The sequence below is a fragment of the Eurytemora carolleeae genome, unplaced genomic scaffold, assembly GCF_000591075.1.
Source record: "Eurytemora carolleeae unplaced genomic scaffold, Eaff_2.0 scaffold516, whole genome shotgun sequence".
Lineage (NCBI taxonomy): Eukaryota > Metazoa > Arthropoda > Copepoda > Calanoida > Temoridae > Eurytemora > Eurytemora carolleeae.
Window position 1 is genome coordinate 110,437 of NW_019397079.1, and position 71,780 is coordinate 182,216.

The following is a 71,780-nucleotide window of genomic DNA, read 5'->3' on the forward strand; positions in this document are numbered from 1 at the left end:
CCTAACCTAACCTTAAATAATAATAAAAAAATACTAACCGTCAAAATTAAAAAAAATTTGCCCTTTTGTCGCATTTTTTGACTCTTTGTCGTTTGACCCTGTGACGTTTGACCCTGTGTCGTTTGACCCTGGGTCGTTTGACCCTTTGTCGGTGAATCCTTGATGTTTGTTCCTTTGTACTTAATACGTGTTCCTTTGTACTCAATATGTTCCTTTGTAATCAACATGTGTTGCTCGCTTAATACGACAAGCTAGATATTTGTTCAAGTCCTTTGTGTTTGATATACGTTCTATAATGTACTGGATATGTGTTCCTTTGTACTCAATAAGTGATCCTTGCTTAATACTCGATATGTGCTCCTTTGTGCTTAATAGGCGTTCCTTTGTACTGAATATGTGTTCCTTTGTACTGAATATGTCTTCCTTTGTACTTAATATGTGTTCCTTTGCTTAATACTGGATATGTGTTTATTGTACTCGATATATGTTCATTTGTACTTGATTTGCGTTTCTTGCTTAATACTAGATATGTCTTCATTTGTACTCGATAGGCGTTCCTTGGTTAATACTAGATATGTGTTTATTTGTCTTGATATGAGTTCCTTGCTTAATACTGGATATTATAGATAGATAGAGTTTACAATTTACAATTTGATAATTATTTTAACAATACAAGTACAAAGCAATTAGGTGGAAAATAGCTCTTGGCTGTTTTGATTATTTTTTCCACCTAACTTCAATAATGATAACAAAACATTTAAATTAAATAGATTTATGAGGAGAACTATTGGAGATGAGGGTGCGATATTATTCTATGCAAAATAGTTTAAACACTTGTTAGAATATCTCAAGATTATAATGCAAGGAAAGTTAATTGCAGTTCCGTATACTCTTGTCAACCATTAACATTAAGACCCCCCCCCCCACAGTTCATGTAATATCGTCTTCAACTTAAATGCTCCTCTCGGAGTCAAGAATCCAAACCAAACAATTTCAGCCCGCCTTTCTTCCTTGTTCTCCGATGACGGAGTTAAAACGTTTATCAATTGTGAACCATTTCAAAGTTAAACAAAAACATTTCTATTTAAAGAATTAGTGACTTTCATCAACATTTAATTGTCAATCTTTTCAGAAGTTTTAATGTATAAAAAGCGTCTTCGGACTTTTCGACAGATAGTCCCACGAATAGGAAAATAGATCGTAAGAATCTTTTCATTATAAATTTGTAAACCCTGTAATAATTATTTATCATTATTCATTTCGTTATTTTTTTAGGAAATAAAGAGTTTTCTGCATTATCGATTTTGATTCGTGGATTATACCTTGTCTATCTGTTCATCGTCAGAATCTTGTTCCTTTGCGACAACAACTCTGCGTACATATTGAAACCAGTTCTCTCTGGGAGGAATTTGTAAACAAGAATAGATGCATCAGTATTCGTTTAGTATCCAAGGAGGTTAAAAGCATTAAATTGTGATAATATTGATAATTCACATAATAGTTCTCTATGACCAGAATATTTCATTGATTTTTATGTAAAAGGTATAACACATTTTAATATAATTTTCAAAAAGAGAATTTAATAGTCTTTTTTTAAATATTAATAGAGAGTTGCTTCTTTGTAAGTCAAAAGGCAGGTTATTTCATATCTTAAGAAGAGACAGTGACGGTAAATATACTGCAAATAAGCTCATATTGAGAATGTCAAGTAGATTGTTAAGAGATCTTTCAAAGTTTCCATTTTCAAAGTTTTTTAAAAATAGTTCAAATGAACAAAAAAATGTGACCGAAGCTCACGGCCCCCTAGTCTGAACTAGCCGCAGCGCTCGGCCCAGAAAGTGTCCTAACCTAACCTAACCCTGAAATAATACAAAATAATGTTGACCTATTTTTTTTCACTTGAACTATTTTATTTGAACTATTTTTTTGTTCATTTGAACTTTTTTTGCGTTCGTTTAACCTTTTTTTTGGTTCATTTGAACTATGTTTAGGTTCATTTGAACTATTTTTTGGTTCATAATTGAACTCTTAATTTTTAATTGAACTATTTAATTATGTTCATTTGAAATATTTCTTTGTGTTTAAACTATCAATTTAATTGTATGACCATAACTTCCTGAATTATAACAATTAACTGAATTTATAGAAAAATAGTTCAAATGAACCATCTATATAATGTGTTGATTTGAACTATACAGCTGATATGACATCAGTCAGTAGTTCAAATGATAGAATAGTTCAAACGAACAGTAGTTCAAATGAACAATAGTTCAAACGAACAATAGTTTAAATGAACAATAGTCCACCTAATTATCCCCCTCCCTTCAATTACCATTTTTTAAACTCTACTTAACAACCTCCCCCTCCCTCCACCATTTGTAACCCCAATTCCTCACCGTACAACTCCTCACCGTACAACAACCTCCCCCCTCCCTCCTTCATCTTCTCTATCCTTCCTTCTCTCTCTTTCCCCACCCCATCCCTTTAGTTTAGAATTATTATATTATATGTATATGTACGGAATAAACGAAATCGAAATTTCTCTATAATTTATAAAACAGAAGACGATCTAAAATATTCGCTCTAAAATTTGAAACCTACTACACGGCATATGCGCACATTTTATTTTCATTTTGTAACAATTTTAATAACTAGCAAGATTGGAGTTATTGCAACAAATTTATTCTTTAATGAAAGCAAAACAAAGAAAGTAAAGCCAAGTTTTTATTTGATAATGATGTAAACGTTTTAATTTTTAGGTCGAAAATAGAATGTTTTATAAGAAGTCACTTTAGTTCTTAAAATGATGCGCATTTCATATTATTGCATAATATAAGAATTGTTTAAAGGCTCAAATTAAAATGGATTCTAAAGATGAAATTGAGAACAGCTTAGATCCAAGGTAATTGGGTAATTTACTAATGGACGCTTTNCGGGTCCTCCTTTTTAAAATTTTCAACATGTATCTTAAATGTAACAATAAACAATCTAATAATCGGTGATGGTGATTCAATCTTTCATGGCCGCAGCGTTCCACCCCCTGGCCTGTTCTTGGCCCCCTGGCCTGGCCTGGCCTGTTGCTCAGTAATTTACTGTGTTTCAAAGAACTCTGTGGATCAAGGAACTATGTTGCTTATATTTTTTTTGTTCCAAGGTATTCTGTGGATCTAGGAACTATGTTGCTTATAAATTTATTGTGTTCCAAGGTTTTCTGTGGATCTAGGAACTATGTTGCTTATTAATTTATTGTGTTCCAAGGAACTATGTGGATTTAGGAACAATGTTGCTAATTAATTTATTGTGTTCCAAGGAACTCTGTGGATCTAGGAACTATGTTGCTTATTAATTTATTGTGTTCCAAGGAACTCTGTGGATTTAGGAACTATGTTGCTTATTAATTTATTGGGTTCCAAGGAACTCTGTGGATCTAGGAACTATGTTGCTTATAAATTTAATGTGTTCCAAGGTATTCTGTGGATCTAGGAACTATGTTGCTTATTAAGATATTGTGTTCCAAGGAACTCTTGGATCTAGGAACTATGTTGCTTATTAATTTATTGTGTTCCAAGGTATTCTGTGGGTCTAGGAACTATGTTGCTTACTAATTTACTGTGTTTCAAAGAACTCTGTGGATCTAGGAACTATGTTGCTTATTAATTTATTGTGTTCCAAGGTTTTCTGTGGATCTAGGAACTATGTTGCTTATTAATTTATTGTGTTCCAAGGAACTATGTGGATCTAGGAACAATGTTGCTAATTAATTTATTGTGTTCCAAGATATTCTGTGGATCTAGGAACTATGTTGCTAATTAATTTATTTTGATCCGAGTTATTTTGTGGATCTAGGAACAATGTTGCTATTTAATTTATTGTGTTCCAAGGTATTCTGTGGATCTAGGAACAATGTTGCTATTTTATTTATTCTGTTCCAAGGTATTCTGTGGATCTAGGAACAATGTTGCTAATTAATTTAATGTGTTCCAAGGTATTCTGTGGATCTAGGAACACGGTTCCTAACTAGCTGTGAGACTGGGAACACCTATACAGTTCTTGAATCACTTTACTTAGGTGTTGATATAAATCAAAGGTAGGAATCATTTAGCACGTGCTTTTTCTAAGTTAAAGGTTAATCTCCCCCTTGGGGATTCGAGGAAAGAATTTTCGAAGATTGGGGGGAAAAATAATCAATTCGTAATATATTTTGGAAAATAATGATTAAAAAAATTTACCCCTTGGTCATATTTTAAGTGGCGTTTCTAAACTGTTGTTTTCTTGATCTTTAAAATTTCGGCGATTAGGCACTGAATGCTAATTCCGCATTTTATTTGAATTTTCCCTTTTTACGTTTTTTAAGGACAAACATAAAATAAAAAATTAGGCCGGAGTAAAAACTTTTTTTGTTCATTTTATTTTTATTTTTTAAAAGTTTTTTCTTTTTTTTTAAATTCAGAAATTCTAAAGAAGAGTCGGGTCTAATTCTGGCAGTTAAGAATAATCATGAAGAGGTAATTTTTATGTGTTTTAAACAGTGCATAGGATCCGGAGCCGTTGGATCCACAGGATTTCGGCTTCCTGGATCCGGATCCGCAAAATTATGCGGATCCACGGATCCGGCAAAATATCAACTAAAACATGCAAAAAATAAAATTTTACTCTCAAAATCCAAATCTGAACTGAAAAAGAGAGATTATAAAAATTTCCTGATCTCTGAATGGTTAATCAAATTTTAAATAAGCGAAAAAATGCGACAAAAATTTGAAAATTCTGCTTAAAGAAATTTCAGTAAACCTTAAAGAAATGACCTGGATCCGGATTTTATCCGGATTCTTTTTTTTCTCCAGTGCGGTTCCAGGATCCGGATTCGCCTTAAAATTAAATGGATCCTAAGCACTGCTTAAAAGCGTTGTCTAGTCAAGACGTTATTAAAAATTATTTTATTTATTATAAATAAATTTAAATAAAATGACACTGATACTTATCAGGCATCCCCCTCTTTAAATGAAGGTTACTTGACATTTTGACAATCCGTTTAAAGAATCTGTTTATCCAGGTTTTAGATATTCTGCTGGAGATGTCCGATCTGAAGATAAATTTGCAGGATAAGGAAGGAGATACAGCTCTCTCACACAGCACGTGCTCGGGAAAATTAAAAGTAAGTGAGTGAGTCATGAGCAGTGAAGGGTCACACACAATGCTGAGAATCCGGATCTGTTGGATCCGCAAGATTCTTCCTGGATCCGGATCCAAGGGGCAAAATATCAACCAAAAACTGAAAAAAATACTCTCAGAACCCAAATCTGAACTTTTAAAGTGAAAGATTATAAAAGTTTCCTTATCTCTGAATGGTTCATCAAGTTTTAGCATGATGATAAGCAAACAAGGAAAAATATGAATTAACAATTTTAAATTGTTCAGTAAATCTTGAAGAAATGTTCATGACCTGGATCCGGAGCCGCATCAAAATTAATTGGATCCTACATACTGGACTCACTGAGGAGGAGGGAAGGCAAGCCGCACCCGTATAGCCTCTATCCCGCAATTTACTTACAAGCATTGAGTTGTGGCAACGGGCTCACCCATAGCGCTTCCTAGCCGCACCCTCATATCCCTCGGAAAAATTGATTATGGATTTTCTCCTATAATGCAATATTTTGTACATGCCTGCTGATGTTGATATTCCCCAAGAAATGTTTTATTAAGGAAGAGAGAAATTCAATTTTTACCAGTAAAAAACACAGCTTTGCCTAACTATCTATCTACTTATCTGATTTCAGATAACATAATCGCACGCAATACTGCGTTATTTTTGGTAAAGATTAAATTTCTCCGTACATTCAAAAACTTCTTTAGAGAAGATTAACATCAGCAGACATAATAATCATAAAAACATTTTGCCGGAGGATATAGGGGTGAGTTTAGGAAGCGCTACGGGTGAGCGCGTGGCCGCAACTCCATGTTTGTTAGTAAATTGCGGGATGGAGGCAATACGGGTGGGGCTTGCCTTAGCCCCCTCACTCACTCAAACATAATGACTTTAAACGAAAGGGTGAAATTATTTCATCGAAATTTTTTAAATTCTATTTGCACCACCAAACATTTTGACTTTAATAAGTAACATTAACTGAAGTTAAAAATTGGAGAAATCAAAACTTTAAAAATTTTCAAAAACCAAACAGCTGTATACCAACTCTACCAACGAGGCGCGCAACTAGACATTTTGTTAAGAGGGGGCAAGAGGGAAATATTTAGCACGAACATTTTTTTTGTCCCCCCCCCCCTTAAACATTTCTAGGGGGGGGGGGGGCAAAAATATGTGTATTATATTCAAACCATAAAAAACTAACCTAACCTTTTTTTCTTCTAAAAAGTATACCTTTGGGACTGAGACTAGTGGGATTTTTATCAAAAACAATAAGTGAAGAAAAGTTAACTTAATTTCTATTCGGTAGATGACGCAGAAGCTGCTGGAACACCGAGATATCGATATAAACCTGGCAGACCGAGACGGTGTACCACCGTTACACAAAGCAGTCGCCAGCACCCATTTCACACTTACTAAACTAATGTTGGAACGAGAGGAAGGAAACCTACAGTTTTAAGATTGAACTTTTTTGGTGGGGGCGGGGGGGATATTTGTTTTTAAAAACCCTGAAAACACTAAAATCTGGCTAAAAGTACAAGTAAGCTGTCAGGTGTATTAGATGCATATAAAACAAAAACATTTATATGAAAATAGTATTCAGAAATTTATTTTATCTCACAGGATTACATTTTTAAGAATTTATTACGTTCCGGGTCGAGAGAACGGGGGGGGGGGTCGATTTTTGTGCTCAGCTTTTGGGGGTGGAAAAATTGGACATCAAATTGATTTTTCCAACTTTTTTATATTTTTCACCTAAAAATGAATTAGTTTTTCCCTACAGAAAGAGGAGGGGGGAGGGGGGGATACAAACTTTGGTTAAAAAACTATGATCTGTATGGTTGGAATCTAGGACTTGAATGTTAATGCTAAAAGTAAATATGGATTTACTGCTTTAATTCTAGCCGCAGGGCTAGGCAAGGTAAGATAAATATTAAATATCTTCCGAGATATCTGAGCTTAGGAGCCGGATCCGGAAAATATCAACCAAAAACTGCAAAAACATCTTTTTTACTCCTAAAACCCTAATCTGAATTTTTGAAAAAAGAGATTATAAAAATTTCTCCATTTCTGAATGGTTCATCAAGTTTTAGAATAAAAAATAAGCGAAAAAAATAAAACCAAGCAAATTTTTTTTTGTTAAAAAAATTCAGTAAATCTTAAACAAATGACCTGGATCCGGATCCATTTTTTTCCAGTGCGGATCCAGGATCCGGATCCGGATCCGCATCGAAATTAAATGGGTCCTAAGCCCTGCGAGGAGATATAATACAGGTGAAAACATGTATGCAGTGGTCTATATAATTCCATCTCCTATCCGGATGGGATCGGGAATAAAATTACATTTTGGGGGGAAAATACAATTTCTGTGTCATTGTGAACCATCGTAAGTTGTTGGTGTACGTGTACTACACTTCATAAATGTGTACTGCTTTTGGGATGTTCAAAATAAAAACTACCTTGGAACTTTTCTTTTTCTACAACTTGACATCGTAGTTTCACTTGTTTACAACAACAACACTTGTTTACAACAACATCACTTGTTTACAACAATAACACTTTTACAACAACAACACTTGTTTACAACAACAACACTTGTTTACAACAACAACACTTGCTTACAACAACAACACTTGTTTACAACAGCAACACTTGTTTACAACAACAACACTTGTTTACAACAAAAACACTTGTTTACAACAACAACACTTGTTTACAACAACAACACTTGTTTACAACAACAACACTTGTTTACAACAACAACACTTGTTTACAACAACAACACTTGTTTACAACAATAACACTTGTTTACAACAATAACACTTGTTTACAACAACAACACTTGTTTACAACAATAACACTTGTTTACAACAACATTACTTTTTACAACAACATGGTTTTTTTCTGCCACACACATCAATCAATCAACATTTGGGATCGAGTTGGACGGTATTATATAGAAATCTAAATCTTAAAATTCAAAAAGCACTAAACGGAAAGAAGTTCCTTAGGGTTTTTGCAATTACGCGCACGAGGTTGACAAATTTTTGAAAATTTGATTACAGCCTCCTAGATTCCTGAGAAACTTCGTTCCGTTCGGTGCCATTTGGATTTCAAGATTTTAATTATTTAAAAGTATCCTATAGACTGCTGCTTGTACGTTACTAACAGCCGGCCAAACTGTATTTTAGAGAAATGTAACAAAAAAAAGTTTCATTTGACTCTCTTGGTGTCATAGAATCGGAGATATTGGTGGCATATCCCTCGATTTATCCTTAAGACAAACAACAATTTGCGAAAAAATTGCGCTAAACTTTGCTTGGTTGCGAAGTATCGAAAAGATCCGCGAAATATACTGACACCGTGGTTTTCTTATTGAAAGAGACAAAGAATTTTTTACATTACAGCTTGCACAAATAAAAATATTTGAACGGATGCTTAGTTTTTATTCTAACTTAGGTTATTATGTATATTTTAAAATGGGGTAACACTGATCTTAATTTTCAGATTGAATTCGTGGAACTCCTTCTTGGTAGAACGGATATTGAAGTGAATCACGTGGAGGGGAACAACTGCTCGGCTTTGATGATTGCTTGTATGCACGGATATGTCCAGGTGGATAATCTTTGTGACAGAAACAATCTCAAGAACTGACGAGGGTCAACCCAGACCGAAATATATTTTCAATAAATGTGGAACTAACATCTACTTTTTTTTTACTTTACAGAGGTTTGGTCCATCACCATCATCGAATTTTAAATATTTTTTTTACTTTACGGGTGCGGGGGTAAAAACTAGTCATGTAAATCGCAAAAATATTTCAAATAAAATTAACCTTTAAATTCTGTCAAAAGTTTTCTTGGGTGGGAAAATTCAATAAATATATAGATACTAAGCGTTCTGGGCACTGTGCAGGCATGCCCATCTTCTATTTCAATTGTGAACATTTTCTCTTTGTACACATTGTAAAACTAAAACAAAAAAGTTCGCGGATTTTATAAAAAAAAAGATTCTTGGATTTTCAAAACTTAATGAAAGTCGAATTTTGTTAGAGGCTAATTTTTGAAATTTTAACCATTCATAAACCTTCCCTGGGGTCATGTGAGGTCACCTAGGGTCATGTGAGGTCACACAAAAGAATTGGGCCAAACAGACCGACAAGCAAAGTATATATTGATATATTTAAATTAAAAATGATCTGAATTAGGGTATTCGTGCCTTATCACTGCCTGCTATCAGAACCAACTTCAGTTAGTTAAGGTCATTTTTGGATATCCTATTTTGACTTATTTCCATAGAAACAGCTTCTTTAAATTTCTTAAATCTGCCAGCTAATAGATTTTAAAATGATGAAATGCTAAGCTCCCTCATAGAAAAAATGTAAGTCCCCCTCTGGACAAATTCCTGACTACGTCCCGTCCCCAATCCCAAAAAAATGGGGAATTATTCGTATATGAATATAAGTGAATACTCCCTTTAATCTTTAGATTTTGTTGAATCGAGTGGATTTAGACACTACCTGGCAATCTAAGGAACAGCAAATTATCAAGAAAATCTATTAAAACCGAAACTTCCAAACTTGGAAACCCTTTAGAGAATGTAAGCGTAATTTTAAGTGACCTTCCATGCAAAGATGGCCATGCCCGATCAACAATCTTTATCTGATCAATAATGTAGAATACAGTGTCGTTTTTCTAGGGTTAAAAGTATTGAATTCTGATATTTCCTACATGGTTTACTACAGTATAAAATGCGCAATAAGAGCCACAATAGAAAATAATCGGTTTCAAAATTATAATCATTGATATCTAATACATACTTGATTAGAACAAGTTTTAAGTGGTACATTGTGAATCAGGTGTTGCCATCTTTAATTTGAGGGTCACTTGAAATTTGAAATTACGGCTACTGTCCATTAAAAGAGGTAGTCTCATTATTAGTAAGGGTGGGACAATTCGGCACTTTTTTCATATCCTTTCAGCACGTTTCTTAAATAATTTTCTATAATTAAAAAGCAAAACAAAAATTTACATTTTTTCTTTTTGCACTTTTAAATTCATGCGGCGCATCACGTTTTTGTAAACATTAAATGATTAGTGCAAGCAAACATTGTTTTTCTTCAGAACATGTCGATATGGACACCAAAAACTCCGTATTGAAACACTGAATTCAGAAATGTCAAAATCTTAAAAAACGGTTTAAAATAAAATAAGTTAAAGGCAAAAACGGAATTTTAGCGGAATTTTGCCAAATTCTTTCAAAATTTTAGTTTTTGGCCATAGATCAACCAATTTTCACGATCAGTGGTTAGAGGCACAACTTTAGACAGTAGACACCCATGTCGAGATGTTTAGAAAATACTGAAAAATCGCCCTCCATTTGTTACTGTCGGTTTTTTTGTAAGTTTAATTAAACCATTTTTGAAGCGTGTTGGTAATTTTTGAAAAAATTTCATGTTGTCCCAGTGCTATTATTTGCTTTGGTTAAAGGACGGAGACAGTTTACTGATGATGTGCTGTGTCCGGGGGTACACGGAGATAATTGAAACTCTGCTCACTAGGACGGATTTGGATATAAACCATACAGGTATCCTGCTCATAATGCAGTTATCCTGCTCATAATTCAGGTATCCTGCTCATAATGCAGGTATCCTGCTCAAAATGCATCATAATGCAGGTATCCTGCTCATAATGCTAGTATCCTGCTCCTGCGGGGTTAACATACAGTTAAAATACATGATTTTGAATGCAATTTATAAAGCTTCATACTTTTTAATTTCCTAGGACAGCGAGGGTTGTCTCCCCTGATGCTTAGCTGTGTTGAAGGCCATGAAGATATAGTTCGGGTGCTTCTCCACCATCCTAATATCAATATTAATCTCCAGGGCAAGGATGGAGTAACAGCCCTCGGCCTCGCCTGTCTCAGGTCTAATTAATGGACTGTTCAATAGTAATTATACAATGGGAGATATTTTTAGTTTTCAATGTTGACGAAATTGTACATTGTATCTCTGATAGGGAATTAATGGGTGCGGTCGAAAGTCCCACATTCCACTCGTTTAAAGCAGGGTCATCTGAAACTATTAATTCAATCCCTTGAAATGGGTGTAGAAGAAAAATTAGCAAAATTTGGAAAATTAATTTATTTTTAGAGGGGGAAAGTATCAAAAAGGATGAAAAAATTCTATTTTTCCTGCCAATTCTCCTTGTAATTCTGAAAATACATAATTCAATAAATTCTTAATTAATTCTTAAAATAAAATAATTAATTGTCTTTGAGGGATATTAATAAAGTTTTTCTCATGAATTATTAAATTTTTGTATTAAGAGGAGATCTGGGAATTGTAAAAATGCTTCTGCAGAAACCAGAACTAGATATAAACATTAGGAAAATATTAAACATTTAACTAAACATTAACAAAGTGGGCCCCCCCCCCCCTCCCCTCCCATATCTTCCATTATATATATTTATTTATTTACACTTTTTTAATGTAGAAAGTTAACATTGAGAGTTTTGCATTAAAACTGATAAAATTTAAGTTTTTCAATGTTTATGATTTGTAGTATTTATCTATTTATATATTTATTTATTTACACTTTTTTAATGTAGAAAGTTAACATTGAGAGTTTTGCATTAAAACTGATAAAATTTAAGTTTTTCAATGTTTATGATTTGTAGAAGTTCCGACGGTGTTTCACCGTTTACCGTTTCTGTGATAAAAAACCATATTCAGTTGAGCAACCTTCTTTTAACCAGGAATACATTCTAGTAGATCTCTAATTTAGGGAAGTTTGGGTGCATTGCGCCACAACTAAATGGTATAATTTTTTATCAAAAAAAAAACATGATTAAAGGGACTGTAAAGGAAAAATGAAAGGGGGTATAGGCTGAAAGCTAATCACTTTAGGTCTTGATCGCGACCCATGAAAGTTTTATCTGATGTTCCTGTCTCGAGAAATTGATAAAAAACTGTGTTAAAATTATACGAAAGTTCATATATGTAAAAATTAGAAAATCTTAAACTTAAATCACGCCACCAGAACTATCACCAATGGCAGAGCAGTTTACTGGTCACGTGTCTCCGCCTGTATCACGTGACCACTTTACTGCACTGCCATTGGTGGAATTTCTGGTCAAGCAATACGGACGTATAAATAATATTATGAATTAAATCTATTAAAAATAGAAATAACAAATATAAAATTAGAATTGGAGTAAACCTAAGTTACAATTAGCTTTCTCTGGGATATAATCGTTTTCAGATTAGTTGCATATTTGCTGAATTTGATCTATTTAAACCCACTACTTTTATACAAAATTGTATTTCTCGAGATAAGAACATCAGATATGACTTTTATGGGTCGTGATCGAGAGCTAAAGTGATTAGCTTTCAGCCTATACCCCCTTTCATTTTTCCTTTACAGTCCCTTTAAAAAGTTTTTTTTTCAGTTTTTGGTTGATCTTTTTCCCCTTTTATCTGGATCCGTGGATCCGCATATTTTTGCGGATCTGGATCAGGAAGCCAAAATCTTGCGGATCCAACGGATCCGGATCATAAGCACTGGTTGGAGCCATCGGTGCGTACTATAAATACCCCGTCGAAACGTTATCTATATTGTGTTGACCGTAGACCTGACCTGAACCTGAGTGTAGAAGATACTGAACCTGGTCTAGATCCTCTTCATATTGCAGCCTGTAAAGGACAAGTTCAACTAGGAACAATACTTATTCTTTTTATCTGAAAAAAATGATATACAAGGTGTTCAACATCATTTCGGATCGATATGGCTCTAAATTGCGATTTTCGGGACTAATCAGAAATTTTAAGAAGAATGAATCATTTACAAAAATTGTATTAGCCAAATATTAATTTGCATTCAGAAAACATAAAGTTTTTCGATTATTATGTGCGTATTCAATATTCATCGTTAAATCTTAGAGATAATCCAATATGACATGGATAAATGATTTAATGATTTAATGATTTAATGATTTAATGATTTCATGATTTCATGATTTCATGATTTCATGATTTCATGATTTCATGATTTCAAAGAATCAAAGAATCAAAGAATCAAAGAATCAAAGAATCAAGGAATCAAGGAATCAAGGAATCAAGGAATCAAAGAATCAAAGAATCTAAGAATCTAAGAATCTAAGAATCTAAGAATCTAAGAATCTAAGAATCTAAGAATCTAAGAATCTAAGAATCTAAGAATCTAAGAATCTAAGAATCTAAGAATCTAAGAATCTAAGAATCTAAGAATCTAAGAATCTAAGAATCTAAGAATCTAAGAATCTAAGAATCTAAGAATCTAAGAATCTAAGAATCTAAGAATCTAAGAATCTAAGAATCAAAGATGAACCAACGATGAACCGACGATGAACCGACGATGAACCAATAAATTAAAAGTCCAATCGATCAATCAAACAATAAACAAATCAGCCAATCAACAAGTTGATTGATTATGAACCATTTTCTAAATCCACTAATATGTAACTAAATCAACCGTCTTGTAGCTAAATCAATCAACTCATAATTAAATCAACCAACTTATAAATCAATCAGTAACCCATCCAGCTAGATGTTAAAATTTTGAAAAATCATAAGAGTTGTGTCTGTAGTTAGAGATTTAATATGTTTTGGTTGTAATATTAATAGAAGACATGGCTCATCCTTTACAGTTATACCAGCTGTTATTATGAAATGTCAGGTAAACTACAGGGAGCCCCACGAAGCATGACAGTAGCAAGACGAATTGAATGTCGTCTTCAAACTCTTGAGTTTAATTGTGACATTCAGTCTTAAACTTTCTTTCTAATATGTGATTCTTAAAACAATAACCACAAGTATTCCTAGTCCTGGCAATTCTAAAATGTAGTCTGCAGCTTTTATGCTGTCAATTTTACTAGATTTCAATTTTATTAAATTAAACAAAAACTTTCAAAATCTGAATAAAATTCTTTATATCTCCGATAATATTGAAAGCACAAAAAAAGGCAGACCACATTTTGGAAATGTTAGGAGTAGGGGTATTTTGTTAATATTAACTCTAGAATTTTACTTCTTATATAAAGGTTATGAATAAATGCAGTTAATTATTTTAAAGATCAAAAACGACCTTCAATTCGTCTTGCTGCTGTCATATTTCGTGGGAAACCCTTCATAAAAATAGATATTATGCTAAATGAGGAAAAGTTAATGGGTATCGGAAACAACAAATGAACTTTATGATAAACTGTATCTCAAATTGACCAAAAAAAATTTAATTTAGCGTTCATATTTTCATTTATTTTCTGAGAGCATCGCTCTTGAAAATATACAGTAAATACCTCTTATACATTTATAGTTTATATATTTTTTTTTTATATAATTTCAATTTTTTGTACAGGTTGGAAATTATTAAACATGATGCGAAGTATCCTTGAACTACTGATATCCATATATAATTATTGTATCCAGGATATAAATAAGATGCGAAGTATCCTTGAACTACTGATATCTGCTGGTGCACGACCTACCCTGGATCATGTAACTATCGCCGTATTGAGGTAACATGTTTTGTTAAGGTGCTAATCCCTGGAAACAGGGGTGAAACTGCGTGCGGGCGGCCATTTTATGTGCTGGTCTAAGCTTTCTCTCTCTACTCTCCTGATGTTTATCTTATCATCTTTATATTGTTTCCAGAGTTCCTGATGTTTATCCTTTGATCTTTATATTGTTTCTATAGTTCCTGATGTCTATCCTTTGATCTTTATATTGTTTCTATAGTTCCTGATGTCTATCCTTTGATCTTTATATTGTTTTTAGAGTTCCTGATGTTTACCCTTTGATCTTTATATTGTTTCTAGAGTTCCTAATGTTTATCCTTTGATCTTTATATTGTTTCTAGAGTTCCTAATGTTTATACATTGATCTTTATATTGTTTCTATAATTCCTGATGTTTATCCTTTGATCTTTTGTTCCTAGAGTTACTGATGTTTACTGTTTCCAGAGTTCCTGATGTTTATCCAAAAATCTTTATAGTGTTTCCAGAGTTCCTGATGTTTACCTTATGATCTTTATAGTGTTTCTAGAGTTCCTAATGCTTATCCTATGATCTTTATATTGTTTCTATAGTTCCTGACGTTTATCCTTTGATCTTTATATTGTTTCTATAGTTCCTGATGTTTATCCTTTGATCTTTATATTGTTTCTATAGTTCCTAATGTTTACCCTTTGATCTTTATATTGTTTCTATAATTCCTGATGTTTATCCTTTGATCTTTATATTGTTTCTATAATTCCTGATGTTTACCCTATGATCTTTATAGTGTTTCTAGAGTTCCTAATGTTTATCCTATGATCTTTATATTGTTTCTATAATTCCTGATGTTTATCCTTTGATCTTTATATTGTTCCTAGAGTTCCTGATGTCTATCCTCTAATCTTCAAAGCCATGGTTTCTCCTCTTTCTTTACTCAAATCCTCAAGACAAGCTGTATTCAATCAACTAAGGTTATTATTAAATCAATTAAATATTTACCTATTAAATCAATCAATCAATAATTGGCTAGTTGTATAATTTCTCAATCATTTGATAAATTGATTATCTCAAAAATAAGTCCATTAGTAAAAACTTTTTGGTTAATTATCAATCAATCAATTGATTAGTTTATAATAAATGAAATTATTAGAAGTACAGTAAATCAATAAATTAACTGATAAGCGATATAAATCACCGAATTGATTAGTCATATGGGCAGGCAAATCGATCGGTGAATTGATTAGTTTCTACTAAATTAATCATTCACATTTCTATGATAAATCAATCAGTCTCTTAAGTAGTCAATTAGTTTTACGAAAAATCAATCAATTAACCAGTTGATAAGTGATATAATCGATCATTCACTAGTCCTACAATAAAACAATTGATTATTGATAAGTTATGATAATCAATCAATCCATTGATAAGTCCTACAGTAAATCAATTAATAAAGTAAATAGTTGTTTTTCTTAAAATAAATTAATTCAAATTTTTTTATTATTATTTATTTTACTTTTCTCATTTTTTCAGAATTGTGTCAGAGGGGAGGAATATTGGTGGTCTAGTAGATCAATTGAATACTGAGATACCAGCAACACTAGTACAGTTTCTCAAATTTGATCAACCTCTAGGCAATGACATCCAATAGTTTTTTGAATTTTTTTTTTGTTGCTTAAAAATTGATTCGCGCATTTCTGCATCAGTGACAAAGAAGGGACAAGTCAGAAAAAAACCTACAAGCAAGAAAAATGGCGATAATATTCACATTATTGATCCGTAAAAGGGGCTGTTTAAGCGTAATTTCAATTGGTCCTCCATGCTATGATGGAAATGTCCGATTTATGACGGTACCTTGAAACCTTTTGTCTGGTCAAGTATGAATTAGATATGCAGATTTTTTTGTTTTAACTGTTTATTTTCTTTTGTGGTTTCTCTGCAAAAAAATATGCGCATTTCTTGCGTGTACGAAACAATGGATAAATTCACAGAAATGATCACTTTATGCTTACCTTCCACTTTTTTGATCAGATTAAGGATTCAAGGGTACCGTTGTGAATCGGGCGTTGCTATCTTTGCTTGGAGGGTCAGTTTAATTACGCTTACAGTTGTGAATTCTTTTTTTTTGAAGAATCTTCATAAATTGCATAAAATAATAGTTTTCAATATTCTCTCAGAAAAGTTGCTTAAATTATATTTTAATTCTAATTAATGTAATCTAAATATTTATTTATCAAAAATAAGGTGCAAATTATTTCTTTCCAAGAAATATATACATTGTGATAAAATAAAAATTTTCAGATACAAATTTGAAGAATGCTGGGATATTGAACGGAGTAGATTAAAATGGATAATAAAGGCAAGGGAAGAAATGGAATATGTGAGCAATCTATCAGGAAATAAACTGGATATTTTAGATGTACTTTTATTCACTGAAGGATGTATTCACACACAAAGATTTACATACATTTAATATAAAATCGGACCTTTCCATGCATGGTTCATTGGGACATCAAAATATTTCATTTGTTTCTTAACTAACATTTTACTTTGATTAGATAGATTGACAAAACAATCCTTTGCAATGAAAGGTAAATTTTCTGCCAAGAACTGTGTTAAAGTCAGTTTGCATAAATTGGAAAGGAATCTAATGCAAAGCTTAGAACTTGCTTCAATAGTCTCATATAGAAAGACACACATCTACTAGCTAACATAGTTTTTCATGTAAACATTGTGAAATACTTTCAATCAAGTTCCCATGCGTATCTCTAGGCATATTAAAAATAATTGAAAATAATTGAAACTTAAATATGCATATATATTTATGCCAAGTATATCTGATAAGTAAAATACAGATTATTATTGCCAAGTTTATAAAGTTAAAATAATCCAGGGACATAATATTGAACCAGGGATATAATATTGAACCAGGGGTATAATATTGAACCAGGTATATAATATTGAACCAGGGATATAATATTGAACCAGGGATATAATTTTGAACCAGGGATATAATTTTGAACCAGGGATATAATATTGAACCAGGGATATAATATTGAACCAGGGATATAATATTGAACCAGGGATATAAAATTGAACCAGGGATATAATATTGAACCAGGGATATAATATTGAACCAGGGATATAATATTGAACCGGGGCTATTATATTGAACCAGGGATATAATATTGAACTAGGGATATAATATTGAACCAGGGATATAACATTGAACCAGTGACATAATATTGAACCAGGTATATAATATTGAACCAGGGATATGATATTGAACCAGGGATAAAACATTGAACCAGGGATATAACATTGAACCAGGGATATAATAATGAACCAGTGATATACAATATTGAACCTGGTATATAATATTGAACCAGGGATATAACATTGAACCAGGGATATAATATTGAACCAGGGATATAATATTGAACCAGGGATATAATATTGGACCAGGGATAAAGTATTGAATCAAAAATATAATTTTGAACCAGGGATATAATATTGAACCAGTGATATAATATTGAACCAGGGATATAATATTGAACCAGGGGTATAATATTGAACCAGGAATATAATATTGAACCAGGGATATAATATTGAACCAGGGATATAATATTGAACCAGGGATATAATATTGAATTAGGGATCTAATATTGGACCAGGGATATAGTATTGAATCAGAAATATAATTTTGAACCAGGGATATAATATTGAACCAGGGATATAATATCAAACCAGGGATATAATATTGAACCAGGGATATATAATATTGAACCAGGGATATATAATATTGAACCAGGAATATATAATATTGAACCAGGGATATATAATATTGAACCAGGAATATAGAATATTGAACCACATAATGTTGAACCAGGGATATATAATATTGAACCAGTGGCCGAATTTAAAGAATTTGATCGGCGGTTTAAATTTAAGCCGCGGTTTAAATATGGTTGGTTCCACTTAAAATTGTATTAAATGTTTCAAGATTTAAGCCGGCGCTAAATTTAAACCGGGTTTTGGCGGATTTAAACCGCGGCTCAAATTCTTTAAATTCCATCTCAGGAATATATAATATTGAACCAGGGATATATAATATTGAACCAGGAATATAGAATATTGAACCGGGGATACATAATTTTGAACCAGGGATATATAATATTGAACCAGGAATATCATATTGAAGCAAGGAAATAAGCAGAAACTGGTTTATTGTGCCCGTTTCGGGAATTTTAGCGTTTTTTCCTGAATACGATACCTAGATCACAGGAATTGTTCAGCTATTAACATGATGGGGCAAATTCTCCATGCGCACCTCTTTAATACACTTGAGTTTCTTATATTCTGTATTTCAGGTATATCGTTACAGAGCTGAGACCTGTGAACTGAAAAACAATACATCAGTCACGGGTTAAATAAATAATAAATTAGTATTAGAATTGTTTAAATGAATAAAATTAGCCAAGTTTACATTAAAATTTGCTCCAGGTGTGCTAAGTGTGATTATGTTGTAACAACAATTATGAATTGAGATAACACTTACAATGTGCTAAATGTTAATAAATTGCAACAAATATATATGAATTCAATTTTTTTTCATTCCACTTTAAAAAAATCTTCCTCCCCTAATTTGCTTACTTTTTTATAAATTTCTAGAAAGTATTTGTTACATTATCTTTATTTTTAATTTTTAATAATTTTGGTCATTTTCTGTAGGACTGATGAGGATATGAAATATATCGAAATTAATTTCCAAACCCGAGTTTTTCTACCTGTGAGAGTGAAACCTTTTTTTGCCAGTTTGGGCAATTTACATATGAATTACTAGCCTTATAGGGCGCTTCGCGCCCATCTTCTAAATTAATTGTGAACATGTTCTCTTTGTGTACATCGTAAAACAAAACAAAAATAATTCGTGGATTTTCACAAAAAATTTCGTGGATTTTCAAAATTTTCAAAAATTTAATGAAGATCGAATTTTGATGGAGACAAATATTTGAAATTTTGATCATTCATAAACCTTCCCTGGGTTCCCTAGATGTCCCACAAAAAATTTGGGCCCGGTCGGTTCAGCCGTTTTGACGTTTATTGGATACAAACAAACAAACAAACAAACAAACAGACAAACAGACAGACTAGCCAAATTTATATATGAATTAAGCTAACACTTACAAAGTTGATTAGGCCGGAGAATTTAATAGCTCTAAAGTTGGATGATCGTTACCAGCTGTCTCTTATACATAACTAGAAATAATAAGATGAGTTTATATGATGGCTTATCATGTGTTAGAGGAGATAGTCACATTTTCGTCTTTAATTATTCACAAAGATCACACGAAACTTGATTATATACCTTTATCTGCTTAATAGCAGCAGTCCCGGTTTAGAGAAGCAGAGGAGATGCTTCCGACGGGACTTCTCCAATAGGGAGGTAGTGAAGATGATGATTGGATCCGAATAAGGTTGAGTTAAACATCAGATCTCAATCTCGAGGACAATGATGAGATCTAAATAAGATTAAGTTAGACATTAGATCTCATCTTGAGAGCAGCTTCATATTTAATCTTCACCTTTATCTGCTTAATAGCGGCAGTCCCGGTTTAGAGAAGCAAGGAAGACGCTTCCGACGGGACTTCTCCATGTAGGAGGTGAAGACAATGATGCCCAGCAGGGAGATACTCTGCAGGCGGTTTGGTTCAGCTCGACAGGTTCATCGTGCTTCCAGCTGCAAACAGGCAGTCTGCAGCTTGTGTAGCTGAATCTGCTCTATCAAACTCTCGTTAGATTGAAGAGATCATCCTCGTCCAGGAGTACGGCGTGGGTAGATCAGAGGAGGAGGAGGTCTACGAAATAAGGGAGTAATTAGTCTCGGATAAGCTTCAAAAGTTCTAAGTTATTTAAGAACGTATTATCACTTGTTAATTCATTAGTTCATGGTTCAGGTCAGGCGTTGAAATACGAGAATGATCTGGATTCACTTTATACAACATCCATAAGTTTTAAAGAGCTTAAATTCGAAAGGTTTAGGCAGTGTTTACGTTTACATTTAATTAAGATGTTTTATAAACCTAGTATTGCACAACCTGGAGTACTAAGACAGGATAACGCAGTTATCCTAGCCCATTGTGGTCTGAAATATATAGACCATTAAAATGATTTTTTAAGTTATAGGCTCTTTTTCAAGTATAAATCTAGATGTTGTAAAAAAGCTTTTTAGGCTTGAGAATATAAAACTTTTAGGCCAGAGTGATACATTTAAAGTAAAAATTTAGTTAGACTCAGATAAAAACTCAGGTATAAGCTCGAGTAACTATTTTTATATAGGATGAACAAGTTAGAATAGATGAGTAGGTCTTCATGTGCTTCTTCAGATCACAATTTCTGGATTCAACCTGAACATCAAGATTTAAGAAAAGATCCGTAGATCTTACATTTATAATATTCAGTTTAATCAAAAGGAGCCGGTCAGCTGAATTCCAGCAGCTGTGGGAAGGAGTAGATGTGAACTGTGAGTTCCTTGTCCCTTCTGACCCACCCCCTTGGCTAGATCAACAACTGTATCAACGAGGACTTGAGTAATTATAATCATTTTCAACTACTAAACAGGGAAATTAAGGGAGCTTTACTTTACCAGTTTTGCTTGCAAATCATCAAGAGCGCAACGAGGAATGTTCATTTAGACAAAATTGGTAAAGGGAACTTGTGGTTCAGTAAAATTGTTATTTTACCGTAAAAGTAGAATTGTACACCACTTTTTGTCTTTTGAGATGAAAATGCGCGTTTTTTCCCACAAATATTTCGCAGAGTGGATGTTTTTTTTATAACTGTCCCAAGGAATGTTAAGTAACTAAATTTTCCTCTGATGGAGGAATATTAGTTCAGTAATATTGGCCCAAAGGCGGTAAAATATTCAATTCTGCTTCTTAAAAACATTAAAATATAAGTCAGCTGTTTTCCACGGATTTAAAACTTAATTGCTTCAAATCAAAAGTTTTGGCGTTGTTTTCTCTCATGCAAAAGAAACTGTTGCCATAAGAAATTTCTACATTAAGTGGTTTATTTTAAATATTAATATTTTTGACTATTTAGGTTTGTGAATGATAATTATGTTGGTATCGTGATGAGTAACGGAGAAGCTCTAGTTTCTGGTTTATGTATTCCAAGCTTTTATAAAGCTCTTCTCTTCTCCGGTCAAACTAATGCTAAAAGAGCAGCTTTAGGTCAGTTTTGTTTATGTTTAAAGGGACAGTAAGCCTAATTTCAAGTGACCCTCTTTCAAAAGAGTGACATACCTTAAAAGCTTTGTGGGATGAAGTATGACTTGGATATAATTGAATATGTTTTTTTTCCACCGATTTATTTTCACTTGAGGTTTCTCGTAAAAAGTAAATCTTGTATTTCTGGTTTCAGACACGTTGGAGAAATTATCAACATTAAACATTTAAGCGAGAAAAACAACGTTAACTTCCCTAATAAATACGACAACAGTAACAACGTTAACTTCACTAATAAATACGACAACAGCAACAACGTTAACTTCACTAATAAATACGACAACGGTAAGGAGGGGGGGGGGTTAACTCTTAAAAATATACACCCTTGACATAATGGCATTTCCAGTGCGTTTCAAACTTTGTCTAATTAAGATTGTATGATCCATCGACACATTTCTCTTTAAAAATTGGTTATTTTAATTTTTTTGAAAAAAGGGAGAAAATGTCAGAATACTTTTGAGGTAGAAAAGCAACGATATATTTTACATTATAAACCATAAGTACTTGGGCATACCCCTCTTTGAATGGGAGTGGAGCCGCCGGAGCGTCACTTTGAATTACCAACACAGTTCCTTTAAGTATTGCATCAAAATATATTAAATAATATAATTATAGACTTCCAAATGAAGTTCTGGATATTTAAAATAAAATTATTTACTTCTTGAAAATATGTTCTGAATTTTTGGAATTCAAGGTTTATCTATAAAGCTTGAGGTTATAGAATGATATAAAAGTTAATGAATTTAATAATATAATTTATGAAAATTTTCTGATTGCAAATCTTTTGAAAACACTCTTTTCTCCAGATTTGGAAGAGAAAATTATTTATTTTTATTTTCTTGCAACGAATAAACAACATTTCAACTTTAAAGTTTTCAAAAAGCCATTTAAAAAATATTTATTGTCTAATCTTTCTTTTTTAAGTCTGAGTCGAATAAAAGTTTAAGAACTGTCACAACAATGCACAAACGTGTTGCAGATAAAATGAGGTATTTAAAAAAACTGACAGTGTACTGCTTCTGCTGTACTGTGTAAACTGTAAAGTCTGTGCTGTACACTAGTTTCCGTGTACACTGTACATGTAATTCTTGATTTTTTCTGTTTAACCTTTTCTTATTTTCTTGTTTTAGAATATTTAGCTTGGAAGCTGCAGTTATTGATGTGTTTTCAGTTAATTAGTTCTACCAATGCTTTTTTTCAATGGTCAAAATTTGGCATATCGTGTAAAAGAGCAAATATTTTCTAAATTTTACTTATTCTAAACATTTGCTTTACTTTCACTTAGTTCTGACCCTGACAGAAGATATATGCAAAAAAGCTATTAAAATACGATCCAAAAATGTTGCAAAAACAAGCGTGTTGTAACGATCGTGTCTGGATCGTTTTTTCGTTTTTGCAAAGTTTAATAAAATACTTTAACCTGACATAGATTTGAAATATTGAAATGGTTCAAGACGATTAGCAGCACTAGGCGCCTTTGTGGAAATCTTCGAATTTTTAGGATTAAAGAAAAAAACGTATTTGGGTTAAAACACTTTTGTTTCAGGAGTGCAGGCGATGATTTTGAAGAAATAGTTCGAAGTAAAAGTGAACCCATTGTAGAACAAGATCAAGCGGAAATACTTTTCGCGGATTTATTCCAGTTACGCCTTCAGTCACGTGATACATATCCAGAATACGAATACTTTGTAAACAATAAGCTGAAGTTTACCCAGTTTGACATGGTGTTGGTTCAAATAGCATTCTTCGGAGGCGTTCTGCTTTACCCTGAGTGGTACGGGTTTAACGGCTCAGGTCAGTAAATTACAAGTTAAATATTAGTGTCGCAAGGTGTCTCTGTGTTTAAAAACTACTTCTTACTACATCATTTCATTGTCCGTAATAGAAATATCAACCTTCTCTTTGTATTTTCTTTTGTTAATTCAATACTTTTTTGTTGATTTAACTGTCGTTCAGATGAAGAATTGCGGGGTTTCTTGCATGTTTGGAGAGTTTTTGGTTACTATCTTGGAATAACTGATAGGTAGAATTGTTTATTTAATTGGTATTTAGACTGGTTTGTTGGTCGTGGATAAATATGACATTTGATTGGCCAATTGAAGAGTTTTTTTATTTTGATCAAATTTGATTGGTCACGTTAATGGTCTTTAGATAAGACGTCTGATTAGGCATTATATTTGACATATCGGAATGATCAGTTAATCAGTTGATCAGTTGATTGATTATTTGATGAGTGGTTATTTAAATGGACAAATAATAAGTTGTTTAAATGTGTCATATGATCAGCCGTTTAATTGATTATTTGATCAATCATTTGATTTGTAATTTGGTAAATTAGACAAAGTATTGAACTTATGTTTTTTTTATAAATGAGCTCATTTCTCTTGATACATTGTTTTGCATTCAGTCATTTTAAATGCATTTAAGAATAATTAAATATTGTTTTCCTTTCCTCCTTTTCAGGAAATTATTTAATTAAAGTAAATCCATTGTTTAGATTTAACGGCGCCCAGTTTGATGTTGAAGTGTGTCGAAGGCTTGGTTATGAATTGATTGAGTTGATAATTAAACCATCATGTCTTAATATTGATTACCAATCTATCTATCTCGGGCAGAAGATATTTAAATATCCGGCACAATATTACGTTTGGATTTACAGGTTTTCTTTTAGATTTGAAATAAATTTAGCCTGAAGACTTTTGTGAATACTAGTGCTTAGGATCCATTTCGTTTTCGTCCGGATCGGAATCCTGGATCCGCCCTGAAAGAAATTGATTCTGTTCCATGAACGTATCTTAATGGGTTTACTGATTTCTGTTTATCTAATAGAAGAATTTTTAATTTGTTTTTCCTTTTTTTAAAATCATTTTCATGCTAAAACTTGATGAACCATTCACAGATCAGGACTTTTTAAATTCTCTTTTTTCCACAGCTTAGCTTTGGATTTTGAGAGAAAAAAGTTTATTTTTGCAGTTTTGGTTGATATTTTCTCCATTGGATCAGGATCTGGATCCTAAGCACTGCTTATGAAGAAGGAAGAAAACTGCAAGACTATTATGAACATGAAATACAGCTTCTTACATACATATATTTGTATATATGTAAATGTTAGCTAAAGCAGGCAAAATGGCTGGACCGAATTGGCTGATTTTTTTAAGGGAACCCATGCTTTAGATGGAGAAAAGCTGTTTTAGATAGAAAAAGGACCACATCATTAAAATTGCTTCTTAGATGAAGGTTTATCGGGCAATTTTTTAGAAGTTCTGAACTAAAAGCAGAATGTCAGTAAATATATATTTATTAAGAACCTATTGTATGACGGGATTAGAGTTGGGTCAGCTTTGGAAAAGTTTTACCTGGAAACAGTGCTCTTCGTATTATATCAGGTCGGAAAATAAGAATTTAATAATTGACGTTATTTCAAGGGACTCTCCCTTTTTATAGATTTCCAGGTCTGATTCACAAGGATACACTTAAAAACTTTGTCTGATAAAGAATGCATAAGATATTCATCTTTTGCAATTTGATAATGGATTATTCAGTTGTGTAACCCAGAGCTTCATAATTAATTATCAAATAGGAAGAGATGAATATCTCATGTATTCTTGATCAGCTGCTTCAAAAAAATGTTACAAACAATACTGTGTTTAGGTCTTGGTTCAGTTCCTACATCTATCCTTGGATTGGAATAAAGCAAGTTTTCAACAAAATAGTGCTCACATCACTCAACGTTTTCTTGGAAAAATTTAAGAAAAAAGATTGATTTCTATTAAAAAATTATTTAAATTGTAAATTATGTATATTTGATATATCTATTATTAATCATTAACACTGAGATCCGTGATTATCAGGGTTTAAAAATACCAAATTATGATGAACAAACTGAAACTATTCCGGGGTATCTACTTTTTCAGTCCTTAAAACCCTTAACTTGCAACTCCCTCCCATTTTAACGAATTTACGGTTGATTTTTATTTGATCAATTTATTTTAATTTTCGTTGAAAAAGATTTTCGGAGGTTTAAAAAGTTTCAAATTTCAAGTACCCAACTGCATACAATCTACGGAAAGGGTTCAGATTTAATCCTTAAGGGGACCGTTCACTTATTTGGATAATTTCTGGGTAAACTCAACAGCCTATTCGCTGTTCATTAGTATTAGTCTTACTTTTTAAAGACAGCTGTAGCCGGAGATAAAGCCTATTTTTCGTGCAGAATTTGAGCTCAACGGTATGGTACGAAAAATCGGCTTTTTTCCGGCCACAGTTGTCTTTGAAAAGTAAGACTAATACTAATCAACAGCGAATAGGCTGTTTAGACTACCCTGAAATTACCCAAATAAGTGAACGGTCCCTTTAAAAATAGATAGTAAATACCCATGATCTATAAAACAAATATAAAAAATGTGATACTGATAATATTGACCAACAATTGTATGACTGGTCGCTCTTTAGTAATAGTAATACTCAAAAATTTAAAGAATAGTACGTTATGAATTTGTAAAATTTAGATAAATAAATTTCAGAAAAATGAGCGATGAAGAAGACATATTTAGGGCAGTAACCCCTGACCTTTACGGTAAAGCTATACGATAAGATAATATAAGAGAAGGATGTGAAAACCCCCCCATCTTGGAGAGCCCAGACCGCCATCGGAGCTAACTCCACTGAGCTGTGGTATAGTTTGTAGAAAAGTTAGATTTTAAAAAACAGCCAATAGAACTGGGAATCTGANCTTGAACTAGTCGTAAGGTCGGAGCTTAAGCAATGCGTTAATTCGTACCGTTCGAGTCCAAGGGATTAAATTTCTTTTGGGTATCTCTTAACATCTGACCAAGCAGAAGTCACAAAAGTGTGTTCTATGACAAGAAGAGATCATAAAAAATATGTTTCTTGTGTCCCCGCTGTAGCACTTAATTATCAAAAGTTTGAAATTGACTTGAATTTCACTCTCACATAGAAAATGTTTTACATCAGGTCTTCCTTTACTCTTTCAGATACAGCTATTACTTTTTAATTTCATATTTTTTATCTCGTCCGGCTTGAAAAATTATAAAGCTTTTCTGTAAAAAATTTAATTTTAAAGATGATTCATTTAAAATTCGAAGTTTTAAGAATGTTTTAAACATTTTAAAAGGGAAATATTTTAGGTTCCCGTGTTAGAGATGACAATGAAGTTCTGGAGTCTTCCCCTGTAATAAGGTTGACTCAATTTTAAGATTCTTTAACAAAAATGTCTTCGCTTCGCACCCATTTTCTAACTCAACTTTTAATTGTGGCTTTATCTCTGAGCATCTTCTCTTTGTACAGTATAAAACAAATACATAGAAAAGTTTGCGGATTTCATAATATTTTTTCGCACATTTTCAAAATTTTATACGAATAAAATTTTAAACACAAATTTTTTAAATTTTGATCATTCATATACCTTCTCTGGGGTCACGTGAGGTCCCACACAAAATTTGGGCCCGATCGGTTCAGCCGTTTTGATGTTCATAGGATACAAACAAACAAACAGACACCCAAGCTAAATTTATATATAGATTAAAAGGATTGTTAACGTAAGTTCAAGTGACCCTCCATGCAAAGATGGCAATGCCCGATTCTCAACACTAACCTAAAAAGCATGATTAAGTATGAATTAAATATCGATGTATAAATATAATTGTGGTTTCTCTACAAAAAATAACTTGTGCATTTCTAATGCAAGAAAGCAATAAGGTGTTTTTTAGTAATATACACTTTTTATCTTCAACATTATAAATCAGAAATTTAAAATTCGGTGATGGTGATGGACCAAACCTCTGTAGAGTAAAAAAGTAGATGTTGGTTCCACATTTTTTGAAAATATTTTTCGGTCTGGGTTGACCCTCGTCAGTTTTAACGATATAATAACCATCAAAAAAGATAAAAAAAAAATGTTGTTTAAAAATCACAAGAAAAAAGATAATTCGCAAAATCAGTCAAAAGTTTCAAGGTTACTGCTGTAATGTTAATCGAAAATTGCCATCTATAAATGGGGGTTCACTTGAAAGTACACTTACAGTCCCTTTAAGAATCGTTCACGCCTCGTTCCAAGGCTTTATGATTCAAAGATGGTTGAAATTTAGATCTCAGCAACCTCAGCCCAGAACCAGGTCCACAGCCTCTCATAGAAACATTCAGAGGATATTAGAGGCTGATACAGGTAGGACTTATGTGTTGTTAATTCAGGGAGAATAATAGTAATTCAATTTGTTGTCTTTCAATAATAATAATTATAATAATAATAACATCATGTTAACGATTACAATAATTTATCAAAATAAATTCATATATCTAGATTTATTTACAATATTCTTTACCCAAATTTGCCCCATCTGTTGTTAGCGAAAGGGTTATAGCTGGCAGATCTTATCTTATCTTACCCTAAAATTTTTTGATTTTTAAAAATGTATTTGTTAGCAAAATAATTATAAACAAACAAACATAAAGAAACATGAATATGCGGAAATAGTAAAGATACGTTAACCAAGAGTAGAGTAGGAGTAGGATTCGGGTCGGGGAAAACACGTTTTACGGTATTAAGCATAAGTTATGCACATGTTAATCTGTATCTTTTGTCGCTCAAAGGATTAGATTTATTCCTCTGTGATAGCATATGGTCGGAGGGAGGAATGACTAACTAAATATTAGGGTGAAGCACATTGTCTAGAAATTAAGAAATAGTTACAATGTTTATTGTGTAACAGATGCTTTAGATCCAATTCTATTCATGTGAATCAAGTTAATTTGTAATTATTTTGATTCTTTTTGATTTTTAATTATACAAATTGTTATATTTTAATTTGTATATTTAGAAAGTGATACTGAAAGTGATACTGATACTCCTGCCATAGCTGTTATAGATACTAATACAATTGCTGAAAATCGTGCCGGAGCTGCTATTAATACTGATGCAACAGCAGATAATATTGCCATTGTCACAGATTCTGATACTGTAAACATAATCGACACTGAAGCTAGAGTCGGTACATCAACTGAAGGTGATAACTTTCCTTTATTAGAATTTTAAGACATTGCCACTTTTTAGAATGAAAGTTTACTGTTTTACACATTTTTTACTACAGGGTGTCCCAAAAAAATGGGAATTCAGTGACGAATTCGATATCGTCTTAGTTATGGTTTAGCATTGTAATACCTAATTTCAAAAGCCAAGCTATTATTATGTCTGTTAGAGTTTATTTAATGAAAACGGTAAATGGCCGTAAAGATGTGTCTATAATGTCTCCGCAAGATGAACAGTGAAGACGGACAAGTTTACTCTGTTTGTATACTGCAATTTTCTTGTTTTACTAAGTACAACCGTATGCAGTCAAAACATAAACAAATAAAATGTGAACATAGCAGACGAAACTCTTACAGATTACAGCTTTCTCAGTTGGTATCACTAAACTAAATCAAAGAATTATTTGAAAAGACGATATCGAATTTGTCATTGAATTCCCATGTTTATTGGGACACCCTGTAGCTTTGGTACCGTATGTTATGTATCTTAAACTTACTGTGGACGTTATCTCATGTGACCAACCATTTGTAGACTGCAGTTTGTCCAATTTACAACAGTATCCTTTTAACCTTTTTACGTTTAGTTAAAAAATTTAATTTTCAAATGTGGTTTGAGCATTATGCATCAGAGAAAATGAAGGAAACTTTTAAATTTAACATTTAACACATTTTCTCCCATCTTTTTTTTATCTTCTTTTGGTGAATAAGTATTGATCAAATTTTAAAAGCATGTTTTTTTAGAAAATGACAGACCGTTCTCCACATTTCTGACTATTGAAGGAGCTAGAACTAGATCTAGAAATAGTATCAGGTCATTCCATCTAGGTTCCAATACTAGTTCTCTGGTAGATCTACCAAATGGTGAAGCTGTACCTGATGTTATAAGTGTAGATGAAAGTGTTGCACTGGAATCAATCAATGATCTGCCAATTCCAACCTTTTCCGGTGTTCCTAATACAAGGGAAATGGCACAATCTACTAGTGTCATTGTACACCATACAAGTGAAAATGCTCAATCTACAAGTGCCGGAATATTCAATACAAGTGCCAGTCTTCGTTCTACAAGTGAAAATGCTCAATCTACAAGTGCCAGAATCTCGGCTACAAGTGATTCTCTGTCAGCAAGTGACGATGCCACGTCTATGAGTGCAGGAGTTATCACTACAAGTGCTACAGAAGTGTCTCCGTATTTCTTAAACCCCAACCACCCTCTTCCAGGAAACAGGTAATTTGTTTGTATTTTATTCTAGTTGGTCCAATTATCAATCGTTTTCGTAAGACTTAAAAGGGAATGCAGAGTGCAGACGGGATTTCAAGTTCAGACTCTGTTTATTAAGTGGAATGTCTGATTTACAACGGTACCCTCAAAAGCTTTGTATTTGATATTATTGATCATCTCTTTGAATTTATATGTTTTCAATCTTGGCTTCTCTGCAAAGTGACCTGCTTTAGAAACAATGGAGGACAATGCCAGAATTAAAGACTTCAACTGAAAACACCACGGTTAAAAAGGGTACCGCTGTGAATTTGGTATGCCCTTCTCTAAATAAAGGTCAATTAAATGACAGCCACAATATTTTTTATTTTACGGAAAAAACAGGGTGTCCCACGAAACATGACAGCATCAAAACGAATTAAAAGTCGTCTTTGATATTTGAAATAATTTGCGACATTTATTCCTCATCTTATAGGTAGAATTTTAGAATTAATAATCAACAAATTACCCCTAGTCTAGGTATTTTCAAAATGTTGTCTGCCTTTTTTGTGCTTTCAATAATACCGGAGAAACGAAGAATTTCCAAATTCGACGTTCAAAACTCCTACTTTGGGGGTGGATACGTTTTCAGAATTAGTTTTTTTCAATTATGTCGTAAACATTAATATTTGAACTATAAATTCTGCCAGATCAAATAGTCATAGTTTGAAATATCAAAGCTTTAAATCATCAGGCTGCAAAGATATAATTGTTTAAAGTTAGAGTTTGAGTTAGGTGTTCAGTTCCTCTGCGTTACTGACAGCGAATAAAATTGAATAAAAAATCATTTTTAATATATGTAAATCATTTCATATTGTTTAAGAAATAATTTAAATTTCAGGAATTTAAACGGTAGTTCAGTAGATTTTCAGACTGATGATGAACAGCTGACGGCTGTAACAGACACAGCTGCTGCTACGAAGAAGGAGAAAAAGAAGGGGAAAGGGAAAAAGAGGAAAGCTACTAACAGCTGTGAGGAGGATGCCGATGAAGGTTATTTTTGAAGAATTTCGGAAAATGAATTATTTGTAGGGAAACATATGATTCTGAGTTTTGGAACGGGTGGGGGGATCTTGCTAAATGATGTCAGTTTTTTAAATTGTTTCTCTTAAATTGTTAAAAATCATTTGTCTTCAAATTATATCCTATGGTACATAAAATTGAATTGTTATTATTATTTTTATTATTATTGTTATTGTTATTATTATTTTTATTATTATTATTATTATTATTAGATGAATAGAATGTACACTGAACATTATGTTAAATATTAATACATACACAGTTTGTACATTGTTCATTGTACATACAGTTCAATATGTAATTTTTATTCTTTGTATTTTTTTTCTGGTTTTTAAGCAATCTAAATTGTAACAAAAATGCTATTCCCAAATATCAAATTTTACACATCAATAACTTTCCTGTTTTATTATTCATAAATATTTTGCTAATTTACATGAATTCTTAAATTTTTGGGTTCTGTCTAGCATGGCTTTTTTAAATGCAGATACAAACAGGAAAAGTTACTTTTAACATATTTAATTATTTATTTTTTAAATTTTAATTTTAACAAAATCCTATAAATAATTCTATGATAGCAGCTGCAAATATTTCTGTTCTCTAGATCCTCATTTTCTTCTTTTTGTTCTTGCATCATCCATCATGTTCGGCTAATGATGAAAAAGAAAGTATATTTTTCTTTATTTTAGGAAGTTGCTGCACAATATGCTTTGAACCTTGGAGTAATTCCGGAGACCATAGGTATATTTTAACTAGATAAGAAAATATCTAGATGTAAGGAGGTTTCTCAATGGTTTATTTATTTAAGTGACAACTTCCCAAGGGTATTTTCACAAGTGGAAACTTCCCAAATGTAAAAATATCCAAAGCGGCAACTTCCCAAGTTCCCAAGTCAGTCCTGGCCGTAGCACCCAGTCCTCTAGCCTGTTCTAGCCCCATCGTTCGGCCCCCTGGCCCAAATTAGCCACAGTGCTCGGACCACATTGCAGTCTGCCGCGGCTCGGAAGGCCTAAACTAACCTGTGGAAAGTTGCAGCTTAGGAAGCTGTACAATTGGGAAAATGCCACTTGGGAAATTGTCACTTCGTAAGTCGCCCATAGAAAAATGTCTTTGGGATAATACCTAAAACCATACATTTATATTAGAGAAGAAATATTTGAGGATAAGATTTTGAATCGTCAGAAATTCTAATTCTAGAAACTTTAATGTGAATATCTACGTTTTTCATTTTGAAAATTTTCTAACTTCTAAAATCATAAAATTTAGCTAAAAATACCTCGATAAAATGACTCAATTCATTAAAAATTTACTTGAAATCACATTGATGCTCGCTAATATCAATATCATTTATTTATTTCAGGATTGCGTCTCTAAGATGTGGACACTTCTTTGGGTTTATCTGTATAGAGAAATGGTTGAAGGGGACCGGGGCATCTTGTCCAAACTGTAATGAAAAATCTACCAAAAAGGATATCAGGTACTGCATGTCGAGGGGAGGAAGGCCAGCCACAACAACTTCTAGTCTGAGCCACATTTTTCTCATTTTCTCGTCCGAGCCACCTCGAAATCCTCGTCCTTCGAATATTGTATTTTTAAAGTGTTCAATTCTCCAAGATAAAACAATTTTCTACGAATCGGGTCACGCAAGAGCATAAACTAAATATTTAATTGTTGTAAATCGAAAAAAAATACTTTCAATAGAAATTTAAAGTTTTTGAGTTCAATGTCCTAAAAAATATTTACCTTTTTTTACGCGCATTTTTAGATGATCTAGGTACGTGTAGAATGCCGCAAAAAATTCCAAGTTTTTTTGTTAATTATATCGAAAACCATAGAATTTTTTCGGGTGGTTCTATGGGGAAAATTCTAGGCAAATATTTTGCTATTTATTTTGTATTACGAAGGTTAGCCATTACGGAGGCAGGTGAGATTTAAGTTTCATCTAAATAAAGTTTGACATCATTCTCACGGCTTTGAAGATTTCAACATGATGTTATCATTGCAATACTTTAGTCTATCCATATTTTATGCCCTAAAGTGGCCTGATTTTTAAAAGATAGCTTTTTCTTCAAGAAGTAGAAATTTTTATAACGCATAATAAGTGAAGGACGAGGATTTCGAGGTGGCTCGGACGAGAAAATGAGGATAATGTGGCTCGGACGAGAAATTGTTGTTTGTGACTGGCCTTCCTCCACTCGCATGATCGACTCACAACAATTGAAAAATCAAGAATGAATTAGTTACTTAGTTTGTTTAGCTTAAAATTGATTTTCCTTAACTTTGTATTCTGATATAAAGTCAATTGGAAATTTTATGCTAAAAAGGCATTCAACACTTCTGATAAAAGAATAACGATAGCTTGCCCTTTTTGCTCAGATATTAAAGATGAAGACGATTTTTTTAAGCTTTTATTCCTATTGTCCAATTTAATTTAATTTAATTTAATATAACTGGTGGTGGATAGTTAGTATTTCTGGACAATGACTTAACAACTTTCAGAAATTTAAATTAAAGATTTATTTTTAGCATTGAAAAATTAAATAGGCTTTAAGGGTTGTGAAAGTTTCTACACAAAACGGACATTTTTAAGCATATTTTGAAAATGCGCGTTTTGACATCCTTTATGTTAGATTACAAATTTTTTTACTCTTTTTAATCTTTTTTTTCTTTTCTTTGCAAAATCGTCTTTGCTTTCTTCGATTCTTTAGCAAACAAAGCTTGTGTTAAAATTAAAACAAATGGGTTCAGCTGATATAAATCTTTAATTATATATATATTACATTCAGGGTGCACTATGTATCTAAGTTAAAAGCTCTTGATACAAGTGAGAAGGATCGAGCTCTGGCAGACCTTGACAAGGAGAAAACTAACAGCAGGGAGATTCAACTCAGGTACACTATCATGGGTGGGGGGGATATTTTGGGGGAAGATTATTTCCCCAACTGTCGGCTATAATTCAAAGTGAAAGTTACGTATTAAAAAGTACATAAATTTTAAAAGAACAACCTCTCAATTCTTGTTATAGCTTTAGACTGTAAAATAAAAAATAATCATAAGGCTTATTTTTCCCTCAATTTTAATTTTGTTTTGTTTGATTGATTTTTTAGTTGATTGACTATGTGATTGATTGATAAATTGCGTAAGTGATTGAGTGATTGATGGATTAATTGCGTAGGTGATTGAGTGATTGGTTGACTGATTGATTAAATGATTTGTCTGTTTGTTGATTGATTGATTTATTGATAATTTAGGTTGACTGAGTACCAAGTTCGGAACCGTCTGCTTCAAGAAGAAATAGAGAAACTTCAACGCGAACTTCACCAGTATAGGTGAGGGGTAATATATTGCATTTAAGTATTACTGCCCCCCTCCCCTTCATTGGAAACTTTTGTATTCTTTGATGTCATCTTATCTATAAAATTTTGTTAAAATTAAAAAAAATTATGTTAAAAATACTCTGTAATATTCTAGAAAGTTCCGAGGTGATCTACCTCCAGCTTTACAGAACTCTCAACCATCTTCTATACCTTCAACCCCTACCAGGTGAACTGAAGGCTTTAGCCTAAAAGAGTTACGCGCGCTTGCCGTGTTGAATTACAAGGAAGAGAGAAATTAGTTTATATTTTAGGGTTAGGTTAGGTTAAGACACTTTACAGGCCGAGTGCTGTGGCTAAGACAGGCTAGGTGGCCGAGCGCCGCGGCCAGGACAGTTTAGTGGGCCGAGCGCCGCGGCTAGGAAAGGCTCTTTCTCTGTCATGTAATTTTACGCGGCATGCGCGCAACTCCTTTGGGCTTCTACCCAAAACTGAATACAGTGGAGACCTATTGAAACCTGGAAAAGGAAGACGACGTTTGATCAGTGTAGTTGATGATGTTAAAGAGCAAGTAGTTTTATCAGTAGCTTGAAGATTAACTTAATTAGAGAAATGGATAATAAATAATTCTTGTGTTTAATGTACATTGAAATGTAGTTTAAATCGAAACAAACTGTCTTCCTATACCTATGGGTCCCACTTAATATCTAACAATTATTCGTATTAACGAGTGTCCCCCATCAGATGGGATTATTCTCAAGCAAAACTTTGTGCAGAATATTCAGTGAACCCTGTATTACTTGCATTCAAATATTTATGGTTGTAATTGGGTTCTTTCAATCATGCTTCCCAAAAATTAAAGGTCTGTCCGATCCAACGTTATTTGTTACACCCTGTTTATCAATTGTTATCTGGATTTTTGACCTTTCATTTCTTTGGCTTGCTTTGTTCTTTCTTTATATTTATATTTTAGGTTGGTTTACCAGAAAAGATATGAAATGGTTAGACCTGGAACAGAGAAAACCTGCAGGTATTGTCAAACTCTGGTGTAATTTTAAGTAAACCTCCATTATTAGAGGGGTATGCCGGATTTTATACTGGTACTCGCCGTTAAACCTTTATCTGATCATAATTGTGGATCATCAAGACTGAAGATGATGTGCGAACTAGATTTACCCCACTTTTTGAAACTTCGTCACTATTTTCTCAAAAACTTAAATTCATAATTTTATATTAATACATTTTGAGGACAAATATAAAAGTTTTTTTTTCCTAAAGAATTATCATCCCTGTTTTTTTTTCTAGAGTTCTAGCATATTCTGAATACCTTGGTATGCTGGTCATTTCACAGCCAAGCTTTACAGCTCTAGCGCCAGGTATTCTACAAAGTCATTGTGCGTCCGTATTATCTGTCCTGAATGTGCGACCTGTATGTGTGTCCCGAATGTGCTTCCTTGTGGGTTCTCAACTCAATGTGCGTTAAAATTATGTGTATTGTGTGTCAGCAATGGGAGTTCACCTTGTGCGTCTTCAATGTGCCTTCTCTTTGTTTGTTCTCCATGTGCGTCTTCAATGTGTGTTCTCTATGTGTGTCATTAACATGTGTACACTAAGTGCGTCTTCAATGTGTGTTCAATATGTGCGTCTTCAATGTGTGTTCAATATGTGCGCCTTCAATGTGTGTTTACCACATGTATCTTTGATGTGAGTTCACTTTGTGTGTCTTCAATGTGAGTTCACTATGTGCGTCTTTAATGTGAGTTCACTTTGTGCGTCTTCAATGTGTTTACACTTTGTGCGTCTTCAATGTACACTTTGTGCATCTTCAATGTGTGTTCAGTGTTCACCATGTGTATCTTTAATGTGAGTTTACTTTGTGTGTCTTCTATGTGAATTCATGATGTCCGTCTTTTATGTGAGTTCACTATTTGCGTTTTTAATGTGAGTTCACTTTGTGTGTATTAAATGTGAGTTCACTATGTGCGTCTTCAATGTGTATTTAATATGTTAGCTTCAATATGTGTTCACCACATTTATCTTTAATGTGAGTCCACTTTGTGCGTCTTCATTGTGCGTTCTCTTTGTGCGCCTTTAATGTGAGTTCACTATGTGCATCTTTAATGTGAGTTCACTATGTGCGTCTTTAATGTGAGTTCACTTTGTGCGTCTTCAATGTGTGTTCTCTTTGTGTGTCTTTAATTTGAGTTTACTATGTGCATCTTTAATGTGAGTTCACTATGTGCATCTTTAATGTGAGTTCACTATGTGCGTCTTTAATGTGAGTTCACTTTGTGCGTCTTCAATGTGTGTTCTCTTTGTGTGTCTTTAATTTGAGTTTACTATGTGCATCTTTAATGTGAGTTCACTATGTGCGTCTTCAATGTGAGTTCACTATGTGTGTCTTCAATGTGAGTTTACTATGTGCATATTAAATGTGTGTTCAATATGTGCATCCTCCATATGTGTTCACCATGTGTGTCTTCAATGTGAGTTAACTATGTGCGTATTAAATGTGTGTTTACTGTGTTCATCCTCAATTTGTGTTCACTATGTACGTCCACAATGTGAGTTCGCTATGTGCTTCTTTAATGTGAGTTCACCACATGTATCTTTTAACGTGAGTTTACCATTTGCATTGTGCGTCCTGAATGTACATCCTTACTTGTGCTTTCATCATAATTGCGCCCTCCCTTGATACTAGATGGGGAACCCTTCTTTGCCTGGATTATTTTTCCTTTACAGGTCAACCTACTCAACCGAAAAGTGTTAACCTATGCTAAGAAAATTTCCTTAATTCTACCAAGTACACTAATTTATTTGGAGGCAAATCGGTTTAGAAGTTCCTGAGTTCTGATTGGACATCAAAACAAACAAACATGCAGACACCAAGACAGACAAACTAAATCTGAACTTTAAAAAATAGACAACACTGTCAACCCCCCCCCCCCCTTCTTTCTTAAAGCCATTGTTAGATATGATCTCTCTGTAATCTCCTTAGAATAACGGTCGACTGGTTTTATTATTATTAGAAAAGCATTTATGTTCTTAAAATAGAACTCCAGGAAGTGATATTACTCTATCCAATTATGATTGTTTTTATGAAAGATTATACAATGTACATACAGTCTTTCTGCTCCCTCCCTCCTTCTTTATACACCCTTCCCTACTCAGTACTTACCTTTCTTCTATTTTTAACTTTATTAATTTATTTTAATTAAATACAATATTTTTGAATTTCTATATAATATCCGATGGAAACATTTTTAGACTTATATATTTCTTGTTTTTCATTCTTTCTTTCTTCATGATTGTCCATTCCTTGTCCATCCTTCAATCATACTTTGACTAATTTTGAAAATAAAAATAAATAACCATAAAGTAAGTTAATTTTTCTTCCATGTTTCTTAGCGCGCGTTAACGTCACTAAATAGAACCAAAATTTCTATCTTGAAGAGTAAAACTTACCAATACAGGAAAAAAATCTATTTGAAAAAATGTATATTTCAAGTCAAATTTTTAAAATTTCTTTCCTTTATTGCTTTTCTTGGGAACTTTCGGGGAGGAGAATTCATGTATAAACTTTTATTCAAACTTTTTTGATTTTACCGGACACTTGTGAGAAAGAAAATTCAAGCTGAATTACCTTCCCTATTCTGACTTTCCAGTAAGCATACAGGGAGAACCAGAAAACTCTGGAATAGCAAGACGACTTATAGACTCAAGTTATGACTTTAAATTGTCCAATTTACATGAACTAAATGAATTACAATGAAACTATGAAAACTATCTCATGGTTTTCTTGAATACCACTTTTTCTTCTTCCTCTCCCTGAAACACTTTTTCACTTCATCTTTTTTATTTCTCTGCTCTATTTGGTCAAATTTTGATATCTTTTGCCCCTGTACATAATTTAGATGAGCTTAACAAGATTTATCTGATGAGATACTTCAAACTCAAAAATCACCGTTATTTGTAATTTATTTGAAGTTGGAGGCATCTGGACATTTAGAGCATTGACAGGGGCGTACGAGGGCATTTGTTTAGGGGGGCACAATTTGCGTGCCCCCCCCCCCTCAGCCTCTCAGGCGGGGCACGCGTAGCATCGAGCATCGAGCTGTATATTTTCTTTGCCTGTTTGTTTGTAACCGATAAACGTCAAAACGGCAGAACCGATCGGGCCCAATTTTTTTGTAGGATCTCACATGATCCAAAAGTGGTAACAAGAAATCAGTGGAAAGATTGTAGTCTTTATTGTTTCTGTTTCTTATAAAATGCTCCAAAGGACGATGAAACCTGTAACGTATAAATTTCTAAAATGCGCTCCGGACTTTTCATTAAATATCAACATTTCTGTGTGATCATTCCGCAGTTTTCTGGTAATTTTTTACATTGGTTATAATTGATCAGGGTTTGGTGTACGGCAGTTCAACGTGCTGGACCAAAAGGTCGGGAACTTCATCTCCCTCTGCAAGGAACAGGTCAGATTTCGTCTTCTTTCGGATTTTTTTTAACTTGTTAGAAACAGGTCTTGGACCAATATCTATTTTCATCCAAAAAATGGTTCCGAGAACAAGGATCTTTTAATATTAAACTGACTCTCCATTTAAGGCAGTGCTTAGGATCCGGATCCGGATACGTTGGATCTGCAAGATTTTGGCTTCCTGGATCCGGATCCGCAAAAAAATAATGGCATCTTAATTTATACAATACTATATCTAGAATTATCCTGTATTATCTAGATAAGAGATCTATTCAGTTATATTTCTAGTATGATCCTGTATTATCTAGATAAGAGATATATTCAGTTCTACATCTGTTATTATCCTGTATTATCTAGATAAGAGATATATCCTTCAGTTCTACAACTAGTATTATCCTGTATTATCTAGATAAGAGATATTTCCTTAGTTCTATATTTTGTATTATCCTGTATTATCTAGATAAGAGATATTCAGTTCTATATCTAGTATTATCCTGTATTATCTAGATAAGAGATATGTCCTTCAGTTCTATATCTAGTATTATCCTTTATTATCTAGATAAGAGATATATCCTTCAGTTCTATATATAGTATTATCCTGTATTATCTAGATAAGAGATATATTCAGTTCTATATCTAGTAGTATCCTGTATTATCTAGATAAGAGATATGTCCTTCAGTTCTATATCTCAGCATCTGCTACTGTCCTGTGGTCAGGATAGAACGGCAAGAATCACTAATATGTCTAATGGCCATAAGGTGACTTTTTAAAACTTTTTGTTAACAGAAATTAGATGAGTCAAGTATTTCTTCTTTTGTTCTATACTTTTCTATAGCTATATCAATCAGTTTTGTTAGTAGATTGATCAGTTCTGTTGGTATATTATTCATGCAGCCTGTTGGTAGATTGATTAGTTTTGTTGGTATATTTATCAGTTTTGTTGGTAGATTGATAATTTTTGTCGGTAGATTTAGTTTTGTTGGCAGCTTATGATTTTTGTTAATCGATTGATCAGTTTTGTTGGTAGATTTATCAGCTTTGTTAGAAGATTTATCAGCTATATATGTAGATTGGTCAGTTTTAAATTGAGTTTTAAACTAGTTACAGTTACTGTTATGTTTGTTTATTGACTGACTGATTAATTTATTATTGATTGATTGATTGATCTAGGTGACTGAGTTTCAATGTGATCACCAGGTGTGGGCCTGTGATTGGTCTGCAGCAAACGATCATCACGTTTACCTTGGAACTCAGAAAGGTTGGTTCAGCTAGAAGTTTAACCAGTTCAGGTCAAACTTTATGAATGCGGTCAATATTTACCGGGATCAACTTAGAATGGGTTTACAATCTGAATTTTAAGAATAAAGTTCAAATTAAATCAGAATTTTAGGGACATCCTACTTACCTCAGATACCTCAAGAAAAAATTTCATCCTAATCGGTCCAGCAGTTTGGCCTGCTTTAGACAACATATACAATACATACACGAATGTTTTGTTTTATTATATAGACTAGCTGAACAGCCTGGCGTTGCCCGTGGAAAAAAAAATTTGAAAAGAATATTTTTTAAATTTGAAAGAAAAAATATTTTCGAATTTTTTAGCCTTTAACCCCCCCCGGCCACAAAAAAATTCAGCCCAGTCGGTTCAGCCGTTTGGCTGGCTATACGCACCATATATAATATATATATATACAAATGTCTTGTTTTATTATATAGATTAAGAAATATTTGTGGACTTACAACTTGTTATAGACGTATTTAACTCGAAATTTTTATTTTAAAAATGCACACTTAGATTTCTTGACGGGTGGGTAGTCTTGTATATCATTAAACATGTCATTTAGCTGATTTGTTTTAATGGTGTTTTTAGGAAGTATCCTGGTGTACGATATGAGACAGCCTACTGCCCCTCCTGTAGTTCTCGTATTCCCGGATGGAGACAAGAAACCAATTATAGGTTAGAACTGGTAAACTACATACTCTTCAAACCTTTGTTCAAGTACAGTGATCTCTGGGGTTGGATTTTTCGAAAACCGCTTGAATTCCCTTAAAACCCGGCGTACTCTGCGTAAGCTTAACACAGCTGATCCGGTACTTGTGATTCAGGAATTCACTGAATATTATGCTTTAAGCGGTTTTAAAAAATTCGAAAGAAAAAATATTATTTTCTGCCACAGCTAGACTGGGAATATTAATATTGTTTAGATATAAAACAGCTTGTAAATACATTTTACAAGATTGATGTCCGACAACCTATATCAGTCAAAGGTTTAAAGTTAAACATAAAAATATTTTCTTTCTATCAACATCAAATACAGAGAAGATTACTTAATTGTCGTCTGCCTGATTTATAGGTCCTACTGTATCGGTCAAACCAATATTTGAAAAATTTGTTCAAATTCAAGATATACAGCTCATATTATAGATAATAAACACCTTTTCAATGGCTAGAAATAATAATTAAATTAATAATTATTCACCTATTGGTTTTTCATCTTACATAACAAAATAATATAAATAAAATCACTAAATCATTATCACTGAATTATTTAAATTCCAATTTAAGTTTATACATGTCATTAAAAAACCAGTTGAAGTTAAAGCTAAAAACAGAATTGAAAATTATATAATAATGATAAAATCAAAATAATTCAAACTTCTGTTTGTAATTCGTTTGAGGAGAAAGATTTTTTCAATATTTAAACATTTCAAGTTTGAATGCATTAAGCTTTTTTCGGATTTATTTGATCTTTAAGAGACATTTTTAAGAGTCTAAAGTGATATCCATAAAACGGTGTTTTAACTTATATATTTATATTTTAATGTTCTGAAATGAAATTGTTGAAAATTACGAAATAAAATAGTAATAAAAACGATAAAGTTCGACTATCGTTTCTATGTTTTTTGGTTTCCACTGTCTCTCAGGGTAAGCCTCTTAAAATAGATATTTTCTAGGTTTAAGATCAGTACCTAATTCAGTTAATATAGCAGGGTTTTCTTATTACACATGTTCAAGGTTTAATATCATCAGTACCTGATTCAGCTACTGCAGGGTTTCCTAATTATACATTTTCTAGGTTTAAGATCAGTACCTAATTCATTAATAGCAGTGTTTCCTAATTATATATTTTCTAGGTTTAAGATCAGTACCTGAAGCAGCTAGGGCAGGGTTTCCTAATTACACATTTTCTAGGTTTAAGATCAGTACCTGAAGCAGCTAGGGCAGGGTTTTCTAATTACACATTTTCTAGGTTTAAGATCAGTACCTGAAGCAGCCAGGGCAGGGTTTCCTAATTCAGGTTTTCTAGTAGCTAACCTATCCAGTCTTTGGTTTGTTTCAAAGGTTAGTTATATTTTCACAATAGGGTTTCCAATCGCAATTCCGTTGCGCGCAATTGCGGTGAACTGTTCTCGAATTGCGCGCAATTGTGCGGAATTACGCGGAATTGCTAGGAATTTACAGGGTTCGCAATTGAGTGCTAGTAAAATCCACTTACGGTGGAAACCCTAATACAAAAGCACACGCAAATGTTGAGGTTTTAAAGGGACAGCATAGTGTAGACTGTATAGTGTACAAGTCATTCTAAGGTAAAAGAACAAAGGCAAAAGATACCAAAAAATATATTTTTTAAAAAATTATTTAAGGTAAATTTATCTTTAAAATAGTAACCATGTAAAAAATCTACAAAAAAATGCTCAAGATTCATAGGGAAAAAAGCCCTACAGTTTCATAAATCGTTACGATAGGTTTTTTAGAGACATCACAACATAAACAAACAAAGTTACTAAGCTTATGTTTTTTTATTGTTATTGTCCTTAAATCATTAAATATGACCTAAATGGAAGGTCACATATTGAAGCTCTGGAAAGAGTTTGAACATTTTGCAATGAATAACAAGATATATCCAGATTAACAATATTTTTATTATTATATCCAGATTAACAATATTTTTATTATTTTAAGATACAAGAAAACATTTTCTAGGTTTAAGATCAGTACCTGAAACAGCTAGGGCAGGGTTTCCTAATTCTGGTTTTCTAGTAGCTAACCTATCCAGTCTTTGGTTTGTTTCAAAGGTTAGTTATGTATATACACACTACACAGGCACACGCAAATATTGGGATTCTAAAGGGACAGTACAGTGTATAGTGTACAAGTCATTTTAAGATAAAAGAACAAAGGCAAAAAATACATTTTTAAAAATTATTTAAGGTAAATTTATCTTTAAATAGTAACCATGTAAAAATCTACAAAATATAATGCTCAAGATTCATAGGGAAAACAGCCTTTCAGTTTCATAAATCGTTACGATAGGGTCATTGGAGACATCACAGCATAAACAAACAAACTACCAAGTTACTAAGCTTATGTTTTTTATTGTTNGTCTTAGTAAAATGATCTCTCACCATATCTTAAATGATGCAACATGACTGGTTAGGCGGGTTCAAACTGCATACTAAATTGTGATTGCTTATTTGTTATTCCTCAAATATGATAAAATATTTTCTTTAATAAGTTCATATTAACATGATTAAATTTATATTTGTATAATTCCTCTAAAAGCATATTACTTCCAAATTTGTCTTAGGATTCCGATGAAACATGGTCCTTCCACAAGCTGAACATGGAACAGGTCCAGACAAAAATAAAATATTGTAGTGACGCAAAATAACGAGAATTTAAACGGACTGAAGAATATATTTTTTCTAATTTACAACATGGCTTAAAATATTTGCTATGTTTTGCTTGAACCGGAAACGGAAGACGACTTTCTGGCTCCTCCACAATATCTTGAATGATCCGTTCGCAAAGTATTAAGTGTCTTTTTATATGTTAAGGGTACAATGGTAAACTTTAACATATATGATGTAGATCTGATTTTTCTGTGAATTTTTATAATCTTTGCCTGTGAAGTTTGTCAGAAGAGAATTCATTAATTCACGGTTCAAGATGGCTGGATATCGTATTATTTCTTGTGAAAAATCTTCGACGTCTCTGTTGGAAGTAAAAAAAAAATTACAAATGTCATCTATGATGAACAAGAAACGTTTTGAATGTTGAATTTAAAGAGTAACCTACATTAGTTTGGGAATTTTTAGCTAATGGATTGGACGTAAAAATAATGTTCAAATACCCAAACATGTGAACAATGAATTTTATAAATATTGCGGAATTACTTATTTTAATAGAATGCATTGCAATTAAAATGATTAATTAAAAAATTACCGTTTTCTCTGTTAAGAAACTAATTTGGAGTTTGGACTTTGACCGGGAATCTTTCTTGGTTCTGGTTGGATGCAAACCCTGCCCTCTTGCGGCGCATTTAGGAACTAACACATATCATACTTTTTGCTGNGGCATTTTTTTACATTGGTGGATACCTTAACTCACAAATTCATTTATTTTTCCTAAAAAAAAAAACTCAACTGTAAAGTTTTTAAAAATAATATTTTTTTTCTATTCTAGCAGGGGAATATGAAAAATAAATGCACCTCAATAAACGATTATTTTTAATCAATATTTATTAGTTTTGGTTTGATTTTTTTTAAAAATTAGGTTAATTCCGATTTAGGTTTTTTTTTATTTAACAGCAGCTTATTAGGGGCTGAGGCAATTTTGTGGATATCATTATCTTTTTTAGCCATTTGATTTGGTCGTCTGTTTCCATTATTAATTTGCTGAATATAAAATTCCATGAAATGATGGCTGACTACTAACAGTTTATTATTATTATTATTACTAATACACTTATGATCATCATTTTTATCATAATTTTTACCCCCTAAAAGGAAATTGTGGGTGTCACACTTTGGGGGTAAGAATGATGAATATTGAATACTAAACATGCTTGATATGTGAACTGTACAATGTACAGTACTTGAGCTGTCGAGTACACAGATAGAGTCCGGCAGAACTTATATAGTCAGGTAAACCGGTTCTAGGAATATAATACAGGGCACATACGTTTCAAAGTTTCATGATCCAAACTAGTACAGGGATTGCCTGGTGTACATAGTGTACCTGCCCGTCTAGTGTACCCAGTATGTGGTTGATCCAGAACGTGTCATGCAACAGAATTAGGCGGTCAGAACTATAGTGAAAGGCGCAAGCAGCCGATCTTGACTGTATACAATTGTATAAAAACGGGAATTGTCTGAGGATTGGGTTTCTGTGGTAGAGGTTGCAGACTCGTCATAATAAATAGTTAAATAGGGTTCACCCCTCAGAAATTTGCTCCCCCTGAGTTAGCTCACCCCTAGTAAATTCCTCTATCTGCCCCTGGGAATGTAGTACATAAATGTCGTCTTCATGTTAATTTCTCCGACAATTTTTTTCATCATTTAAGGGACTGTGACGTCAGTTTCAAGCCAAACCTTTTTCTTCATTGTACAATACATTATACATTATATATTGGTAACTATTGTAACTGTTGTAAGGCGTTGTCTTCGTTCTTTTCTGCTTTCCTTTCCATATGAAGTCAAAAAAGTTGTTCTAAACATCTTTAGACATACATTATTATTAATATTATTATTAACAATCAACCTACAGACAACGTAGCATGACCCGTACAATTACAAGTTACAACTTACAACATATTTCGTCATGTTTCTTTAATAAAAGATAGAAGGAAGACGACAATCCTGTTTTGCGGTTGTTAGTGCATTTTTATTTCAATTTTGTAGTTTGTTTATTTGTTTCTTTGACGTAGCTGGAAGCTAAACAATTACAAAATAAAGTGTCTTAAATACACCAAAAACTGATTAAAATTGAGGGCCGGCTTAAATTTTGAAACGTTGAACAATTTTAAGTGGAACCAACCATATTTGAGCCACGTCTCAAATTTAAGCTGCGGCTCAAATTCTTTAAATTTTGTCTCAAGCTCAAAAAACCAGGACATGGAATGGACTTGATCATCCAGTCCCCTACTGGACTCTAATGCCATCCCTATCCCATTTCATTTGATTTGATTTGATGCAGACCCGAATAAATGTAGACTAGTCTGTGGAATCTGGCTATGGTTTAGAATAAATTTGTTCATCTCTTAAAAAAAAAAATGTGATCCTCTCTTTTTCCTAATCTCAAGACTAATTTAGTCTAGATTAATTTCAGAGATCAGAGATGCGCTCTTTAACTTTTGAAAACCCGGTTTTCAATTTTCCTGTATTTGTGGTGTCATATCAATCGGACTAATGATCGATTGAACTCATAAGTTTTGGATGAATGTTTATTAAGACTAACGTTCAAAAGGACCTTAGTCCTCAAATATGATAAAATATTTTCTTTAATAAGTTCATATTAACATGATTAAATTTATATTTGTATAATTCCTCTAAAAGCATATCACTTTCAAATGGTACGACAGGACAATTAGAAATCAGGTGATTGGTCGGAAGGGTTCATGCCATACAGTCATTGGTGAGAAGGGCTTATTGCATTATGGCATACCGTCATTAGTTTGACTCACCCCCCCCCCCTAAAGTTACGTTAGTTCATTGGATACTTAAATGAAAGGGAGCTTAAGCTTAAGCCGGATCTTAAAGGAAAGGTGGTTAATTGCGGTTATTATTAATATTTCTAATTTTTAGAACTCTGATGGTTGCAAAAGGAGGGAGTTTCAGTCAAAGGAGTTTTCTAAGATCATCACTGCTTCCCTCTCCAACAGGACAGGTATTGTACAACTATTTTTTTATCCTGTTAATTAGCTTCCTCTTTTGTTTCTTCCTTTATAATGCCCTGTTGATAGTTCACATAAGTTAAAAGTTGTATGATCCGAACCAATACAAGGATACCAGTACCGGCCCGTCTAGTGCACCTAGTATGAGGTTGACCCAACGCGTTTTATGGCAGGCTGAACTGTAGTAAAATGCTTTTTCTTTTTAACAGATTAGGTATTTTTTATTTTCATATGCATTTGTTTACAAGTAACAATTTTTAAGCCACTAGGAATTGGTAGTTGATACATGTTTCTAATGCAGATAATAATCATTATTTTCAATATTCTTCTTTCTGTCTACCCTTGTTCACTTTATTTAACTGTGTGGTCTGTGTTATCTGCATACACCTCCCCCCCACAGAAAGGGTAATATGCAATTCTGAACATAGTTGATAAAGCAATTTGTATATCTTTATTTTTGCGGTGTACAGCTGTACAGTGTACACCTTAGTTTAAGTTATACGCTCCTCCACAAGATTATGCAAACTTATCATGAATATTATGCAAACTTATCATGAATATTATGCAAACTTATCATGAATCTGACTTTGTTAATTTTTCTACAGGATTATACTCCGGATATAGATTAGTAGGATTCTGAATCTGCTGCATTATTCATATATCCTGCAGTAATCTAAAAAAAAAGGTTCAAAAAGATCTCCATAGCCTAATACTGCATTCAGCGAGGTTCAAGTACTCCCTAGGACAAGTACTACCATGCCAAATTGCTGATCCCTCTCAGAAAGTTTTGATTAAGATTCCATAGTACAGGGGTTTCTGAGTTCCACTATATCTGCTCGTGAAGTAGGATAAGGTTGGAGGTTTAGGAAGTTTTTGAGGGGTATTGACTCTTTTTAATCATTCTTCCTCTATTTGATTATTACTCTCCTGTTGATGTATGGTCTGACTAAGCATTCCAGCATGTCAGGATACAGCTTTCTCAGCGCCTAGGCTTAAATAACAAGGAAAGCTCGGTAGAAAGGTCTTACACAGACCATGATCTAGGATCAACTAATTCTTCTCCTTTTTCTAGTTTTCATTAAAGTTATATGCTCACTCCTGGTGTGACCTTAAATAACGCCAGTGATAATACTTCAGGAAAACAAACGTATTGGTATTATTAGAATTAAACAGATTAAACCTAGAATAACGACAATATCTTCCACATTATTGATCAGATAACGGTGTCAAGAGTACTGTTGTGAATCGGGCATTGTCGTCTTTACTTGGAAGATTACTTAAAATTTCGCTTACAGTCCCTTTAATAATACTGACACTTTTCACACAATATTAGATAATGAAAGCAAAGATAATTTCATATTGTACGCTAACATAGTTTTAAATAAGTTTCTTAATGCAGAATTAAATACTAGAACAAATGTATAAACAAATATTGCGTCTTAAATGTCGTCTTTCTTAGAAAGACTAATAAAGATATTTTAATTTATATCCCTTGCGCATTTAAAAATCATGTAAGAAACGTAAATTGTTACGGAATCCATTATAATATTTTGAAATTTGATCATGCAGACCCAGGCGTTATTTTACGTGACACCAGAGCCCAAGATTTAAAAGTTTCGTCGGGTCATAATTCCTTAAACCCAGCTTTAAGACCCAATCCTAGACTCAACTCTGCTTGTGTCATATGATTGACAGCTGCGAGATCTTAGGCTCGAATTATGAGTTAGGCCCAATTAAAATATTAACGTTCTCATAATAACCCGGAATGTGCCAATTCCTATCATGAAAATCCGCCAAATAGAATATTAAACCGGATTTTGAACTTAGCTCTGTGTAAAATAAGATGCAGCTTGAATCCGAAAGCTCAAGCCGTAGATAAGGCCCAACGACAGCTTAGACCAAAGTCATATTTTCTTGATTTTTTCTTTAATTCGCCGGCTCTATCCTTTTAAATCTTCATGAAAACTTTATAATTATCGTTTTAAATCAACAGTAAAAATTAGAATAATTTGATTTACTCTAGTTTCATTGATTCTCTTCTCAATGTTTTCTGTGATATTGTTAATATTACGGATTATTTCTATTTGTTTTTTTTGTGTATATTTTCAGTTACTAATGCCAAGGTAGACACTAGTTGTATCAAAACAATAACAAAGGTTCTTTGTCAGAGTGAATGCGGGGCATATTTACTAACTGTTGCTTATACTTAAACCAGTTCCTGAGTATAGTCCAAATACGTCTTAGTAAAATGATCTCTCACCATATCTTAAATGATGCAACATGACTGGTTAGGCGGGTTCAAACTGCATACTAAATTGTGATTGCTTATTTGTTATATCTCATGCTTTGTAGTCGATTAAAAATATGAATGAATGGACTATCGAAACCGGCCCGAATCTGATGTTTCGTCCTGCGTTGTTTGACTTTCACATTTGTAGCTTAGAATATTAAGATTTCAAAGCTGAAAAGTTCTTGTGTATACTGTAAACTCCTAGTTTAGGTGTAGTAATTGGCAAAATCGTTTCAAATTTTCGTTATTTTAGCTGATAATGGTGTATCTAGGTGTATACTGCCTTCAGTAAAGGATCTGGGCAAACCGATCACAGGGTCGTTATTCAAGAGGTCGGCTCTGACAGAGTACTACAGGAACTTAAGGTAAAAACCGACCAGATACTGGCCAAATTCCGACCATGTACGGAGAGAGTTCTTTATGAACTAAAGGTATATAAATACCGACCATATATCTATACAACAGGGTCGTTTTAATAAGAGGTGGCTTTGATAGAGTTCTACATAAACTAAATGTAAATACCGACCATATAGTCGTAATACATCAGTGGTAGGCGATTCTTTACAAGCTTTTTTCGAACGACAAGTAATCAAAGTAAAGCTTTTTAATCGACCTCTTTGTTTCCATGTTTATATGTATCCATGCTTTTAACAGAACTAAATAATCAAGATTAAACATCGAAAGTCGTCTTCTTTGTATTGATGTATGCGACGACGACTGTAAACTTGAATCTAATATTTATAATTTTAGCAGTTTGCAACATACAGTCTAAGTAACATGATAATATTTAATATAAATTGTTTCCAGGNAAATTATGTTTGATGTTTTTTTATCCCCCCCACACTTCAGATTAAACAAAACTAAGCAGAATAGGAAGACGACATCAATAATGGTATTTGATGTTGTTATAGGGTTAATTTGTTATGTCTCATATTTATTGGACTGTTTGAAGGAACTGTCAGGTTAATATTAAGTGACCCACCATGCAAAATGGCAACAGTCAATCACAATGGTACACTTGAAACCTTAATCCGTTATAAAATGATGAAGATATCGTCGTTTTTTTACTCCAAAAGTACTTAATTCTGATAATTTTCCCGTTGCTTCTTGTAAGCAATAAATGGACAATTTCCTCTCGCAAAGAAATCGCAAAAGAAAATAAACAGTTTTAAGAAACTTGAAATTTGAATGATCAGACAAAGCTGAGTGTTCAGGGTACTGTTGTAAATCGGATATTGCCATCTTCTCATTGTTTTTTGATTCTCATTGTATTTTTCTTTGTAGAAGTAAGTTATTATGAACTCTTTAAATAATTTCCCCCAATATTACGAAAATAATTGAGATAAATAAAGAGAGATATACATCCCTGTTTAGATTTCTTCATTCCATCGGTTCTAATGGGGGCCCATATTGTGCATGTTATCATGTTTTGTACCTTTCAATAAAACGAAAACGCTTAATCATCCTAATACAGAGAGTATTGCAAACAGTGTACCTTTTATGAAAAAATTCCTGTTCCCATTTTTGTAATGTAAAAAAATATTTTTTAATTTTTATTACATTTTTTATAAAAGTTAATTTTTAAGATTTTTGACATGTTAAAGTTTTTTTTTGATAAAATTACTCCAACACTGTTTCAGAATTAAGAATGACTAACTGATGAATGAATGCGTAAAACTACCAGTTTCTTGAGTCCCCTCTACCAATCTACAGGTCAGAACCTAATACAAGAAATAAACGGCGGGTGGGGGGTCATACCTTACATAGCTCTCCCCTATCTTCATAATTTATCATTTCCCTTCTCGCAAAACAGAAAAAAAAATTTGCAAGATATTACGTAATCGTTATAAATAATTTTACTTCTTTCACGCCCCTTTCCTTTTGACAACTTTAGCTTTAAACTTAAATGTTGCCCTAAAAGTCGCTTTTTTTAATCATTCTCAATTTTTCGCGGAGTTTTTGTTAAAATTGGCGCATTTTTAAAATTATGAAATGAGGAAACATTTTAAAATTTGGAACATAGCATTTCTGCCTAAATAAATTGTTTCCTCTAATAGATTCCTGTCACCATCCCTGCCCCATGTTTTTAAAAGATGTAGGTCTAGACTAATTTAATTTTGGGATATACAGTCGGAATCATAAAACTGTGGAAGAGGAAGATTTTTATTCGTTGTATATTATAAACATAGCAAATACACAGCGCACACAGACCCATTTCACTTGCTAATTTGATTGTCACACTATTTTGCAATATCAAATACACAGAATATTGCTTGAATGCCTACTCTAGTAAGCATTCATTGAATTAATATTCCAGTGTTAGTCCTACTTATCTTATTTAAAGAAAAACAGGATAAAATATATAGAAATAACAATTTAACAATTGAAAAATCACGCAACCTCGCGTATAAATAGTAAAAGTGAAAAATTTAGTAGCTTAGTAGGTTTGTAGCTTTTGGAAAGTTCGTTAGCTCAGTAGTTTTGTATGTCGTTAGTCAAATAGTGCGATGGCTCATGAGTCATTTAAGTTAAATTAGCTTCTAAAAGTGGATTGGCTCATTACTATTCCGTGGTTCATAAGATTTTGTCCTGTTGAGTAGTGCTTTAACACCTTAGCATTGCAGCTTAGTACTTTATTAGCGCATATGGTCAGAAAGGCTTGTTATAGCTTATTATTTGAAGTTAGGTCAAGTATGAAAATTTTAAAAATGTTTTCTCACTAAGGCAAGAAAGGATGTAAACCTTAACAAAGTTTTAAGGCAGTAGTTATCTAGCTTTGTAGCTTAGTCGTTCGTAAGCTTATTAGTTCAATAGCTTTTTTAGTTCATTTGCTTGGTAGTTCATTAGTTTAGTAGCTTATTAGTTTATTAGCTTATAATTAGCTTATTAGTTTATTAGCTTATCATTAACTTATTAGTTCATTAGCCAAAAAGTTCATTAGCTTATTAGTTCATTAGTTTGTTGGTTTATTAGCTTATTAGCTCATTAGTATATTAGTTAATTGGCTTAGTAGTTATTAGCTTAATAGCCTGATAGATCAGTAGCTTAGTAGCTCATCCGCTTATTAGCTTAGCAGCTTAATAAGTTATTAGCTTAGTAGTTCATTTGCTTAGTAGATGAGTAGCTCATGAGCTTTTTAGCTTATTCGCTTAGTAGTTAATTAGTTTAATAGCTTTATAGATCAATAGCTTAGTAGCTTAGTAGTTAATTAGTTTAATAGCTTAGTAGCTTAGAATAGTTATAGCTTAGTAGCTTAGTAGCTTAGTAGCTTAATAGCTTAGTAGCTTAGTAGCTTAGTAGCTTAGTAGCTTGTAGCTTAGTAGCTTAGTAGCTTAATAAGTCATCATCTTAGAGTTTATTACTCCATAATATTTGAGAGTGGATGTTCTTTCTAATAAACAAAATTATGTTTGATGTTTTTTTATTCCTTCTTTCTTTCATCATCTGATATTAATCTTTAATGTTCATTATAAGATAATCTTCAGAAAAAGGAGAGAAGGGGGGGGGGACTCTGCCAATCAGCGTAATTATTTTATTTAGTTATAGATATCTGGGGCATTATAGAAGATACATATATGAACTTTAGTTATCGCTAAAAACATAATTAGGTATTGTAAACTATCAAATCCCTTGTAAGAGTACGTTTGAATGGTTTTTGTTGTATTGTGCTGTTTTTTTCTTTTCTTTAAATTTTATACATTTTATAAATTTTATACATTTATACATTTTATACATTTTATACATTTTATACATTTTATACATTTTATACATTTTATACATTTTATACATTTTATACATTTTATACATTTTATACTTTTATACATTTTATACTTTTATACATTGTATTTCTTTTTCATCTTATGCAATGCACAGCTTTGACTATAAACCTGAACATGAATTTATTCCTGTGTAAAACAGTGGAGGAGGAGTGAAATACAAAAGAGCATTACAAATAGAAAATAATTCTCCCACTAATATTTTTTAAATACGGATTCTGATCCAGCTTAAATTTTTTTTTAATTCTTTCACCATGAAAGCAATTTTTTCTTCGATTTTTTGTATAAAATTTAGATTTTTTAAAATTTTATCGTATCTTTTTAGCTAGTTGACAGTGGTGACACTTGAGATTTGCGTTTTAAGATTAAAAGTTTTCTGTGATCCAGATTAGGACCATGGGAGCTTAAGTGTTGCGGATTTTAAGTGGATCCAGATCCTTATTTTCACTGCAATAAAACTGCATAATACTTAACACAATTATCAAAGGAAAGGAACTTTGGAACATTTTCGTCTTTGCAACCTGATCGTGAAAACTTTTGATAATTCAAGCTTTGACAATATGATTTAACAAAACTTATAGTTGGAAATATCAAAAGTTTACAACATTGTGTTGCAAAGATATAAGAATTAAAATATCTTAGTTACACCCACTTACACCCATTTACACTCACTTACAATATTCAAAGCCCAGTTTAAACAAAATTTGACGAAAATATGGTTTATTTTTTGATTAGCTGAAAGGTCTGGCGTTGCCCGTGGAAAAAAGAGAAAATTAAAATAAGTAAAATATTTTTAATAACATTTTTTTATCCTATAACACCCACCGGCAACCCATGAATGTCAAAAAAAAATCAGCCCATTCGGTCCAGTCGTTTGGCCGGCTATACCCAACATATATATGAATGTGTTGTTTTATTATATAGATTAATTTTTAGCAAATTTTGCAACTCAAACTCGAAGTCAAATTGAAGAGGGGTTCTAGTTTTATTGGAATTTGGTATTCATTAACGACTAAAGAGACATGGTACGATTTGTTCAACTTACTTTTTTTTGTCACCAAGATTAAAGTATGAGGTTCAACTACTAGTATATCTAGTTCAACATTGAACAAATCTAGTAATAATAATTTTACATTGGGTTTTGTATTTTAGGATGGAAAATGTGACCCAAAGACGGAAAGCTGAAAGAATACAAATTATCATAGAAAAAAAGGAAAAATTTAGGATTCCCCTAATTTAATAAATAGTTAATTTTAGATATTTTATTCTGTTCAGATTTATAATTTTCTTATCTCTTATCAAGAGACCAACACAGTGTTTATCTTTTAGTAAAATTTAAATTTAAATTTAGTTGTAGTGAATCATCAGTATTATTACATCAACGTTTTTATTTCTTCCTGATATATTTCAACATGATTAAAATTATAAATTGATGACTTTAATGTTTTTTTTTAAATAATAAGGAGCTCAATATTTCTTTCCTCAAGAGTTTTTAAAATTAAAAATAAAAGTTTCATGTACAAATATTTAAATGTTCAAGTAAGATTATTTTTTATTTAAAATGCCAAGAAAATTTCAAGTTTATATTCTCTAAAATAGCTTGCAAAGACAGTTCACAAATATTGTTTAATTTCAGAATCGACAATCAAGAAAAATGGTGAAAGTAGTGGTAAGTAAGCATTTTATTTTACTTTCAGTTTCTTTAGTACACTTATTCTGTTATATGAATCTCAGTCTCTATTCTTAAGTAGATTACTTAATTAGTAAGTTATATAGTTGAAGTTTCAAGACCGACCAATCTCTCTTTTTGTGTGAAGCTTCCAACTTATTTCGTCAATAGTTAAAGTGATTGTTGTTAAGTTACCCTCCATATAAAGATTATTTATGTAACAAAAAAGCCACTTTAATAGAGAAATCACAGTTAAAAAATAGAAAGAAATCAGTATATCGATTAATTTTTGTTGAGTCAAAGATTTTAAGATCTTACACGTCACTCTTTTAATGCTGGGACACTTGCAGTTACGCCTATAGAATATTTAATAATTGTTCAAAATAAAGAAAATTTATAAAACATTTTATTAAGGTTGAGTACTGTGGCGGGTGAGGGTATGGTCCCCGTTATCGGGAACTAGCAAATCTCATCCGAGAGGTGAAGGAATAGAGTTTTTGTCCCAAAATCTGATTTTTAACCCTGATATGTCGCAGACCTTTATATTTCAAACTGTAATTTCTAATACAAGAAACAATAAGTTTGAAATATCAAAGGTTTAACATATTAGTTTTCAAAGATGACTTAATATCAGATTTTATGGAAACAATATTTTTCCTAGATTAAAAAAGTAAAAAAACTGATTACTCGCAACAAACAATTTTTTTCCAACACTCATGACTTCAGAGCTTTAGGGTGTAAACCATATACAAAGCTTAAAGTTCTGCGTCATGTTTCAAAGATATATGGATAACAAATAGATTAATCAAATCAAAATGAAATGTGTGGTTTTTCTTGAATGGGTAAAGATTAGAAAATATGTGCAACTAGTCACAAATAACAGAGATTAATTGTGTATGAAATTCTGTTCTTCATATTCTGTATGTAGGATCCGGATCTTGATCCAGAGTTCACATTTTCTAAATAATTAAATTTGAAAACGAACATTCAAATCTGCTTTAACCGAATCCGAGTCTGTAGCACATAATTAAGCACCAGTACCCGGATCTGGGTTTAAAGCACAGTTTTTGACCGTTGGAATCCGGATCAGAGTGGCTCATTTTCGAACACCATTATTTAGGTCAATATATCATTAATTGAACACAAAGAGCAGGATCCGGGTCCGTAGCACATTCTTCAAACACAAGTTTCTGGATCCGGGTCCTCAACACATTCTTAAAGCGTCATTATTTATCCGGGACTGTAGCCCTGTAATATGTTGTAACAATAGGCTGTTCCTGAAGCGGATATTAAAGGAGTAGTTGGGCGTAGAACATCATTCGAGGTCAGTAAAGTTTATAATTAAATTGGACCCCCTCCTCCATTTTTTATACAGTCTTTGTCGCGTACATCAATACAACGAAGACGACTTCCGCTTTCAATTTTGATTCATATTTTTAAACAGCATGGACACACTTAAACATGGAAACAAAGAGAAGCTGTCGATCAGAAAAAGCTTCTTTTTTAATACTGGTCAACTTTTAAACTTAAAATTCGAAAAAAGCTCACAAACAATCGGAACTTAAAGTTTTCTTCATTGAAATGATAAAACCGTCTAGTAGCCTACCACTGTACATACACATTAAAGGGAGTGTACACGTAATTTCAAATGATCCTCCATTTAATGAAGTGCTTGACTAAGATTCAAAACGGTAAAAAAAGACATTGGAATGTATGTTCCCTTTAGCCGGCCAAACGGCAAGAACCGAATTGGCTGAAATTAAAAAAGAAAAAAATATTTTCACGGGCAATGCCGGGCCCTTCAGCTTGTAAACAATATATCCTTGATTAAACACTCGTGTTCTGAAATAAAAAACCTAAAATTTAAATATATTAAAACCCATTTTAATCAGTGAAGTTGATGGAGTAAATATAGTAGATATTTGTTCCAAATTTTATTGAAAATATATTTAGATCTGGAATTACCCTCGTTAGTTCTTGAGATCATTTGCGTCTTGAAGATTCTAAACACTCATTAAACATATTAAAACTGTTAAGGTTACAATAGATGACGCTCTAGTACACTCTAAACTGGCCACCATGAAGTTCCCGGACTTCGAAGAGGTTTGTATATAATAATAATATTTTTTTAATAATTTTGTTGTCCAATAAACGTCTTGACGGCACAAATGTCAGGCTCAACATTTTTGTTTGGGAACTCTCATGATTCTTTTTTCCAAAAATCTAAATTTTGAAAATCCACAAAACAAAACAAGAAAATCCGCTAAATTTTCCAAATATTTGAAATTAAAGAAAGGAAAGGTTTCTTAATGGTTATAGATAGATCAGTGGCTTAAACCTAAGATTAAAAGTAGAAAGAGTAGCGCCAAGTAAGCATGTACAAAATGTTATAGTTAAGTCTAAAACTTCTTGATTGAATAAGATACCTGAAGGTATATTAAGTTTGAGAGCAAAAATATTTTGTAGTAAAGCGTTTGATTTTAGCGACAAAGTGAAATTTCAAACTTTTTGGTCCATTTCTTGAATTCATATTAAATAAAAAAGTATCATCTTCTGTATATAAGGTTGAAATAAAGGTGGAAATTGTATGTGTGCATAAGTTTTAACATTTGGACTACAATTACACCCCCTTTGTGTATTTTTTGCACTGAAAACATTAGTTCAGTGATTTGTTATAATTTGTGTTTTTCAATCTTCTTTTTGTTTTAAAAACTTTGCTTCGTTTCCGGAAAAATAGAGTTAGAAAGTTTTAGACAAGAAATGCATTTTTCCACCGCAGAACTACAAATGGGAAGAGTTTTCTAGATAGGAAGAGTTATCTCCATAAATTGGTTTAGTTAGATAGACAAAAGTATTGTTATGATTTACATTTACTTATAGGTCTACTCGTATAAAAAAAAAGATAATTTATGATTTGATCATGTTGAAAGTTTTGAAGTAAAATTTTTGAGCTTGTGATTGTTGTTTCTAAACATTATTTTGAAATCTCTTAAGCTGATGAATTATAACTTGAAATTGGTAGAAATATCTCGCTAACTCGGAGAGGAGGTATTTCGAAACTAATTTTGTTTCATTTCTAGACAACTAAATCTTAAATTTAAAACAACATGACAGGTCTGAACTTTTGAATGCAGTTTAACCTAATCGATACGCCATTTAAAAAACATTAAGCATTATCGGACATGGTTACTGGATGACAGTGCTGTTAAAGCGTGGAATGGAATCGAAAATGGTTGTCCTAATTGTATCATTAAAAATACCCTTTGACTAGGTGGTCGAAATTGTGAAAGATGTTCGCGAGGGCAAATCTGCGAATAAAGTTACAAAACATCAAGATGGCGGCTGCTCTATTCTATAGACCTCCATCTTGGAAATAGAGGTAAAATAGTTGATAAGTTTTTGCTTTCAATATTTCATTTTTTTTCTCAGGAGTTTGAAGGTTTATTCTGAAATTCTATGATGACTCTCCAATCAATAGGTTTCCTATCTGAAGAGTCTGATGATTAATTGAACAATATTCCGGTACCTTCTCTGAGCCAAACCAAACCGTCAGCTGGGAAAATCCATCAATTAATCAGCTGATTTCATCAAATGCTTTAACAAGTCACCCAATTCAAGCCATCAAACTATCAGTAGAATTGTTAGGTCCGTCAACCAATCAGATTAACGGTTAAAACCCATCAACAGTGTGCTGCGCGCTATTTAAAAAAGGATTTGAAAAAATCTGCCGATTTATCCAAAAATCAGCTGTTTTGTAATTCCACCAAACAATCCACCAAATCCATAAAAATCAGCTGGTTTGTTAAAATCCATCAAACAATCAAATACTCCGTATGATTTCTTGTTAAGAAACAAATGATCTTAAACAATCCCACTGTTTATATCGTTTACCTTTCTATATGAATTAATTAATTAATTGTTTTGTCTGATTACCTTTTTTTCCCTTTTTAATGTTTCAAAATAAAAGTTAATAGTTTTAAATATTCCTGAAAATAATTTATGTCACAAAGAAAAGTTTTTGATTTAAAATTTTCAGAAAAATGAAATTCATATAAAATATGGCTGAGGAAAGCATGGAGAAATTTAGGAAATAAAAAATATTCCATGCCAAATGAATTTTTTCCTTTTTGTTGAATATTTTTTTTTAAATTTTTAATTTATGTTAATTTTTTTCTGTTATCCCTTATGTTTTTTGGGTTAAAGATTGAAAAATATTTGGTAAAATCTAGAAGTATTTAGTTATAAATTGAAAGCCAAATTCTAAATTATCTTTTCATTTCAGGGACGCAACAAGGTTTAAAAGTTTTGATAAAATATCCTTTCCTATATTTTTGCGTCCCCATTGCGTCACGTAAATGAAAAGATGTGTGATTTTTCTGCTTTGTTCCATTGCAACACTAAATCCAGGGATGCTATGTAACCAGGCAATCTGAAGGATGCACAGAAAATATCAGTGAATTTGTTTACAAGTAGGGCAAATCTTCTATTATCTTCCGTAGTCAAGATCTTAACTTTTGAGAGTGGAAAAATCAGTTTTTCTTACTTCTATTCATGCTTTTTCCGTTCTTTTTTAACATTTTTTCCTGTTTTTTTAGATTAATGATATTTTTGGTGAAAAGTTTCAAAAAGGATGAAAAGATTGCCTTTTTTGTCCAACGATATATTTTCCCCCATAGCATCAAAATCATTGTCCTTCTCTAGGATATATTAAAAACCCATGATTTTTTTAAATTGTACAATCCTAAAAAGCTGAATATTTTCTTATGTTAGATCTCTACACGATGAGGCGTATCTTTACATTAACCAAGCCATCACCCAGGGATGTACATGCAGTACACTTAACTTTATCGTATGTACAGTACCAAATATTTTACTGTACAGTACACTGTTTACTTTTCTTTACAGAACACTATATACTTTCCTTTACAGTACACTTAATACTTTCCTTTAAGTACACTTTTTACTTTTTTTACAGTACACTGTATACTTTCCTTTACAGTTCACTGTATACTTTCCTTTTCAGTACACTGTATACTTTTCTTTACAGTACACTGTATACTTTTCTTTACAGTTCACTGTATACTTTCCTTTACAGGACACTTTATACTTTCCTTTACAGCACAATGTATTCTTTCCTTTACAGTACACTGTATACTTTCCTTTACAGTACACTTTTTACTTTCCTTTACAGTACACTGTATACTTTCCTTTACAGTACACTGTATACTTTTCTTTACAGTACACTGTATACTTTTCTTTACAGTTTACTGTATACTTTCCTTTACAGTTCACTGTATACTTTCCTTTACAGTACACTGTATACTTTTGTTACAGTACACAATATATTGGAAAAATCTTTTCCATCATTAAATGATTTATTTTCCTCTAGGTTTCTCCAGCTAAATGAACAACTTTGATCTTGTTATTTTCTTTCTTGTTCAGGATTGCTTTGAAAACCATTGATGCCAGAAATTAGGTCAAAAACTTTAATCCTCAGAATTTATTTTTCTTTGGAATTTGTTTTTCAACTTTTTAGATTGAACCAATTAACTTACTCAAAGCTTTTATAAAAACTTGGTAATTTCTGGTTTAAAACAAATATGAAGGGACTCAGTAATCAATGAAACTCGTTTAGAATACAATTGAAATACCATGTAAAAGGTTTAGATACTGTTAAAAGGAAGCAAGGATGACGACAGTATCCATATTTGTGTCATAAACCTATTTTTTGCTAAAACAAGGACAATTTCAGACACAAGAAAAAGAAAGTTGATTTTTTAGTTTTGTTTCCAAATGCTCGCTTATATTGTTCCTACAGGGTTACCCAAATAGGATAAGGCTTCTTTGGGGACTATCTTCATCAGTGCTTAGGATCCATTTAATTTTGATGCGGATCAAGATCCTGGATCCGCACTGGAAAAAATGGATCCGGATCCGGATCTAGGTCATTTCTTTAAGATTACTGAATTTTTTTAATAAAAAATAATTTTTTAATTTTTTGTTTTATTTTTTTCGCTTATTTTTATCCTAAAACTTGAAGAACCCTTCAGAAATGAATAAAGTTTTATAATGTTAAAGTTCAGATTTGGGTTTTAGGAGTAAAAATTTTTTTGCAGTTTTTGGTCGATATTTTGGATCCGGATACGTGGATCCGCATATTTTTGCGGATCCGGATCCAGGAAGCCAAAATCTTGCGGATCCACCGGATCCTAAGCACTAATTAAAGGAAGAATTAAACTTGGAACAAAAAGTCGTAAAAAAATCGATTTTTATATCTCAGTTTTGAACTGGTCACAAACTTGGTACAAAAAATCGTAAATAGGCGAATTTTCATCACAGTTTTGAACTAGTTACAACCTTGGAACAAAAAAGTCTTCAAAATGCGAATTTTCATCACAGTTTTGAACTAGTCACAAACGTGTATAAAAAAGTCGACTTTGTCATCCCAGTTTTGAATAAGTCATAAATCTTGAACGACAATTTGACGGACGAAATTACAGTGTAGTACGTACATGCAGTGTAGTTTTTATTAACATCATATTGGAATTGAGTTTTGCCACAAACTTTAATTTTGAATCCTTTTATCTGTACAGCCTGATGGCGTAACTCTTTGGTATCGTAAACTTAGATTATTTGATCTAAAATGTATTATTTTTACAATAAATAATTCACTTTGAAAGGTCATTGAGTTTCAAAGATATTAGGGATTAGCATAGACTTAATTCCTTTCTAGTAAAATTGATAGTGTAGAGTGTACAGTGTAATATGCAGTGTACAGTGTAATAAATAGTAAACAATGTAATATACTGTTATACAGTATTCAGTGTAAGTAATATACTTTGAACGTTATAATATACAAAGTACAGTGTAATATGAATACAGTATACACAGTGTACATTTCAAAAGACAGTGTACAGTTCAATATTCAATGTACAGTTAAATATTTGGTATTGAATTTAAAATACACTGTACACTGTGCAGTTTGATATGCAGTGAACAATGTACAGTCTATATATTGTACAGTTTAATATACAGTGTAAAATATTACACACATTGTACGGCATATGTACAGGAGAAACCGGAGATTAACCGATTGGATGTTGCACTTATGATGTAAGAATTTTGTTATCAATACATTCTGTTAAGATTCGATTCCTGATCTGTGCTGATAAAAACTTATTCTAGATTTAGCTTCTAATTATTCCTAAACTGTTTACTACTTAATTTATTTTACAAAGAATAATTATAGATTATGGACGGAGCTAAGGCAAATTTTAACTTTGAAAAAGGAAAAATATGTTTTTTTTCAGGTACCAACGTGGTTTAGGGCTTATTGACCAGGCATTATGCATTGATACCGAAGGTAAAACATGATACAATTTCAAGAGTTTCTGAAATCAAAGTTTGTTCTTAAAAAAGAACTATACGCATGTTTTTTCATAAAACGGGTTTCTGATTAGTTGATAATTGAATGTTGAATATCTCATAAAATCTAAGGAAGATATAACAGTAATCTTCATATGTTTATATCTTTTTTCTTAAAATAAATGTGCTTCAAATTATGGAAAGAATTTGAACAAAACTCAGTTTGGGTAACAATGAGTTTGTTTACATTCCTCCCGGACTGCAAATCTGCAGTACATTTTTTTAATTCTTCATGGGCGTTCCTGGTAAATCTTTCTTGCTTCCGTCTTGTGTGTCAATCTTTTAAAAATATATCAAGCCGACAATTTCAAGCTGTAACAAGAAAGCTGGTGACCAGAAACCGTGGAATTTAATTACTAAATTTCAGGACGGATTTTAGAGATAAATCAGATTCAAATTATAACACTCTTTAGTGACATTTCCTCCTGTTTCTATCTGTAAAAATCGTATTTAAAGGAACCCCCTTGGCCCCGGTGTCCTGCATCAGTTCATCTAAGTGTAAACCATTTTAATNATAGGTTAGTATTCACGTAGAGTCTAGAATACATAATATCATCAATATTCTAGCAACCCCTGTTCATAGGTTAGTATTCACGTAGAGTCTAGAATTCATAAAATTACCAAACGTCTACCTCTCTCTGTATATTATAGTTAGTATCTATTTAGAGTCTAGACTCTATTATTACTATAATTTATTCAACTCATACAAATAAACATGATTAAAAGAAAAACTTGGACTGATTTTAGAAGTCCAGTGCCTCTGGCCCGACCTCCTCCCCCTCCAACTACTGCACCCGAACCTCCCTGTAGACCCGCTCCTCTTGGCTCCGCCCTACCAACTGCTCCACCCACTTACCATGAAGCTACCAGGGGTCAAAGCAACCCACCCACCTATGACCAAGCCAGATCTGTGCAGACGATGTAAGTACTGAATAATGGTAATGAAAGGGAGAAGATTATGTTAGGGGCTGTTTTTGTAATTTCAAGTGACTCTCCATTTAAAGAGGGCCATGTCCGATTCACAATTGTATCTTATAAAATTCTAAATGATCATTAATTTGGAAGATATTCTAGTTTGGCTATCATGAAAATTAAATTCTTTCATTCTTGTCACTTTTTATGGAGAAACCACAATTGAAAATAAATCATGATAATTTAGAATACATTTATCGGCCATGTAATTCAGTAAATGAAGGGTCAACTTAAATTACGTCAAGCTTACCTTTGAGAAAAATTAAAAGACGGGGGGGGGGGGATGGGTCGGGATAGGAGTTTAAAGGGGGCTATTTTACTCTATTCATCTTTTAAAAAGTTTTCCGTAAGCTTCAGTTTTGTGAAAAATCTCGTTAGAGGCTTTTTATCACAGAGAAATAAAAAGCATTGTTTGATTGTCAACATCTCTTATTTCTTGATGTATAAATTGTGAATGAACGCGGCATTTCTGCAATTTAGAAACATTTACAGAAATCAATAACTCTTTTAACATTTTTCTCTTGTTTTTATGCAAGTTTTTTGCAATCAAATGCTGTCGATTATTGATAAAAACAAAGAAAAAAATCTATCTTTTCCAGGGAAGCCATGGTTGAACCAGCAATATCAAAATTTGGAATTGGTGCAAATGGTGGTGTGGAAACTAACAACAGTTCCACAAGCGGAATAAGAAACTCCGACAGCAACGGTTCTTTATCCGAGCAGGGGCAAATTGTATTCACAATGCCTCTTGTTCAGATATTTCGAATATCCGCTAGCGTAAGTGTTCATACTCTTGCTTTTTTTATCTGCAACCTTAAACTTTATTTTGCTACCAAACTTTTAGATTTGTTACTTACGTCCCTAAAAGCCCCTATTTTTTTCTAACTTTTTAAACGTTCACTTTTTTGCTTATTTCTAATTTTTTTAAATTCTTCTCTTTCCTCTTTTCTTAAACTCGAAGTGTTTTTCGTCCTCATGAACTTCTTCTTACTCTTAAATGCTTTCTTTTTTTCCCTTATTCTTAATCCCCTACTTTTCCCTCTTAATCTTAATCTTAACCCCCTACTTTTCCAACTTAATCTTAATCCCCTACTTTTACTCCTTAATCTTAATCCCCTATCCCCCTTAATGTTAATCTTAATCCCCTACTTTTCCCCCTTATGTTAATCTTAATCCCCTACTTTTCCCCATTGATCTTAATCTTAATTCCCTACTTTTCCCTCCTAATCTTAATCTTAATCACCTACTTTTCGCCCTTAATCTTAATCTTACTCCCCTACTTTCCCCCTTAATCTCAATCTAAATCACCTACTTTTCCCCCTTAATGTTAATCTTAATCCCCTACTCTTCCCCCTTAATCTTAATCCCCTATTTTCCCCCTTAATCTTAATCTTAATTCCCTACTTTTCCCCCTTAATCTCAATCTTAATCCCCTACTTTTCCTCCTTAATCTTAATCCCCTATTTTTTCCCCTTAATCTTAATCTTAATCCCCTACTTTTCCCACTAATCTTAAATTTCCTAATTTTTCCCTTACAATCGAATTTATACATTTTCCCTTATTCTTAACCTTCTACATTTTACCCTTAATCCGAAACTTTAATCTTTAATTTCGTCATTTTTAATTTGAACCTTAACAACATTTTTGTTATAACTTTGTGTAAACTTCCTCATTTTCCCACATATTTAAACATCAACATTTTTCTCTTCCAATTTCTTGCCAATCATTTTTTAGCACACAGTCGTTTTTGTTTTTTAAAAACATTCCTTTTTTTGTATTTAACAAGCATTTTGTTTACAAACCTTTTTTTTTAACGAACTTATTGTTATTTGATATTGGTTAAATAACAAAAGAGTTTAATTAGGTACATAGCAAAAAAGTTTTTTTTTAATATTCTTTTTGTTCCTCTTTTTAAAAAACTTCCCTTTTGTTTGTTTGTTCCCCCCTATCGTGATAGGGAACAAACATTTTTTTTAGCAAACATTCTCTTTTTTTAACAAGCAATCCTTATGTTTTTGTTTTTCATAATAAACATTATGTTTTTTTTTTAAACATTTCTTTTGTTTTTGTTTTACCCTTAAGACTTTCTTAACCTACGTATCTCTCATTCTGAATACAGCATTTTTACCTACATACATCTCTCATTCTCAATACAGCATTTTTTTTACACATTTTTTTATTTTACGATTTTCTTTTATTCTTTAAATAATTATATGATAACAGATGCAAATATTTTAACATTTCTATATTTCTTGTTCTTCATTTTATTCTTCTTTGTACATCTTTCATCATATTTTGGCTAATTTTGAAAAAAAAAATTTGAGACATCCAAGCAGTTGGAAAAGCCACTAACTTCAGGAAGTATAGGTTGAGAGGCTCCAGCTTTCCCATTTTCCAGAACTCTGTTTTGATTACACACATTAGATCTGTGTCAGCTAAATTCAAAAACAAACACTTATTCTTGATATTCTATATTTCGGGTGGGTAAGTGGAGGGTGNCCAGACCCATATTCCCCTGTTCAATTTTTTTCTTCATATTTCTTGTAATTTCTCAATTTTGAGTTTCTTACAGTAGCTCTTTCCTGACTTTGGCATTTTCTTCGTTTGAGGCCTCTAAAAATAGTTCTTGTGACATCGAGTTGTAAAGCAGGAAGGAAGAAGATATGGAGGTTTCTAGGTGGGAGGGTATGAGGGATATCTCCCTGTTTTCCTTCGTGTTAAAGTCTTTCTGAAGTGGAATTAAGGAACCCGTAACTGGACTGCTTATACAAAGTGGGAGTTGAAAGCCTTAAAGCCCCATTAGGTGGAATATTTTACTGTAGTCCAGTCCTCACAGCCAGTTGAGTAAAATACCGGTATCATTGTGCATGGCTTGTATACCTATCAGAGAGCAGAAAGCAACTGCTCTCAATACAAAATAATCAACCTTATTATCAATATCCCTTTTGATTAATTAAACCAAATCAAGTCGAGAAACCCAAGTTGAGAACTTTTATAAAATCAATATTGATTGGGAGAACAGATTTGACTAAATTTATTTGACAGCAAAAAATTATAGATTTTTACAAAAATGTTGTCTGAAAGGGACTGTAGAGGGAATTTTGAGCATCTTTCCATTCATAAAGTGTCCTATTCACAACGGTACCTTTTTCTGATTAAAAATACATGAGATATCTACAATCAATTGTGACTTTTCCATTAAGGAATTTACGGAATGCTGCCTCAGATAATGGTGCTGTTGTGAATCGGACATGCGCCTCTGTAAATGAAAGGTCACTTGAAATTATGTCTACAGTCCCTTTAAGATACTAAAACTTAATTTTATAATGATTTGATTTCAGGGAGAAGTAACTACCCCGTCCTATCCTGATATCCTGGAAATTATCAAGGAACCTTGTATTCTAGTATAAACCGGGATTACTATTCTCAAGAAGTATCCCCCCCCCCTCAAGTACCCCCGGGAAATAATTTTGAATGTTGTACAGAAAATATTATTATTTTTTTTTTCGTAAAAAAATATATACCCCGGAGGAAGAAAACATGTCTGCCCGTCTATTCTTACATAGTGTTGGAATTAATTCTTTCCAAGCTTAGAATGCATTTTCTTTTCTCATTCTAAACCTTTGTTAGAAAAGTACAAAAATATTTTCAATTCTTCTATCTTGTGTTCCAGTGTTAGCATCGACTTTTTTCATCCGAAATCATTCATTTCTATTCGGCGACCATTATGGAATTTATTCAAATAACTTCAAATGGCTTAAGTTTAAAATTTGAAATTGAAGTCGAAAGATTTAGTCTGAAGTTTGAATTGTGAACATTTTCTCTTTGTATACATTATAAACAATATCAAAAACAGTTTGCAGTTTAAAAAAATGTAACAGTGGATTTTCTAAAGTTTTTGAAAATCAATATAGTTGGAGTAAAATTTTGAAATTTTTATCATCCATAAACCTTCCCTAGGGTCATGAAAGGTCCCACAAAAAAATTGGGCCCGATCTATTAAGCCGTTTTGACGCTTATTGGATGCAAACAGACAAGCAGACACCAAGACAAGCAAAGTATATAAATAGATGTGCCAACTTAAAGATTTTGCATATTAATGAAATAACAGCAATTTGTCAAAGAATGCCATTTTGAAATATACTACTTATCAAATTTTTGTAGAGACTATTGAATGTTTAGAAAATGGAAAATCTGGATCCAAATCCAATCTGGATCCAAATCCAATCCGGATCCAAATCTAATCTGGATCCGAATCCAATCCGGATCCAAATCCAATCCAAATCCAATCCGGATCCAAATCCAATCCGAATTCGAATCCAATCCGGATCCAAATCCAACTTTAAGTTCTGTTTTATATCTAGTTTGTTAATTTAATGAGTATCTGATGATTTTTTTTGTATCCAACAAAATGTTTTGACAGATGTCCAATAGGCCCTCTCTTTGGGTCTCCGATATGTCTCTGATAACAGTAATTGCTTCTTTGCTAAAGAAACCTTTGGTCTAAAGAAACTCTAGATATTAATTTAGTTTGTTATTTCAAGTATCCCAGAGCAGGGGGTCTTAAACCTTTACTACTAGGGATGGACATCATTTTCGTTTTTTTCGGTTTAAAGACTTGAAAACAATCGTTTTTTGGGGGAAATCATTTCGTTTTGAATGTCTAATTTGGGAAACGTTTTTCTTACAAAACAAAACGATTTTTTCCCAGAGCGATTTTTTAAAACGATCATTAATGATCATGATGTGATTTTTCAAAATTAGAACACGATTGAAAAAATTGTTGTAAAAACTCCAATTTGAAAAAAAACGAAAAATATAATTTTTGTTCTATAACGATTTTTTTAAAACTACAACTTTCAAAAACGACGGTTTTGAAATTTTCCAACACGACAACTTTTAAAAACAATCATTGTAAAAATAAATTTAATAACTATAGTTTTGAAGTTTTTAAAACCACAACTTTTATAAGCGATCGCAATGAAATTTTTGGAAAATTTCAAAATAACGTTTGAAAAAAAACGAAAGTGCCTGTCCCTATATTACTACCACTTACATTTTACACACTTTCCATAAAGTCAAATAAAATATCTTCTAGGTTTCTACCCATTCTCTACCCCAGTACATTTTGCATTGATGGGTGGGGGTTTTAAAGGAAATAGTTCTTGTAAACGCCATTAAATCCTTTACCTAAGAATAAAAAAATTCGTTTTTATATCGGTTTAATTTTTACATTGTTATTTTTTTCATTCTGCTTAAGCCTTATTTTTGAGAAACCCAAATGAAATTCATCATTGTTGGTTAGACTTAGTACCGTTGTGCATCAGAGGGTCCCGGGAAATTACGGCGAGAGGTTTAATGCGATATTGCGTTTTTATGTTTGTCTGTTTTCCGTGTTTTGAAAGAAGAAAAACATTTACTTAGACTAAACCTGTAGTTATAAATACTATCTTCTATCTAGAATAACATAAATTCAATCTTGAGGTACTTAAACACTGCAAAAAGCTCTATTTTATTTAGTCGCCATACATNGGGTATTATTTTTTATGATCTGGGAAAAATTTATGATTTTTCAGGAAGAAAACTTTTGATATTAATTGCGTTCTCTGTGTCTACCAAACTTAAAGTTGATTCTGTAATGATTAATCATAGTGTCAGATGGGTGTTCAAGTCCCATCTGGAAAACCTGTGTCATCAAAAAACATAATTTTTTTGTCTTCTTCTGAATAAAATGGTTTGATTAGTTTACAAGAGATCACCATTCTGCTCAGCTTCCACCGGCCTTTATCCAGGTAAATTTACAGTGACTACAAGGAATCTCCAGTTGTCTTTGTTCATTCTTTTAACTAAAATCTAGGGTTGTAGTTATGTCCAATGCAACCGATGTATCTGTAATAATTATTTCTAACACTTATTTTGGTTCGCAATTTCAATGGCTATTTCTAGATCAAATAAGCTTTAAAACAAAGCAGGAGTCAAAATATAAAGTTGATTTTAATTCTATTTTCATTTCAACTGAAAAAAATATTTGGGAAATATCCTAAATATTTTTGAGAAAATCCGGGAACCAAAACTTTATAGCACACGTATAATGTACAGATAATTTAACTTTATAGCAGGTTTATTATGAAATTCACGATGAAGAATGATAAGTTTCATAAAAATGTTTTGTTCAATGAGTGGCAAATTATGAAATCCTTATAATGATATTTCAAAATAATAAAAACAGATAATAGTCTCCAGTTTATCTGGCGTCCTTAATGGGACTGTCTGCCTAGTTTCAAGTGACTGTATGCCTAGTTACAAGTGACTGTCTGTCTAGTTACAAGTGACTGTCTGCCTAATTTCAAGTGACTGTCTGCCTAGTTTCGAGTGACTGTCTGCCTAGTTTCTAGTGACTGTCTGCCTAGTTACAAGTGACTGTCTGCCTTGTTACAAGTGACTGTCTGCCTAGTTTCAAATGACTGTCTGCCTAGTTACAAGTGACTGTCTGCCTAGTTACAAGTGACTGTCTGCCTAGTTTCTAGTGACTGTCTGCCTAGTTACAAGTGACTGTCTGCCTAGTTTCAAGTGACTGTCTGTCTAGTTTCAAGTGACTGTCTGCCTAGTTACAAGTGACTGTCTGCCTAGTTACAAGTGACTGTCTGCCTAGTTTCAAGTGACTGTCTGTCTAGTTACAAGTGACTGTCTGTCTAGTCACAAGTGACTGCCTGCCTAGTTTCAAGTGACTGTCTGTCTAGTTACAAGTGACTGTCTGCCTAGTTTCATGTGACTGTCTGCCTAGTTTCAAGTGACCCTTCTGTTCAAAGGATGCATTCTCTATTCACAATGGTACCCTTTCAGTTTAAAGCTTTGTTTCACCAAAAGTTAAAAAAAAAAATTTTTTTCATCTGAAAATGGAAATAAATTTACAAATTGACTCCAGTAAAGCATGTGTAAAAATATCGGTCGTTCAGAAAACTTTTTTTGTGGGGGGGGGGTCTTTCTTTATTATCTAGAATCTGCATAAAAGATTTAAAATTTAAATTTTTTCTCTCAAATTCGTTAGTAGAATTTATTATTATTTGCAAAAAGAAATGCGCAAAATAAGACGACATTTTCATTTTTTTAAGTCGTTTAACATTGCATTTTAAAGATGCAAAACATTTGCAAAATTTATAAGAGTTTGGTCAAAATGGAAATTTTGGATAGTACGGAAAATACTCGTTAAAAAATAATTACGTATTTTCCCGTTAATTTTCACACAATATCTTTTATAAAACTTAATTATTTTATTGCTCAGGCTATGAACAACAAAATGTGTGTGGGTTTCACTTGCTGGGTACAAATGATGTCCCAAAGCTACAATTTTCTTTAAATGAAGAGATTTGTATTTAAATCTACCATCTTGAAGAAAATTGTAAATTCTTTTTTCATATGTAAAACCAAGTTGTACAATGTACAAGAATTATACTGGATTCTCTTTTTCTTACTTTCTGTATTTTAATTTTAAGGATTCAAGAAAAAAAAAAAATCCACCTATAATGAAATTTATAAGTTTAAAATGGGTTAGAATGGAAAAAACGTTAAGACCACTACGTTCGGTGTGAAAATACTTTCATTTTAATCTCAAACAAACTAGAAAAAGTAAAGATCCCGACAAAAACTTTTTCGCATTTAATAATACCCATTACAATGACATAAATAGACATAAAATTCACCAATTAGGGTTTCAGCAAAAAAGATAAATAATTTCATTGAAAATTTTGCATTTTTTTGCATTGAGACGATGGAGGGGTGCTTGAAGAAAGGGATGGGGAGAGGAATGCTCAAATATTTTAATGGTTTTTGCTCATATTACATATATTTGGTGAAATTTGATATTTTTTTCCAAAAACAGAGGGTCTGAGGAGGTCGGCCTGGCGTCTAAGACTAGGTTTCAGACTCTTAGATTCTACCCGGGAAAGAACTTTTTTTGCGAAAGTTTTTTTCACTGAAACCCTTTCTAGAATAAATATGAGTAATTTTTGATAATTTGTTCAATTTTTACCCATTATAACCAAATATTTCTGCACTTATCCCGTAGCTGTATACAGACGCATTAATTTTGCCTACTGAGTATCGACAACCAAAATAAAACCCGGCAATATATGATATCTTTTTCCTTTAAATATGCCACTAGGCATGATTTTAGATCATGAAATCTGCCACAAAGTCTCATGCCACAAAATCTCTATATGAGCCACTGCTGGATCAAGGTACTAATGCACAGTTAATTGCGGTCGCGTATACTCTGTGTACATATTGAAACCAGTTCTCTTAGGGCGGAAATTGTAACCAAGAATAGAAGCATCAGCTTACGTCTAGTATCCCAGGAAGTTAAAAGCATTAAATTTTGATAATTTTGAAAATTCAAATAATAGTTTCCTATGACCAGAATATTTCATAGATTATTTTTGTGAAAATTGATTCTATGTCAGGCGGTGACATCCGTCTTGTGTTTATTTTTCCGCCCAGAGACAGTATATTGCAGTACAAAAAATGCGTACACCTCTGAAATAACTTTCCTTGCATTAGAACCTTGTGCTAAATGTTTCTTTTTCTTCATCAATATGCATCAACTTTTACAATATTTTTATAAATTGAATCAAAGTGGCTGTAAGCGTTATTTCAAACCCTCCATGTAAAGATAGCAATGCCCGATTTACAACGGTACTCACTGAAATCTAGACAACTCTGAGACTTAGTTATTTTTTATAAATTTTTTAAAAGCCTCGATTTAAAAATGTCCCAACGTCTTAGCCTTTGGTTTTATTCCACCAACTTAGTTATACGTTTTTGTAGTCCTAGACATAAACATTTAAAAAATGCAAATCTCTTGTTTCTAGCTTAAGTTTAAAAGGAGTAATTGCTTGATTTTTGTTT

The 71,780-nt window shown here is 32.5% G+C and overlaps 6 protein-coding genes across 8 annotated transcripts; all 6 read left to right on the forward strand.

Moving 5' to 3' along the window:
* Positions 1–2,666: 2,666 nt before the first annotated feature.
* On the forward strand, positions 2,667–9,395 carry LOC111711673 (putative ankyrin repeat protein RBE_0317). Its single transcript, XM_023486069.1, has 8 exons — positions 2,667–2,902; positions 3,986–4,087; positions 4,451–4,505; positions 5,051–5,152; positions 6,450–6,578; positions 6,993–7,061; positions 8,648–8,755; positions 9,348–9,395. The coding sequence occupies exons 1-8, from the start codon at positions 2,862–2,864 to the stop codon at positions 9,393–9,395; spliced, it is 654 nt and encodes a 217-aa protein (XP_023341837.1). The 5' UTR covers positions 2,667–2,861.
* LOC111711670 (putative ankyrin repeat protein RBE_0319) lies at positions 9,299–16,372 on the forward strand. The gene is made up of 11 exons (XM_023486066.1): positions 9,299–9,400; positions 9,628–9,672; positions 10,630–10,726; positions 10,924–11,065; positions 11,468–11,527; positions 11,819–11,896; positions 12,771–12,856; positions 13,766–13,854; positions 14,604–14,692; positions 15,547–15,639; positions 16,199–16,372. The coding sequence occupies exons 3-11, from the start codon at positions 10,648–10,650 to the stop codon at positions 16,314–16,316; spliced, it is 834 nt and encodes a 277-aa protein (XP_023341834.1). The 5' UTR covers positions 9,299–9,400; positions 9,628–9,672; positions 10,630–10,647; the 3' UTR covers positions 16,317–16,372.
* Positions 16,373–21,138: 4,766 nt separating this feature from the next.
* Positions 21,139–25,852, forward strand: LOC111711671 (uncharacterized). 2 transcript variants are annotated; one of them, XM_023486067.1, is made up of 8 exons: positions 21,139–21,255; positions 21,770–21,900; positions 22,879–22,943; positions 23,501–23,748; positions 23,911–23,977; positions 24,452–24,613; positions 25,260–25,340; positions 25,606–25,852. In XM_023486067.1, the coding sequence occupies exons 3-8, from the start codon at positions 22,915–22,917 to the stop codon at positions 25,715–25,717; spliced, it is 699 nt and encodes a 232-aa protein (XP_023341835.1). In that variant the 5' UTR covers positions 21,139–21,255; positions 21,770–21,900; positions 22,879–22,914; the 3' UTR covers positions 25,718–25,852. The 2 variants fall into 2 exon arrangements, with proteins under 2 accessions (XP_023341835.1, XP_023341836.1); XM_023486068.1 differs by lacking the exon at positions 24,452–24,613.
* A 465-nt stretch (positions 25,853–26,317) lies between these two features.
* On the forward strand, positions 26,318–49,856 carry LOC111711674 (E3 ubiquitin-protein ligase RFWD3). Its single transcript, XM_023486070.1, has 24 exons — positions 26,318–26,530; positions 27,102–27,153; positions 28,062–28,138; positions 28,791–28,976; positions 29,740–30,223; positions 31,095–31,246; positions 31,963–32,014; positions 32,634–32,750; positions 34,060–34,164; positions 34,525–34,602; positions 34,745–34,816; positions 35,561–35,617; positions 35,893–35,963; positions 38,995–39,065; positions 39,728–39,826; positions 40,239–40,326; positions 40,939–41,025; positions 43,054–43,145; positions 43,658–43,702; positions 44,312–44,396; positions 44,945–44,996; positions 46,656–46,737; positions 49,307–49,465; positions 49,842–49,856. Exons 1-24 carry the CDS (start codon positions 26,482–26,484, stop codon positions 49,854–49,856), a joined length of 2,427 nt encoding a protein of 808 aa, XP_023341838.1. The 5' UTR covers positions 26,318–26,481.
* Positions 49,857–50,662: 806 nt separating this feature from the next.
* On the forward strand, positions 50,663–58,181 carry LOC111711683 (selenoprotein W-like). Of its 2 annotated transcripts, XM_023486079.1 has the most exons (8): positions 50,663–50,747; positions 53,963–54,023; positions 54,447–54,479; positions 54,894–54,959; positions 55,750–55,803; positions 56,517–56,582; positions 57,751–57,858; positions 57,909–58,181. In XM_023486079.1, the coding sequence occupies exons 2-7, from the start codon at positions 53,964–53,966 to the stop codon at positions 57,835–57,837; spliced, it is 366 nt and encodes a 121-aa protein (XP_023341847.1). In that variant the 5' UTR covers positions 50,663–50,747; position 53,963; the 3' UTR covers positions 57,838–57,858; positions 57,909–58,181. The 2 variants fall into 2 exon arrangements, with proteins under 2 accessions (XP_023341847.1, XP_023341848.1); XM_023486080.1 differs by lacking the exon at positions 53,963–54,023 and having other exon boundaries at positions 50,684–50,743; positions 54,445–54,479.
* Positions 58,182–62,604: 4,423 nt separating this feature from the next.
* Positions 62,605–68,698, forward strand: LOC111711678 (uncharacterized). The gene is made up of 4 exons (XM_023486074.1): positions 62,605–62,825; positions 63,476–63,653; positions 66,218–66,265; positions 68,621–68,698. Exons 1-4 carry the CDS (start codon positions 62,620–62,622, stop codon positions 68,681–68,683), a joined length of 495 nt encoding a protein of 164 aa, XP_023341842.1. The 5' UTR covers positions 62,605–62,619; the 3' UTR covers positions 68,684–68,698.
* The last annotated feature ends 3,082 nt before the right edge of the window (positions 68,699–71,780 follow it).

Excerpts from the sequence above, each read along its gene's own strand:
- LOC111711671 (XM_023486067.1), top strand. The coding sequence starts at position 22,915 with ATGCACAAACGTGTTGCAGATAAAATGAG. Across the intron at positions 23,978-24,451 it reads TATCTTGGAATAACTGATAG|ATTTAACGGCGCCCAGTTTG; the intron begins GTAGAATTGTTT and ends TCCATTGTTTAG. Across the intron at positions 25,341-25,605 it reads TGCTCTTCGTATTATATCAG|GTCTTGGTTCAGTTCCTACA; the intron begins GTCGGAAAATAA and ends TACTGTGTTTAG.
- LOC111711678 (XM_023486074.1), top strand. The coding sequence starts at position 62,620 with ATGATTAAAAGAAAAACTTGGACTGATTTTAGAAGTCCAGTGCCTCTG. Across the intron at positions 62,826-63,475 it reads GCCAGATCTGTGCAGACGAT|GGAAGCCATGGTTGAACCAG; the intron begins GTAAGTACTGAA and ends TATCTTTTCCAG. Across the intron at positions 66,266-68,620 it reads ATATCCTGGAAATTATCAAG|TTTACAAGAGATCACCATTC; the intron begins GAACCTTGTATT and ends TGGTTTGATTAG.
- LOC111711673 (XM_023486069.1), top strand. The coding sequence starts at position 2,862 with ATGGATTCTAAAGATGAAATTGAGAACAGCTTAGATCCAAG. Across the intron at positions 6,579-6,992 it reads AACTAATGTTGGAACGAGAG|GACTTGAATGTTAATGCTAA; the intron begins GAAGGAAACCTA and ends GTTGGAATCTAG. Across the intron at positions 8,756-9,347 it reads GTATGCACGGATATGTCCAG|GGTATTCGTGCCTTATCACT; the intron begins GTGGATAATCTT and ends GATCTGAATTAG.
- LOC111711670 (XM_023486066.1), top strand. The coding sequence starts at position 10,648 with ATGATGTGCTGTGTCCGGGGGTACACGGAGATAATTGAAACTCTGCTC. Across the intron at positions 11,528-11,818 it reads GAACTAGATATAAACATTAG|AAGTTCCGACGGTGTTTCAC; the intron begins GAAAATATTAAA and ends TATGATTTGTAG. Across the intron at positions 11,897-12,770 it reads AGCAACCTTCTTTTAACCAG|ACCTGACCTGAACCTGAGTG; the intron begins GAATACATTCTA and ends TGTTGACCGTAG.